The sequence below is a fragment of the Sebastes fasciatus genome, chromosome 17 (genome assembly GCF_043250625.1).
Source record: "Sebastes fasciatus isolate fSebFas1 chromosome 17, fSebFas1.pri, whole genome shotgun sequence".
NCBI lineage: Eukaryota > Metazoa > Chordata > Actinopteri > Perciformes > Sebastidae > Sebastes > Sebastes fasciatus.
This window is the reverse complement of record NC_133811.1, coordinates 30,671,769-30,724,585: the sequence shown is the minus strand read 5'-3', so window position 1 is coordinate 30,724,585 and position 52,817 is coordinate 30,671,769. Positions and strand designations below refer to the sequence as shown.

General features: G+C 38.9%; 2 protein-coding genes across 8 annotated transcripts; both read right to left on the bottom strand.

Moving 5' to 3' along the window:
- Window positions 1-1,849: 1,849 nt before the first annotated feature.
- Window positions 1,850-13,770, bottom strand: brd2a (bromodomain containing 2a). 7 transcript variants are annotated; one of them, XM_074613408.1, is made up of 12 exons: window positions 13,109-13,770; window positions 8,250-8,544; window positions 7,655-7,792; window positions 7,252-7,402; window positions 6,866-7,065; window positions 6,264-6,770; window positions 5,975-6,103; window positions 5,613-5,804; window positions 5,211-5,473; window positions 4,628-4,947; window positions 4,315-4,443; window positions 1,850-3,949 (listed from the first exon to the last, which is right to left on the bottom strand). In XM_074613408.1, the coding sequence occupies exons 2-12, from the start codon at window positions 8,520-8,522 to the stop codon at window positions 3,825-3,827; spliced, it is 2,427 nt and encodes an 808-aa protein (XP_074469509.1). In that variant the 5' UTR covers window positions 8,523-8,544; window positions 13,109-13,770; the 3' UTR covers window positions 1,850-3,824. The 7 variants fall into 7 exon arrangements, with proteins under 7 accessions (XP_074469509.1, XP_074469510.1, XP_074469511.1 ...); XM_074613409.1 differs by having other exon boundaries at window positions 1,850-3,946; XM_074613410.1 differs by having other exon boundaries at window positions 7,261-7,402.
- A 27,212-nt stretch (window positions 13,771-40,982) lies between these two features.
- On the bottom strand, window positions 40,983-49,497 carry tap2a (transporter associated with antigen processing, subunit type a). Its single transcript, XM_074613413.1, has 11 exons — window positions 48,896-49,497; window positions 47,320-47,434; window positions 47,096-47,226; window positions 46,704-46,909; window positions 44,813-45,010; window positions 44,487-44,615; window positions 44,021-44,209; window positions 43,746-43,919; window positions 42,902-43,061; window positions 42,495-42,631; window positions 40,983-42,280 (listed from the first exon to the last, which is right to left on the bottom strand). Exons 1-11 carry the CDS (start codon window positions 49,413-49,415, stop codon window positions 42,074-42,076), a joined length of 2,166 nt encoding a protein of 721 aa, XP_074469514.1. The 5' UTR covers window positions 49,416-49,497; the 3' UTR covers window positions 40,983-42,073.
- Window positions 49,498-52,817: the final 3,320 nt, after the last annotated feature.

Genomic DNA, 52,817 nt, shown 5'->3' with positions numbered 1-52,817 from the left:
TTTCTCCATTTATTCACAATATATAATATATATATATATATTATATATTGTGAATAAATATATATATATATGTATATATATATATATATATATATATATATATATATTATATAGGGTAAAGTTTTTTTGTTTTTTTTAATTGTATTAAACTAAGCTAATTTTATCTCTGATCCAGGACCTGTCACGTCTTATCATCTACTCCATGAGTCCACAGGACATTTTATAACTATCTATATATATATATATATATATATATATATATATATATATAATTTAATAGTGATATTTGTCATCATTGAGTTTTTTTTTTGTTATATGTGTTTTGGTTTACAACCGTCTTCATTTCTTTCTGTATTTGCTTTAAAAAAAAAAACACTATTTCTCTATTTATTCACAAGTTGCATGAATCATAGATTTGGCAGTAACATAGTTGTCAGTAAAACCCCAGTGACTGTAACTCTGCTGTATTTTTCTGCAGAACAGGAGAGAACTCAATGTTTCCGACTGAGCTGAGCTCTATTGTCGCTGCCAAGAGCTGATCCTGTTGCTTAGTAACTTCTGACTTTGCTTCATCTGATTTTCACAGTATTATCCTGCAACAGGATTCTATGGAAAGTGAGCACTTGCACTAATGAAAGTAGTTTACAACCAAGTTAAACTCCTGCTGGAATACGAGACAAATTAAACAGAATAAAGCATATAAAGTATATGCTGAAAATATAAAAAAAATCTTCCATCAAAACTTTACAGTTTGTAGGCTACAATGCACACTGGTATAAATATGTATAGGTACACTTACATATCTATGTAGCACAAGACATTACATGCATTGCTGATTGATGTGCAGACACATACAGTACATGCACAGTGCAATGCAACATGTACAATATTACTAAATCAATATAAAAGCCAAATTTAAAATATGAGTAAAATAGATTCTGTCAAAATTGAAAGTAGCCTACACCCATTACCATAAACTGTATTTTAAAGGCTTACTTTATTACTGTGATATTACACAATATCATACCTTCAGGTGTTAAAAATAAATAAATGTGACAATAGATCATAAAAGAGCAGCTATGTTCCTCGTCCACAGATCCTGCTCCAATAGCTGTCCAACACGTTTCTGTGCCCTCCCGCCTGTCATGCAGGTAGAGTATGTGTCAGCAGTCCTGGAACAAATGGGGAAAGGTTAGGACGTGCTGTGCAGGAATTACAGGAAGGATCGGGTGTGTCATTGCTGCACCCGAGTCGACTGTTATCAGGTCGTTAAACAGGCGTTATCGGTCGCTATAAGCACCATAGATGTGGGTCATTCGGGGGCCTACTACACCTACTACGTTGTAACGTTTAAAGCACAACCTTTTTTTTTTGCAACTCCAAAATCCTCAAGTCTCGTCAGATGTTTTTGTGACAAACTGAACCTGAACACCAGAAGAAATCAAAATGTTATGTGGGCACGGGTGAGTGGACAAGACACGTCTTCACACTTTAAAACTGAGCCCACTATAACCTAAAAATCACAAGTCATGTAAATGCGTTTAAAAAATTAGTGCCATTACAACAAACTTGTTTTTATCGCATTTTGACAGCCGGAATCTGTTTATTTTTTACATCACAGAAAAAGAGTCACTGCTAGTTCTATTTTTTTTTCTCAGATAAAAAAGACTGGGCTGAATCTGAATTAACTGTCCCTTGGAACAGCACATTTTAATATATTTTGTAACAGTAGATGTCACTGTTTTCAAAGGTTTCTCAACTCGGGTCATGTAAGAACATCCTCATTCTTCATTTCAGTTTAGTTCCTAAATGACATAATCTGTAAATAAAATCTCCCCCCAGTCAGTGAAAAGATGAACATGTCTCCGTTTATTTATGTACAGATGTTCAGATGAAATGATGGGAGTCGAGTACAGAGGCATTCAGATTTCTGACAAACTTCAGAAAAGTAAGACTGACAACTGGAGTTTTATGTTTTACAACAGAAGCCCCAAAAAAAATTATCTTCTCTGGACTAAAGAAAAAAAAAAGCTTGACTAAATTACTGAAGAGAAAAAAACAAAAACATGCTCAAAGATTGAGACTATAAAATATGTACACCTCTACAATCCTGACAGTTAATCTGTGCATATTTCATACAGTAGACTTCAATTTAAAAGCTTTTGATTATGAAAAAAATCTGCATTCAAATTCCTTCTAAATAAATAATCAGTTTCAAACATACAATATTCCAATCTCAAGTCATAGGCGATTTTAAAAAGAACAAAAAGGACAACCTTCCCTAAAAAAAAACACAAAATTGTTCAGTAATACCAAACAAACAGTGCATTGATATTACTCACAACATTAAACCATCTGTTGTCTGAACTGGCTGCTGGATCCCAAAGCTTCTCTTCACCTGCAGAGGAGGTTAAATCTCCCCGTCCACAACCTCATGTTGTTGGTATAACTAAGGTTTTTAAATCACACAAATAAGTAAACTTACTCTGAAACAAAACTCAGTTAATACAGAAAATAAAACTTGAAGCTGCCACAGAGCCTAAAAGCCAAATTGTTTTGTTTTTTGTGACACCGTGGTGTTGAGAAGTGACGGCCCATGAGGGGAAAAAAATAATCAATCCAAAACACTTCACCTACGAGAATAAAACAACGTCAGAACCAGCACAACCTTTTCTTCTTGCGACTTCAAATCCTCAAGTGTCGTCAGATGTTTTTGTGACAAACTGAACCAGAAGAAATCAAAAGAACCGAGATGTTATTTTGGGCACGGGTGAGTGGACAAGACACGTCCTCACAATTTATTAGCAGATTGGTCACAAGAAGAAAAAAAGGCAACATGTTTTACAGAGAAATTGAAATGGATGAAAAAAAAAAAAAGAAAAAGACAGAGCACACATGGGAACAGATATATACGTTCTGTATAAACTGATGCGTAACTATGTCACATCCCTGTACAGTGGCCAACCCCTTTCAAACAAGTACATGAGTACACAAGGATGCAGTAACGTAGTATGCAGATGTCTGTCAGCTCCTCTGTATTGCATGCATTATGTATTCTACTGAACCAAGGTGCTTCTGCGTGCAGACTGATTTTCAACGCCTGCGTCAAAACTATGAGGATCTCACACTCGCACATGCAAACACACACGTGACACATTCATACATTCACACGCACGTGTCCTTCCCCCTCCACCCCCCCCAGCCCCTACCCTCTTTGTCACTCAAGAAAAAAACTAAAACAACTCCACCCGCACCGGTTCATCGTTCCCAGAATGAGGGAATAAATTAGCTCCATAAAATGCTTCTTTATAAAAGAAAAATAGATATTTATATAACTGTACACCTTATCTATACAGCATAAAGACAGGGAGCACAGGAAGAAGGGAAGTTATCTCCAGAAATCAGACAGATTCTGGCTCTAGCACCCATATCCCTCCAACGCATGCGTCTCTCTTCTCGCTTTTTTTTGTTTTTTTCGCAGGACATGGAGCGTCCCTCGCTCTGCCCAGCAAGGCCGGTTCTCCAGAGAACTGGCAGGACTTTACAATGAGTCTCCTCCTCCTTTCCATCCATTCTCAACTTTTCTGTGTCCAGGACAGGTTTGGATGGATGGATGAGCCGAGCGCAGGGAAAGCCCCATCTCTCTCTCTCTTTCTTGGTTTGAACACTAGTTGAGTCGGACCAGTTCTGCCTGCTGGTCTCATCTGATCCGTCCTGCGGCTCCATCGTCAGTAGCTCTACTGCAGTTCAGTCCACTTGGATGGGAAGCTAAACACCCAAGGGTCCCCCACATGACCCTTTCAAATGTTAAAACTCCCTGCCTCTCAGCCGGAGTCCGAGCTTGTGTCTGAGGATGAGGAGGAAGAGGACGATGAAGAGGAGTCCGAGGAGGAGCTGCTGGCGCTGAGGCGTGATGGCTGGGAGTGCTGCTCTGCTGCAGGTTTCTCTGCTGGCGGAAAGATAAGAAAGTTATTTCTAGACAACGTAACTTGAAACATTTTTAATATCTCAACAAAAAGATGCTGCAATTATAAAACTATTAATAACATGGATCTATACGCATCTCACTGTCTTATTAGAATTTATTCTTCTTGATTATCATCCCTGAGTACTTCACAAATCTCCCTTTTGGGTACATTTCGATTGATCGCGATTAAATATCCGGTTGACAGCCCTAGCAATAAACACGTACAGATTCCTGACCATTATCTGCCACTTAAAATAATAATAATCTGGAAGCTTTTAATGACTTAATATGAAATGATTTCCTGTCCTAACACTGTACTCTTTAAGACTGTCGTATGGAGGACTCACGTTTGGTCTTAGCAGGCTTCTTCCCAGAGTTGAGCTGACCGCTGACGTCGATCAGCCTTCTCTCCAGCTCCATTTGTTTCTCCAGAGCGAGCTCCTCCCGAGATTTGCCAGCAATGTTGTTTTTACTTGCTGCATAGAAACAGAGAAGTAACAATATCCATGAGATGGAGGTACTGTGCTAAATTATCAAAGATCTACAAATCCCCAAGACTCGTGAAATATTAAAGATTTTAAACTAAAAAAGTCAAACAAACAAATCTGCCAGATTATGAGCCAAAACTAGATCATTAGTTTTACGATCTCTTCTACTGACCGTATGGCTTTCGGGGTTTCTTCCTCAGACACGTCATAACGTATCTCTCCAGCTCCCGCAGTGTCGATGGCTTCAGGGTCTCGAAGTCGATCTCGATCTCCTCGGGGTTGGTGTCTCGGAGCGAGGGCTCGCGGGACTGGATGATGTAAACGACGCGGCCCAGCTTCTCGCCGGGCAGCTTGTTGATGTCCAGGCTGAGTTGACGCTTCTCATCGTAGGACATGGGTGCCGTCTCCTCCTCTTCGTCGGAGTCATAATGGCTCACTATGGGATCGTGGACCGGCTGAGGCACGCTTAATGTCATGCCGCCCTTTTTGGTTCTGATGGGAGGACAGCGGAGAAGGAGATGGAGACTGTTAAAAGATGGTCTAGTCTAACCCATAACAGCAACCAACCAGACATCACATTATATGACTTGAATGGATATTATTTTACATTACAATAACAATTTCTGTATGTCCTACAACATCTAGCGATCGGTCTGCTCTCATGGGCAAAGTGTCTGAGGCATCTCCCACGTGCAGCAAAACACAGAATGCTCCACATACAATTCCAACTTTGCCCAGCAGGTGGCAGTACTCACTTGCTCTTGTTGTTTTTCTTGCTTGGCGCCTTCTTGACCGGCACTACAGGAGCGGCCTGCCCTCGGTTGCTCTTGGGTTTGGGAGTCTTGGTGATCTTGGGGGTTTTGGGCGGTCTGATAGGGGTCACCTCTTCCTCGACCTTACGATGCTTCTCTTTTTCTACTTTTTTCTTCTTTTTCTTGTCCTTCTTCTCTTTCTTTTTCTTGGGTTTGACGATGGGGCCCTGTGAGAGTGCGGTGAGCTGCTCGTGTACGGCTTTTAGCTGAAGGGACAGAAAAAAAAGACAGATGTGTCAATGTAACACAGAGGAAAGGACATCGCTAAATTATATATTATATTGTGTGTGTGTGCGTGTGCATGTGCGCGTGTGTGTGTGTGTGTGGATATACTGGAGTACAAACCTGTTCCTGCAGCTCTGCCAGACGGTTTGCCCTCTCCTCCTCAGAGTCAGAGCTGGGGCTGCTCTCGCTCTCCTCACTCTCACTGCTGACATTGCTCTCAGATGACGATGACGACGAGGAGGAGGAAGATGAGGAGCTAGGGGGCGCTGGAGGCTCGTCTGGCATCTTAGCGAAGCAGAACTCAAAGACGTCCTAAAATGATTAAAACAGTACGTGAGTGAGCCAGTTTGAAAACGAGGACACCGTGATGATTTGAGGCAGACGACAGCGAGGGAAAGACGAGACAGTAGCAGTAGAACGGAATTAAGCTCCTGCAAAAATAACAAGAATCATAAATTGTATAACTGGAGTAAGAGCATTACCTGCAGTTTCCTGGCCATGCCCACCACATCATGATCAGGGGGGTTGTACTTGTAGCAGTTGGAGAACATCAGCCTCACATCAGCAGAGAACTGCCGGGCGTCACGATACTCTCTGCCGTCCATCTTCCGCTGAAGACGATGAGATTTTAGCAAAGCAAATGTATCTGCTCCACTGTCTGGTGTCACTGGTGTTTTAAGAACTAGGCCACACCTTATAGCGAACGCTTATTCCTTATCAGAAGAAATATATGATGACAGTTGTGTGTGTGTTTATTCCTGAGGCAAATACCTTGATGGTGCTGAGGTCCATGGGCTGCTTAATGATGTCATGGTAGTCGTGGAGACCGAGTGACGAGGCGTCGACGGGCTTGTAGAACGGCCATGCGTACGCTGCGTGCTTCTTTGACAGCAGCTCCTTCAGGACGCCGTTGCAGTAGCGCAGCTGGGGGTTCAGCTTGCTGCGGCGCACCGGCGCTGGCACCATGGAATCTGGTAAATCCTTCTTGGGAGGTTTGATTGGTCGCCCACTCACTACTCTCCTGCCCCCGCCTCCTTTGGAGCCCATACCCATGCCCATCCCCATCCCCATCCCCATTCCCATTCCCATCCCCATGCTCATGCCTTGGTTCATCCCCAGCGTGGAGCTGTGGTCCACCCCCAGAGAAGTGAGGGTGAGCGGGGAGTCGTGCCCGCCGCCCATCCCCAGACTGATGCCGCTGACGCCCATGGTGCTCATGATGGGCATGGCTACAGTGGTTGGGGTGGTCGTGTCTGCTTTCCTTTTCACACCCTTTTTCTGTGATTGAAGAAAAGAAGATGAAGAGAGGGGTGATTATTCTCTGGTCTTCATTACTACACAAATACACCATGTTCATTAGTGTTATACACTACCTTAGCAGTGGGCTGTGTGGGAGGCAGACCGGTAATGGTAGGGATGCTTTGCTCAGTTGTAAGGATAGGGGGCAGGCTCTTGGTCATGTGTGTCTGTGGGGGGGTGGAGAGGATGGAGTCCGGTGTTTCCGGGGTGGGAGGTGAGTACGCTGACTGGGAAACAGCTGGGACCTGATGAGCTGTTGTCACGCCTCCAGAGACTGGGAGAGAGCGAGAGCGAGAGAGAGAGAGAGAGAGAGAGAGAGAGAGAGAGAGAGGGGGCGGTGATAGGAGGAGAATAAATTAAGTAAAACAGTTTTTGCACAATGCATGTGCATTTAGAAGGATTATACACGTGTACTGTTGACATGTCTGGCTGTATTAGCCTGGTTGCAGCTACTACTCACATGCATTACCTCTGCCTTTTCTGCCAGTTTTGCTTGGTTTGCTCCGCGGAGGGGGGGATGGCAGCTCTAGTTCCTCCTGGGGCATCTGAGCCACTTTCTGTAGGAAAGCCTTCTCCAGAGACTGAGCCATCAGGACTATGTCATCCATCGGCTGCAGAGGGAAGGGGATTTGTGGAAAATGGTTGTTGCATGATGCATGTTGCAAACAAGTCATGTTAACGTTACACATCTGTCACCGACTTCATGATTTCCAGGGGATATGATTTTTATCAGATTTTATAATGCTCGTTTTGTCGACAAAAATCAGCATGTCTAGGCTACCAATAGCAGCTAGCATTTAACATTATCTTGCCAGGGTGTCTCGCACTTTATCAGACCCCGACACACACACACAAAGTCTTACCTTGTTATAGATGTAGCAGTTGGTGAACATGGTGTTGAAGTCCTGCATGCACTCACTGGCACAGCGGTAGTAGTTATTTTCTAGTCTCTTCTTAATAGAACCCATGTCCATGGGTGTTTTGATGATCTTATGATAGTCCTGGAGGGAGACAGAGACACGTTCAGGATCGGAAACAGGGGCCACTACATTCCAAAATTACTTTTTGATCAAGTAAGACGCAATGGGCGCCTACGTGGCGACCAAATAGATTAAAAAGATAGATGCTACAGTGACACATTAGGGCTGACCCAAATGCTTCCAAGCTTCAATCCTTGCTGTAGTAATCCTCCAAATCAGTATTCTATTGCATTTTTATATAAATGTAATAATGTATAAATCCCAAAATAGCACATTATTCATATTGCACATTAATTATCATTAGTGATTCTCAGACAGATATCGATGTTTATTGTGTGTAGCGTAACACTGGCACAAAAAATGGTATTTGGGACATCTCTACTGACATGTGTCACCGTTGGTATTTTGTGGAAACTAAGTTTGGTTCCTCCTCTAGACAGAAGGAAGGTTAAGTTTAATGTCTTGTATTCACACTCACAGGCAGGCTGAGCTTGGCCGCATCTACAGGTTCGTGGAAGGGCCAGGCGAAGTGGTGCCTCCACAAAGACTTGAGCAGGACTTTCTGTAGGAACTGAAGTTGGTTGGTCATCCTCCCGTGTCGGTTGGGGTCTTTCACCTGGGGCTGTGGGGGTCCCGAGGGGGTCATGTGACTGAGGGGGGGCATCCCGGGACTCTCAAAGCCCTCATAGAGAAGCGAAGGTTTTCTGATGCGTTTTCCAGCTGTGCCGTGGTCCATCGATGTGACTCCCATTATGCCAACCTCAACCAGGGAGCTGTGGAGAGCAGTTGAAAGACCAATTAACTATTTGGCAGTTGTCTCAAGTTGTTAAAATGATGCCAAGAACAACATATGGTAAGAAAATGGATATATTTATTAGTCTCCCGTGCTGAACAAGGTTTGCTCTTCACATCAACAAAATCATCAAATTGTTGACTTCTATTCTGATCGTGGGGAGCCAGCTACAGAGAAGACTTAATCTGCTAATGGCCTGTATTTTGGAGTATGCATCCATAAGTTTACCTGTTAAACAACTCGACACCCAAAAACTCCTGATGAAGTGAAAAGGTTCCATTCTCCCAGTATTAGCAGAAACAGTTATGCCGTATACTCAGTCCCATAAACCTGGGATTTGTATGAAAACTAATTATCTAATATTATAATCCGGACATAAGTACTGTTCTCTTGTTGGCATACATTGTATGTTACATCAAACTTTCTTAATCCTGCCTACCCTACCCGCACGCAAGAATACAGCATGGAGTAAATCCCCTTTACAAGGCACGCAAAGTCAGTCTCAAGGTCTAAGCGTTGCTCGGCAAGCACACATCAGTCTGACTTGGAATTTACTCCTGCCAGATCAGCATTCCCGGGCCCAGGAGGAACAAGCATGACTACCACTTCCTCCTCTGAACGTCTACCTCACAGATTAAACAGACAGAAACTCCGCCCCGTTTACATGCAGAAAGGAAATAATTCTCTCCCAAAAGGATTGTGGGTGTTTTATCGCTGCCGTGTTACAGTCAAGACTGGACTAGTTTTCCAACAGAAATGCCCACAACATGCTCATAAATGTGACATCCACTGAAACATATTACCATAACCATACAAGATGCAACATGGTGCAACACGACCATGCTAATGAACTCTAAACTCTGTAAACATCCTGCTGTGTTGTACACACCCACTTGTTACATTATCAGTAGCACCGGGGCCTCGTTGGCGACTGCAACTTGTAGAGTTAATCGGCAGAAAGTGAGCAAGACTACACAGAATTAGTCAGGGGTTGCCATTGGCCCTTAAAATCTCCATCACTGCTCTATAGGCGAGAATGTGGCTGCGCTAGCTTAGATCAGCAGCAGAGGGAGTTCCTGGTAACCAAAACAGAAACTGCCAGCATCTCGTTTACTTGAGTCTGTTGGAGTAGGAATAAACTGCTTCTCTTAATCCTAAAAGAAAGACTTGTGCAATGTAAACTTCCCAGAATGCAGTTTTACACTACTGTGAGAAGTCTGCTGCACTTCAACAATACTAACATTTCTAAAGTCAAATCCTGTGTTCCAGTTTACACGCCCATATTTACACCACTTTGACCTAATCAAAATCAACACTTGCATGTGTGTACCTATAATAGAACTATCCCACTCCATTTATTACTTGATCAGGATTGCTGCAATGCTACAAATAGGATTTAGGATGTCAGACACTATACTCAAACATTTGATACCTGTCTGCTGCTGAAGCATGTACTTCTGAAGCATGTACTTCTGAAGCATGTACTTCTGTGTGATATCTATGCACCGCTGCAATGACAAATGATTTCCAAAAAACACAGCTAACTGTCAGGGAACGCAAACGCCCATCCCTCCGTCGTTAACAGCATGAACTCACCATATCCCATCTCCGCCGGCCTACTGACACTTTTACTGCAAAACAAAAAGTTGTTCTAAGAGCAAATTGGGGTCATCTCCTATCAAACACTTATGGTACTTAGCGCGTCTTGTATTGTTTACATTGTCAATGCCCATTGCAAGTTTAAAACAATAGGTTTGTCTGCACTCTTTCTTTGACATCACAGCAACTGATAGAAATGGTGCTGTTTGAATTGCACTGCAAATAAAGTGCCTATAATAATAATATTAGTGCATCCCATTTTATATTATCATATTTGCATTACACACTACTCAAGCATACTGAATAAAAAAACTGTAAAAAGACATAATGAAAAGTGAATTTAGCAGCCACGACAGTAGAACATTTCTATATCTAAGTATGCAGACATGTCTATAACCAATAAATAGAAATCTGTTAATCTTATTTGTTTATTGTAAGGTAATCTTGTTTTGAATGATACAACTTTTGGAAACACATTTGACAGTTAGTGTACTTTATTATTTTTTTAAAAAAAAGGAAAGTAATCATGTACATAACATTAACAACACTAAACAAAAAACATATTTTGTTATGTTAGCTGTAAATCAAATTAGTAAAATTAGGTATGGTTGCTCAAGGAAGAAAGAAAAACAAAGAATATTGATAGATATGTTAAAAACTAAGTAAATGAACCCACAATGAAAAGTTGCTGGGGTTGAGTGACATTGAGCGATGTAACCAGGCAACCAAGTGAAACACCCAACACATGGATGGCTGTGTTAACCCTTTAGAGCAACGTCGTCGCACCAGATCACAACAACAACCTGTCCGTCACATGGCTACAATAACAATCCGCAGAAACACGCAGTAAATGCCGGTGCAAGAGCTGCACAGCTGCCTCTTTATCTGGGGGTTTATTATTGTCAACACTATGGTATTGAAGCTAACTTGTTACCGCATCTTATGTCAGGGATTTTAGCTCAATGCACACAAATAACCACACTATGTAAACAAGAAGCGCCGGTAGTCGGTGGAGCCGCTGTTATAGAGGGTGTAAAGACGCGTCTGTGAGCTGCAGCTGAGCTACCAGCCAGCCAGGCGGGCAGCGGGAGAGAGAGCGAGAGAGCGCGGCTCCTGAAGATGGCGCCGGCGGGCCGAACAACAGACGCGGCTCGCAGTTAAAAATACCCAAAAAACACATTTTATTTCCTCAAAATTATTTTTTCTTTTCCTAAATACGCGACAAACTTCCTCCAGCATAAAATTCACTATCCATTCCCCCCCTCTTCCACTCGTATTATGGTAAAAAACGACACACAGAGAAGCTCGCTAAGCTAAAAAGATATTTTAGAAAAACAAAACTCAAGATAATTTACAATATATCCCCTCTGATGGGAAGCTGAGAGTCAATGTTACCGGTAGATACCTGTCAAGGAGCGGGTTAACAGCCATATCCATCAGGATGGATCCGGATTCTGTTTTGTTTTTTAAGCTAGACTCAGACCAGGATCCGGGTCTGTGTCTTCAGGTTCTCTCTGCGCTCCCCGACAACGCTGAACTCCTCTCACTCTGCTTCGTTGAAATGGCGACGATGCGACTACACCCGTTCATTTATAGACCGAGCTCTCACCTCATTGGATAAACCGCCTCAGACTGACCACGCCCTCTGAGCTCCTATTGGCTGCTTCACCGTGTCAGTCAGAAAGTGACCACGCCCCCTAGATACTGAGACTCTCATGACTATCTGTCGGGGTAACATGTTTGCACATTTTCTCTGTTTCTTTCTCCGTCAAAGAGAAATAGCACCCTAGCATTGGCCTGGTCTGTTCAGGAACACAGTCTGGAACTGGCTCCTTCATTTAATCTGCACAATAAAACCGCCAAAGCACCCGAAACCACCTCCCTTCCTTTATCACATTACATTACGTCAACGTGTGCAAATACGACGGCGGTGATTGGTCGATAAGGTTGGAACGCGGGCTTCCAGGGTAAATACCAAGAAGCCTATTGGTTCTTCCGCCGGGTCACGCGCAGCCCTTCCAAGAGAGCCTCTCCCCACGAGCTTCCTCTCTCTCTCTGTGTCTCTCTGCTTGCTCACCAGAATGTCCGCATTTCTGTCTTTCACAAGAGGCGCTCCGCCGCCATCTTTAAGTACAGTGACACGAGAATGTTCTGGTAGAATTCTTGACAAGAAAATAGAACGTCATCAAGGAAATGATACAAATCGCTACATGTGTCGCGCACACACACACAGGAGATAAGTAGCGAACGTCTGCTGCAGAGAGAAGGCCAACATTCTAGAACACAAAGCCAGACGAGGCCTCCATGGCTCCCTGACACCAAACCAGTACTAAGATCAAATCCAATACTAATCCTGACTACATTTGTTTGACTAAGAGGCCCCTATTTACTCCAACCGCAAAACGAAAAAAAAGACCACACCTATACTGGTCATGAGGACTACTGACTCTCATCCACTGAATGACACAGCACTTTTCCTGTAAGTGACCTCAGACGACATGAAACTAAAAGCTGCTTTTGCTAAACAAAAAACAATCACTAACAATTAAATCATTAGGAAATAGAAACGGACATTAATCTTATAGGTTTGGGGGGAAAATGCAAAATACCATACCTAGAAGTTTTACAAAAGAGATTAAACTATAAAAACATAATTACCTACATATTTAAACACGACCTATTATTATTTTAAAAAAGCGACCGACACGATGAACAAATTCAAAGAAGCACACAAAATGGTTACCTAACCACATGCGCCCATCCCCCCACACCAAGGTTACAAATCCCTAACAATGTCACTCAAATATAGAACGCATAGAACACTAAAGATCCCTGCAACATTTTATATTACTTTCTTTTTGCTGTACAAAAAAACAAACGATTCAAGAGGAAAAAATATCCAAAAAAAGACAAATAAATATATCTTAAAATATAAACATAAAAACCTTGGATTGTTTTAAATAAATACAAATGTCGACAGGTAAATCCGAAAAAATAAATGCGAAACCGTTCTTCATGTCATCTTGTCTTCCAGCTCGATACTTTTAACCAACACATTTCCCTCCAACATGTCCGCCTTCTTCTTCCTTCCCTGCTGCTGCTGCTGCTGGGTGGGGGAGGGGAGTCATGTGATGAAATCAGGCTGTTTATCAAAAACCTAGACACGTGGCATTATGCAAAAAAAAAAAACGCAATAAAAAGGTATCCAGAGTGTCCGTTGTTATAAAAACCTCTCGTCCGTATACTCATCCTGTGATTCATACTAAGTATTAGGTCACATTTGGGGATAAAGTTGGCAAAACATCCGAACAAAGAGCATACTTTCCTCTGGATCTGGCTCGATCCGATTGGTCTCCTTTAAACCATGTGATGAAAACGACTTTAGTATTATCGACTGTGCTTATTTCCCCCCCCCCCCACAAACTTCCTCTCTTGTAAATCCGTGCATGGTCGCAATAATCCTTTAAAACCTATAGAGGCTACACGTCTCATGTGCACTTCCTCAGTTTAGTCTCAAAAAGGGTTATTTTAGTTAGTAATGTTCTTGTTTTCTCCAGGTGATGAAATGCTGTCGAGCTCAGTTGTGTTGCAACACACATCAGTGCGCGTGCGCGTCAACGTTGCCAACGTTGCACTGAGAATGCAGGAGGCTGATCTAAGAGCAGTTTCACTGGGTGTGTTTTTTTCTTCTTATGATAAATGAGGAGATCTCGCATGGGAGTGTTGAAAGCTGGAAAAGGAAGCAGTATCTGCAGAGGAACTGACCAGTGTTGGTTTCCAAATTAAAGCAGGAAGAAGAAGAAGCCTATAGATAAACACACATATAGGCCTCACATCATATACTGAAAGAGACTTTCAGAATATGATATGTTGTGTTATTTGTGCTGACCCCTTGAATTACAGATTATCCATCTATCTGTCAAATTAAATCTAAAGATGAAGAAAGATGAGATTGACTGTTTGATGGCTAAATGTTGCACAGAGTTTGCCCCACAGCTGAAGTCTGCAGGAGATTGAGAGCTATATGCATCTCTCAAAAAATAATTTAAAAAAAATGTGATTATGAGCAAAGTTTCATCATCGAAACAAGCTTAACGGCTCGTGTCTAATCTTGTTTTGGTTCTGCAATCCATCCATAACATATTGGTTATAAACTGCATTGCACTTGTTTTGCTCTTTGAATATTGAACATTAACTTGGTTGTATATCCTGTATGTGATTATGTATTTGCCATAGCTGTGTTTCCAAGGTTGGTTTCAGCCATACTGCCAGTTGTATAGCTATTTGTCTCTAACACAAACATCTATAGAAACACATAGAGACTCTATATATGTATGTGTGTGTAGATGGTTGTGTTGTTAGGGTGTTTATTCCTGGGAAGGGATCCACACATCAACAACATACACAATATGCCGGTATGGCAATACAGAAATATGGGAAAATGTAAAGTATTTATAATATTCAAATTTAATTATTTAATGATACCTGAATAGGATTTACTGTATAGTTGAATATAGGTTATTTTTTCCACATGCAGGGCAGTTTCTATTATGTATTTTTCTATTACGTATTATGATGATTTAAAAATAAATAAATGAATAAATAAATAAATAAATAAATAAATAAATAAATAAATAAATAAATAAATAAATAAATAAATAAATAAATAAATAAAAGTCTGTTTACGAATTGGTATAGTTATAAGTATGGGCGAGCCAAACTAAAACTATGGATAAAATTGCACAACATATTGTGTTGCCAGTATGTTGCTGTATTTTGTGTGGAGAAGCAGGCTCTAACCTGAATATCCAGGAACAGCCATGTAGGCAGGGGAACTGGAAGAAGGGAGGGGTTGGTGGATTACATCAGAATCAGCCTGCTCTGACTCATCAGCATGCTCTCTCTCTCCCTCTCTCTCCCTCTCTCTCTCTCTCTCTCTCTCTCTCTCAATGCTTGACTGCATCAGCCGGTCACATGATGACAATCAGGCCAGAAATGGTTGCCAAGGAAGCTCTCTCTCCCTCACAAAGCCTCGGTCCTGAGTCATATAGGTTGCCAGAGTTTTACCAATCTAAAATGATTCAGCATCGATCACATATTGCTTTTTGCTGTTTGCACACAAATAAATGTATTCTGAGTGTCACATATTTTGTGTATGGCCGTCCTGTTTGTTTGCTTAACTCTAGTAAAGCTAGTCCACTCACTTCCTCTCTCTGTTATCAGGCTAGCCTTCCTTAGCAACGACAGTCCCTTTAGACAACTGATGCAAGCAGCGGCTTTCAGATACAGAAGAGCACTGTGCATTTAAAGTTTCCTGTTTTGTTGTTGCGTTGTCATCTCTTGAACATCACGTTCTCTCTGAAAAAGCATGTCACTCACACCCACACACTCACTACATGTCAACAATAGTACTACTCATATTATCATGAAATTGTTTTGTACTTGGAATCACAGCATTTTGCACCATGCATGGCACCTTTATTGTTTTCGGTTGCTGCAAATACTGTATCTCTACTTTCCACTTCGCTAACAGCCTTAAGTCTTTTCTCAGAAAAAAAACCCACTCCCCCCCAAAAAATCCCTTTTTTATTTATGAAAGTCTCTTTTTCATTTAGAGCAGCTAGCTGTATGTATTTGAGTGACTTATCCAACGAGCATTACAGCAGCATGACTGCATTTATAGTATGAGCGGCCCCACACAAGTAGTATGTAGTATTATTAGGCTACAAGGTTATCGTGGCCAAAATAATTCACAATAACAATATTATTGCAATATGTATAGAAATTTAAAAAATAAAATAATAATATAGTCAAATACATCTTTAACTTTGTTTATTGTCTCTTTTTTGGCAAATTAATTACATTCAAAATACGAGTGGAGAGAGAGTTATGGTTAAGAACTGCACAAAATCGTGATTTAAGAGGCACTGGATTAATTACTCGATATTATCATGTTATTTATTACTGTAGAATGTCCCAGTTATCATTAGTACCACTACATGTATTTTAAAATATCAACATACAATGGTCACATTACTTGATACCCTGTTATAATGTGACTACAGGGCATCTCTAATACTGGTGTTTGTGATTTAAGAAAGAGTTTGGTAACACATTAATTGACAATGTCGGACATTTCCTGTTTAGTATTAAAAAGAGATGGGCAATTATGTGCCTTAAAGGGCCAAAAATCTGCAACAGTAGGTTTATTTATTTATTTGTTTGTTTGTTTGTTTGTTTGTTTGTTTGTTTGTTTGTTTATTTGTTTGTTTCCCCATTAGCCAATACCAAGGTAGCCACTACTCTTCCAGGGGTCTACACAAGTAAACATTACATGATAATGTAACACATATACTAAAAATCAAAGGCAAAAGGGAACCAAAAAACAAAAGAAAAACAAGCAAACTACAAAAAACAACAGTAAAACTACTAATGTCAATAATAACAACAATGACAACAGGTATCCACACTTTATCTAAGTCAGTAAAATATTTAAAAAAGGATAGTAGTACCACTAAAAACAGCATATACAGTAACTGAGAAAATACAATAAAATAAAAAAAATGAAAAAACAAGAATTTTCCTCATTAATATTATGTAGCAAATAAATACATTTTTCATTTACATTTTTTTTTGTTCATGAATTATTACATGAATTGATAGATGATTGTGTAGAAAACTTTTAATGTTACGTAACACACGGAATCTTACTATAAAAGGCATTTACAACTCTGCTTTATTTAGAACCCACGAATGCTTTTCTTTAGGGAAATGAAGTGAAATGAATGTGAAAACCAAAGCTCTTAGGCAGCATGGTTCCATGAAGGTAACCATCCCAGACTAGGAAAACTACAGCTGCTTAATTATGCAGTCATGCAAAACGAGTTGTAAATGTGTGAATCTGAGTGGGGACACTTCATTATACTCTCAAAGAAAGGGGGGCAGGAACTACCAGGTGAGTGATTTCCATCTGAATGGAGGAGGACTTTCTCCTCCTGAAGGTTCACTTGGTGGAGGGAGCAAATCTATAAAATAGAAATGTTATCAATGCCGGTGAATTATACGTACAAAAGTATTTCTATTGTGATTGCATCAAGATAGCAACACTGCACAGACCAGCTACAGGACAGGGAATGCTTACTGCTGGTTCAGATAAAACCAACAAAGATGATCACTAGCATGAAACGAGATTATCATGCTTCCTAATCCTAAATGTGTAATCTCTCTTGGAGCATATGTCTCTGAACCGTTTTAGTTTTGTTAGAAGGGTGTAGCTGATAATGTCAACAATATCCACAATGGCATCAAAGAAAGAAAGAGAGTGGAAAAATACAAAAGTAATAAAAAAATAGAAAGAGTAAGAAAAGGAGAGAACACGAGGAGATGGAAGACAGAGAGAGAACTCTGTGTGGGTGTGTCAGGTGTGAAACTGTGGCTCGTCGTCCCATCATGCCTCCTCCCCCCCTCCGCCTGTTTATCAGAAGGATGTGCAAATTAATCAAGGAGGAGGAAACCTTTCAAAGTCTAGTTGAAAGTCTGACTGCTTTACTCACTCTTGCAGTTGAAAAGATACAAGAACAAAGGCGAGGTGATACCGAAGAGGAGTGACAGAAACATAGACACATAGAGTAATGCCATATGTTCCTTATTACTCAACACATACATGCAGTGCTGTTTTATTACTATAAACCCTCTGAAGCCGACTTTCATTTTTAGAGTGAAGTTTCAGATGAAACTAGAGCGAGGGAAACAAGGCATGGCCATTTTCAAAGGGGTCCCCTTGACCTCTGACCTCAAGATGGATCAAATTAGAGACCTAGAGCATTCAGAGAATGAATGAATCAAACTAGAGACCTAGAGCATTCAGAGGATGGATGGATCAAACTAGAGACCTAGAGCATTCAGAGGATGGATGGATCAGACTACAGACCTAGAGCATTCAGAGGATGAATGGATCAAACTAGAGACCCAGAGCATTCAGAGGATGGATAGATCAAACTAGAGACCTAGAGCATTCAGAGGATGGATGGATCAAACTAGAGACCTAGAGCATTCAGAGGATGGATGGATCAGACTAGAGACCTAGAGCATTCAGAGGATGGATGGCTCAAACTAGAGACCTAGAGCATTCAGAGGATGGATGGATCAAACTAGAGACCTAGAGCATTCAGAGGATGGATGGATCAAACTAGAGACCTAGAGCATTCAGAGGATGGATGGATCAGACTAGAGACCTAGAGCATTCAGAGGATGGATGGATCAAACTAGAGACCTAGAGCATTCAGAGGATGGATGGATCAGACTAGAGACCTAGAGAAGTCAGAGGATGGATGGGTCAAACTAGAGACCTAGAGCATTCAGAGGATGGATGGATCAAACAAGAGATCTAGAGCATTCAGAGGATGGATGGATCAAACTAGAGATGGATGGATCAAACTAGAGACCTAGAGAAGTCAGAGGATGGATGGATCAAACTAGAGACCTAGAGCATTCAGAGGATGGATGGATCAGACTAGAGACCTAGAGCATTCAGAGGATGAATGGATCAAACTAGAGACCTAGAGCATTCAGAGGATGGATGGATCAGACTAGAGACCTAGAGAAGTCAGAGGATGGATGGATCAAACTAGAGACCTAGAGCATTCAGAGGATGGATGGATCAAACAAGAGATCTAGAGCATTCAGAGGATGGATGGATCAAACTAGAGACCTAGAGCATTCAGAGGATGGATGGATCAGACTAGAGACCTAGAGAAGTCAGAGGATGGATGGATCAAACTAGAGACCTAGAGCATTCAGAGGATGGATGGATCAAACAAGAGATCTAGAGCATTCAGAGGATGGATGGATCAAACTAGAGACCTAGAGAAGTCAGAGGATGGATGGATCAAACTAGAGACCTAGAGCATTCAGAGGATGGATGGATCAGACTAGAGACCTAGAGCATTCAGAGGATGGATGGATCAAACTAGAGACCTAGAGCATTCAGAGGATGGATGGATCAGACTAGAGACCTAGAGAAGTCAGAGGATGGATGGATCAAACTAGAGACCTAGAGCATTCAGAGGATGGATGGATCAAACAAGAGATCTAGAGCATTCAGAGGATGGATGGATCAAACTAGAGACCTAGAGAAGTCAGAGGATGGATGGATCAAACTAGAGACCTAGAGCATTCAGAGGATGGATGGATCAGACTACAGACCTAGAGCATTCAGAGGATGGATCAGACTAGAGACCTAGAGCATTCAGAGGATAGATAGATCAAACTAGAGACCTAGAGCATTCAGAGGATGGATGGATCAAACTAGAGACCTAGAGCATTCAGAGGATGGATCAGACTAGAGACCTAGAGCATTCAGAGGATAGATAGGTCAAACTAGAGACCTAGAGCATTCAGAGGATGGATGGATCAAACTAGAGACCTAGAGCATTCAGAGGATGGATCAGACTAGAGACCTAGAGCATTCAGAGGATAGATAGATCAAACTAGAGACCTAGAGCATTCAGAGGATGGATGGATCAAACTAGAGACCTAGAGCATTCAGAGGATGGATAGTTCTCCTAACTAGATTGACAATAAGGGGGTTTCTGAGCAGTTTTACACAACAGAAGTGTTCGCCATCCAATCAATGAAAAATGCAATTCTTGCAGAAATCTCCAAATGTCAAAAAGTTTTTGATCCCAAATCACAGCATGTCTTTTTCTCTGGTGTTCCTCAAGGTCTTGGTGTCTTAATGTGGTATTTTGATGCGATTATTGATCATCTTTATCAATTCTCTAGTGGTAAAAAAAAAGGTTATATATAGCACCAAATCTGTGGAACAAATGTATCAACCCCAAAATGTCTGCAACAATTTATAGTTCACTGGAATGACCATCATATACTTCCATCATAATAATCCCTTATACACGTTCACATTTCATTCATTCATTCATTCATTCATGTTTATTTATGACTGGAACAACTTGACACACAGTGCTGAGCAGCATCTCAAATGAATCTTCAGGTTCCCAGCTTTCAGATGATGTTCACCACTTCTATGTGACATCTACTGCTGACCTGCTATCTCCCCCTAAAGACCCCCTGTAACCCTCTAAAAAAGACAAAAACAGGTCTATGGTGGGTCTCAGAGGGTTAAATCTGAGGAAAGCCACTAACTTAATTTAATGACTGGATTTTCTTTCTATGAGTAATCACTTCAACAGAGCAGAAGTTTTTCTCAAATCATTCTGAACTAAATCTTCACTTTCATTTCAGTGCATTCACTTCAAACTCTTGCATAATATGCTTGTGACTTAAATAATTTGGTCCCTTAAGGGTTTGAAAAGCCACAAACATGTTAAAAAAATAAAGCTATATGAAAACACTTTTTTGACAAGTATATATAAAGATATAATAACTTTCTACTATGTAATTACAACAAATATCTTGTACAACTGTTCACTTTTAGGAGTAGATTTTACATTTGGGAAGTTGGTGTTTTCAAGTGATTTGAGGTCATATTTCTGTACCGCCATTAGTAAAATACATTTTAATTTGTCAGTGTCAGTATAAAGCAGGGGTCAGCAACCTGCGTCTCTTCAGCTCCTCTCCAGTGGCTCTCTGTGGATTTTTAAAAATGGAAATGAATAACTGTTTTTTTGTTTACATTTTCATTTGTATTTATCATTGTTGTAGGTCTATGGTACGACGGTACGACGGAGTATTAGGGCCACATTGAGAAAAAAAAATAAAATCGGAGATTTCGAGAATAAAATCATAATATTATAAAGTAGTAATTTTACGTGCTATTTTCTTTTTTTCTCGTAAAGTTATGACTTTATTCTCGTAATTTTACGACTTTTTTTCTCATAAAGTTTTGACTTTATTCTCGTAATATTACGACTTTATTGTGTAAATCTCAGATGTTTTTTCCCTCAATGTGGCCCTAATACTCCGTAGTACATTGTCTCTTTGGCCCTCACTGCATTAGACTTATATACTATATACTTAGACTATAAACTGTGTTACCTTCATCACAATTCTCAAATGTTTTACGGCACCAGACAGATTTTCTTTATTTTGTTTTTGCCTTAAATGGCTCTTTTGATAGTAAAGGTTGCTGACCCCTGCTATAGAGGAAGTAAATCCTTGTTTATGATGCAGTCTTTTTTTGGTGATGAAAATCGATATGAGCATGCAGGTGCACCAACCAACCATAGCTGTTGATTGGATCAGGACTTAGCAGACACTCAATATAGCTTCCGAGAAAAAAGATTATCTGAAACCTTGTCCTGGAATTAAGATTGCTTTTAATTAAGGATGATCTTGTGATTGGGGATTAGTCCTAATTAGTAATAGCATGTGGAGAGAACATCTGCCCAGATGGTGTAGATAAGGGGTTACACTGTACTGACCGTCTAACATGGTCCTATAAGAATACTAAGCAGAAGCTATGTGTGTAAGATCTACAATTCACTAAATTACCAGGCTCCACTTCTATTTCAATGTGCCATCTACTGACCAGTCCAGGTTACTACCTTTAAGGTTATTGATTTATGTTGTGTAATGTCGCCATCTGGTGGCAACTGAGTTGAACTAGTTTAAGGTTATTAGGAACAGTAAGAAAATATAAAAGCTTATTTTGTCTGCCTCATCGTTGTTACACGAGGCATTGTAATCTAAAGCAACTGAATGAATAGTGGCCTTTAATCCATGTAGTTTGATGATACCTCAGTATTTTTATTCTAAAAGACTCCGACAGTGTTTATGCAGTGCTGTTTTTAAAGGCTCCATATTGTAAAAAGTGAGATTTTCAGGTTTTTTACATTATAAAGCAGGTTTAAGTGCTTTATATAAATACTGTTAAACTATCAAAATGCTCAATATACGGAGAAATGCACACAGCCCGTATTCAGAAATTGTGCGTTTGAAACAAGCCGTTAGGATTTCTGTCTATTTGTGATCTCACAAATATACAATATTTAGACAATTGCACAGTTTTAAACGTAAAAATTCTGACTGTGTCCCAGTTTATTTCCTGTTGCAGTGTATGTGAATAACATCAACTGACAGGAAGTAAACATGGACCCAAACAGTTGCCTAGCAACGCAATTCCATTGCAATTCCGTTGAAATGCACTAAAACGGAGCGTTTCAGACAGAGGGTGAATACAGGTATATTCAGGCAGACAGTATGAGGTAAATAACGTTTTTTTGAACATTACAGCATGTAAACATGTTCTAGTAGAAACACAAAATACAAGTATGAACCTGAAAATGAGCACAGTATGGGACCTTTAAAGTGTTTCATTCGTTCAACAGTTTTTTTCTCTCCATATAGTCATTAAAGAATTAATAAAAACATGACTTATAATAATTATTATAATTATAATTATAATTATTATTATTGTTATTATTATTATTATTATTATTATTATTATTATTATTATTATTATTATTATTATTTCAGTTTACATCTTATGACATTATCTTACAACTTCCAAAGTTTATTTAATATATTATCACTTTAATATTTTTTTTCTACCCCAATTTTATCCTAAAAAGAGAATAACTTTGCAAGACACCCATTTGATTTGAATAAGTCAGACAACTGACACCTCATATTCATCACATGCATCACATTTGTGTTACGCTAGTTCATCACACACGCACCTCTAATTGTGTTACATTAAGAAAGTGATCAAACTAATTCATTCAATTACATCATCTTTAATTCATTAGTCTCAGAATAAGTTTATAGCCTAAATTAGCCTCGAAAGCCGTCACCAGAGAGCAAGAACAAGTCGTTATACATGACCAGCCCTGGACTATTGATCAGCTGCTTAAACAATGCATTGTTAAATGGAATTTGAATTAGCATTTGCTATTTGATTGACATATGTAGAGGTACAGCTATTCCAGTGATCGATGGGATTAGATTAGGTGGTCTAGTGGCTCTCGTCTAGCGGCTCTGTTTGTAGTTTCCTCAGTACACTTTTCGATGCAGAGGACCATACAGGTCCAGGTACAATAGTCAAGGTGGCTTAAAATTGAAGATAAACTTTGAAATACACTTTTACACTGTGGATTTTGTCCTGCATCACTTACATGTAAAGAGCATTAGGGAGGGATGGCCAGTATGAACAGGAGGAATGATGACAGCAAACACTGTTTTTGTGTTAATATGGGAACCTGACTATATTGTTTTGAGACAGACTTGAACATTTGTGAACCTATCCTTTCAGATGTTCTGGTTAAACCTGCAGCAGGCAGGATGTTTTTGGCATCATTGGGCAGCAAAGAATCCATAATAACCTTTCAGCATATTGTAATTCAAGTGTTCTGAGAGAAAACTAGACTTCTGCTCCTCCTCATGGCTCAGTTTACAGACTTTGAAAAATCTAGGCAGCTGTGTAAAATGTTTTCAGAAACATCTGGTAGTGTACTGTTTAGCTGTAAAATGAGAAAGTTAGCTCCGGCTGGTGGGCGGTGCTTGGTATTTCCTCAGCAGATCTCAACATGGCGGCCGGGTTACAAACGTTCTCATTTCACAGCTAAACAGTACACTACGAGATGATTCTGAAAACATTTTATACAAGAAATAGACATTACAGAAACAGAATATTGATTCATATTTGATCAGCGTTGCCTAGTCTGATCGTTTCAATTTTGCCTTCAAATGAAACTCGTGAGCTCGTGTTTACAACACGGGAAGTCGTGTACACGATATGCGTGGCGTTTAAGTGGTTAAGTCATGAGAACGGTGCTGCTAAGCAACGGCAATATTAACGTTACTGTCAGTCTAGAAGCCACAGAGGATAACAAGTTAGCAAGCTAACAAGTGAGTAACATAATGCAGTAAATGCAAAGGCGTAATGACAGAGGAGGAAGATGAGGCCGTTGGGAATATCAACATTTTCCTCAGACCTATTATAAAATTACAAAAAACTAACTTATTATGTGCCGAAAAATGAATTTCCATGTCCTCCGCCATTTCTGACAACGTCAACAAACAGGTCACAAGTCGTGAACTCGGAGCTTTCAGACACTTTCCACTTACGAGGTCATGAATACCACAAGAGGGGGGTCATATGGACTCTTCTCATGAACACGGTAAACACCACCCCATGTGAAGGCAGCATTAGCTACAATTTAAAATGAAAGCTGCATGCAGCGATGAACGGGCCCTCGCACCTTCCTGCGCGTCAAGGGTGCTGGCGGAACAGCGGTGGACACCTCCCATAAGAGTCTGTGATTAAACTGTTCATGAGTTATGAAAGGGGGCGGGGCTATGAGTCTGAGTTGGCAGGTAAATGACCTCAGGCCTGGACCGTCGTCAAGGCTCAGAAATTTGTAGCAGATTTGACAAGGCACGCTGAAGTTACAACAACTTCCTGTTTCATGGCGAATGGCGCAAAATGACCGCCATGCAACGGCAAGGCCATTCAACGAAACCTCAGGATTTTGATAACTTTTCAATGTTAAGGACTTTAGATGGTCCTGACCAAATTTCAAGTCAATCTGATTAAATCTGCAGGAGGAGTTCGTTAAAGTACGCGGCCTGTAAAACGCTAAAAACGGGTGAAAAAGGGCACATTGCATTAAAAATGTTTTCGGTATAAGTCCAAAAGGCTTTTTTGTGCGTCTCAACATGTTACATCTGCCTACCAAATTTCATACATATAGGTGTAACCTGAACGAAGAGCTTCATTTTTCCACCTCTGCAGGGGGCGTTAGAGAGCCATTTTGCAACACCCAAGCCCAAGACCTTTAAAATAAAATGTTTACACCTATAGTCTAATAAGTGTGCCAAGTTTAGCAACTTTTTGAGCACCTTAAGGCCCTCAAAAATGCGATTTATTTTAAGAAGAATAATTCCTACAGTTTCAATAGTGCCTCCGCTGCCTGACGTCGTCGATGCTCGGGCCCTAATAAAGTTTGAGTGACACCTTCCTTTGCAAAAAGGGGATTGTAATTGAATAGCTCATCTGTCTGTACAACATCTTTGAAGAGGTTTATATATTGATTGTTCTCAAGCACTGCTAAGATATGTTATGTTATGTTCTGTCATGTCATGTCATGTCATGTCATGTCATGTCATGTCATGTCATGACATGACATGACATGTCATGTCATGTCATGTCATGTCATGTCATGTTATGTTATGTTATCTTAGAATACATGCATGCATTTTATTCATTTCTTATCTTATTCCACTTGGAGGCACTCGAGATCTATTATTCCTCTGCTCTGCAGCCAGCTTACAGTTGCCAGTTCACCAGACTGAGCAGTTACAGGAAATCACGTGGTTGTCTGGTGGCATGGTGAATATGCCCGAGATAAGCAGCTGGGGTGCTGTTGCTCCTAATGTTCCTCATCACAACTCTCTGTTTTCAGTAAATGATGTCCCCCTCCTGCAAGAGACTCCTCCTGACATCCTGAGAATCTGCCTGTCCTGTGTTGTTTAAACCTCTGAATCACTATTCAATGATCTATTTGTTAGTGTAGCAGTGTGTAACTGCTTCAATCCCCTCAGCCTGGCAATTTTCAGAGTCTACGAACAAAATAATGAAGTCTCTGTATTTTAAACCTTCTGCTAAAATATACAAATCGTATAAATAATCATATAATCGTAATAATAAATAATCATATAACGCACAATAATCTAAAACAACCCACAATATAAATTCTTTAAAGGTCCCATACTGTAAAAAGTGAGATTTCCATGTCTTTTATATTATAAATCAGGTTTAAGTGCTATATAAATACTGTTAAACTATCAAAACGCTCAATATACAGAGAAACGCACACAGAAACTGTGCCTTTGAAACAAGCCGTTAGGACTTCTGTCCATTTGTGATGTCACAAATATACAATATACATATATATATATAGAACATTACAGGGTTTTAAACAAACATTCTAAATGTGTCCCAGTTTATTTCCGGTTGCAGTGTATGTAACATCAGCTGACAGGAAGCAAACATGGACCCAAGGTGTTGCCTAGCAACGCAATTCCGTTGCAATTCTGTTGCAATTTTGTTGAAATGCACTAAAACGGAGCGTTTCAGGCAGAGGATGAATACAGGTATATTCAGGCAGACAGTATGAGGAAAATAAAGTTTTTTGTTTTTTTTAACATTATAGCATGTAAACATGTTCTAGTCAGCAGAGGTCAACAGCCTGAGTCTCTTCAGCTCCTCTCCAGAGGCTCCCTGTGGGTTTTTAAAAATGGAAATGAATAACTGTTCTTTGTTTACATTTTCATTTTTATTTATCATTGCAGTAGGTCTATGGTACGACGGTACGACGGAGTATTAGGGCCACATTGAGGAAAATTATAAATCTGATATTTCGAGAATAAAGTCGTAATATTACGAGAATAAAGTCGTAATATTACGAGAATAAAGTCGTAATATTACGAGAATAAAGTTGTAATATTACGAGAATAAAGTTATAATATTACGAGAATAAAGTCCTAATATTACGAGAATAAAGTCGTAATATTACGAGAATAAAGTCGTAATATTACGAGAATAAAGTCATAATATTACGAGAATAAAGTCCTAATATTACGAGAATAAAGTCCTAATATTACGAGAATAAAGTCGTAATATTACGAGAATAAAGTCGTAATATTACGAGAATAAAGTCATAATATAACGAGAATAAAGTCATAATATTACGAGAATAAAGTCGTAATATGATAATAAAATCATAATATTATAAAGTAGTAATTTTCCGTGTTATTTTCTTCTTTTCTCGTAAAGTTATGACTTTAATCTCGTAATATTATGACTTTATTGTGTAAATCTCAGATGTTTTTTCCCTCAATGTGGCCCTAATACTCCGTAGTACATTGTCTCTTTGGCCCTCACTGCATTAGACTTATATACTATATACTTAGACTATAAACTGTGTGTAAGCTGTATAAACTGTATAATGTTTTGTGTCTTCAGACAGATTTTTCTTCTTTTTTTTTTGCCTAAAATGTCTCTTTTGATAATAAAGGTTTCTGACCTTTGTTCTCTTAGAAACAAAAAATACACGTATGAACCTGAAAATGACCACGATACGATATGGGACCTTTAATCAGAAGAAATTATGTCTTGTGACTTTGTGGCTTCAGATGTTACTCTCTGAGCAAGCTCGTGGTTTCCTGCGGTTCTATTCTGCACTCTTAACCCATGGCGGTTTATGTGTCAGAGTTGTTGTTTTTTTTTTCATTTTGAAGTACTGTTTTATTTCTTTTACTAGATGGCAGTCAAGAGCAACGATTCCATCTTTGCTGGGACTTTTCAGGCAGGCAGTTTCCAAGAAATCACCTGACTGTTGGTAAAAGTGCCAAATACAACCAACCAGGGCGCTGTTACACTGCCTGAAGAGGCTTCATCACAGCTCAGTCAGGGTTGTTTGTTTAGCTGACTGAAGATCAGTTTCTGTTCGCCCAACTCTGCTCTCTCCGAAGTCAGAAACAGACACCAGATCAGTGTTTCAGTAATACCTTCGTCCACAAACCGGGACTTCCCTCAACTGATCATTAACTGAGGAAATCAAACATCAACTGCTCGACGTTGTGTTGCAGTAAATATTCCTCCCCATGGGGAAGTTAGGGGATTCACCAGAAGACTGGGGAGTTTACATGACTATAAAAGAATACAAAGGTGCAGATATATAATATAAAAAAATGTATCCAGAATATTATCAAGACTTATCTGAATTACTTTATTTTCCAAGTTCAATAATTGCACATCATTTATTTTAGATTATTTTTAGCAACATGTTTCCCCTCTCTATCCTATCCTATCTTATTCTATTTAAAGTCATGTGTCAAACAAAATGAGATGAGGTGTGGTAAAAGAAGCTATACTTTGGTGTCATTTCTGTTCTTTATGCTGCATCAGTTCCTTTTATTACTTTTGGTTTAAAGAGGAGAGGAGAAGCGAGTGTTATGTTACAGTGAAGCGTGTGACTCCTTATCTTCCTAAAATGACTCCCTGTTTATTTCCTCTGTGTTGGGTTGTACCAACCAGGTAAAGTGTTTCAGGGGACAGAAATTACAATACAAAATATACAATAGATTAAAAACTCAAAGTTACTACTTTCATTTGGTTTCAGTGGTGGAACGTCACTAAGAACATTTACTGGAGCAGCCTATACACTGTGTTTATAAGTACATTATTTACCATTTAATGCTGCTTTATACTTTGACTCGATTGTGTTTTTTTATGCCTCTATATTAACAGATTTAGTTTCTTTACAGATTAAGATTTCACATTAAAAAATCAGTCAAATCAGTTTATAAAATACATCAAGGTCTTTTTTTTAATTAATTGTCAATAATCAATAGATCAGTCACTATACAGGGAAAGTTAATTTTAGTTTTTTCTGAACAACACAACGCATCAATTATACCTGACAACAACATGCACACAGACAGCCACAGCTGGCCACAGAAGATAAATAACTGATTCATAAAATTCAAATTGTTGAAAATACAGGGAGAGTATCCACAAATAAGTCATGAAATAATAATAATAAAAAGAAGAGAAAAATAATAAATAATAATAATAAAAAAGAATAAATAAATGAAAAATATATATAATAATAATAATTAGAATAATGATAATGAATAAATAAATAAAATATATATATAATAATTATAACCATATTATTAAAAAATGAATAAATGAAAAATAAAAAATATAATAAATATAATTATAATAATGATAATAATGAATAAATATATAAAAATATATAATAATAATAATAATAATAATAATAATAACAATAACAATAATTATTAAAAAATGAATACAAAAATATAAAAATAATAATAATGAATAAATAAATATTTGTGACCCCTTGGAGCATTTTCACACTGCTGTATTGGTACTTTTACTTGATTGAATAATTCTTCCACCACTGAATGGTTTTATTTTAATATAATATAGTATTTGCAGGATAGCTGGTCCTTTGGCACTGATAAAAACCTCATCTGAAATACTCTGTAGGCCTGGTGGAAGGAAAGGATATCCTGTAAATCAGGGGTCACCAACCTTTTTGAAACCAAGAGCTACTTCTTGGGTACTGATTAATGCGAAGGGCTACCAGTTTGATACACACTTAAATAAATTGCCAGAAATAGCCAATTTGCTCAATTTACCTTTAACTCTATGTTATTATTAATAATTAATGATATTTATCTTTGTGAAAACACTGATCATGTTAATGATTTCTCACAACAAATATATAGAAACAGATAAATATCAATATGCAACACTTTATTTTTATATTTTCTCTAAGTGCACATGTTTTTCAAATTTTTCAAACATTTGAAAATGATCACTTCTACGACAGTCTTGTGAAATCACAATATCCCATTTTAACTAGCTAGCCACTAACATTTTTTAACAAATCATGAATTACTTTGCACCATGTTTGTACAAATAATAACTCATGTAAAATACAAAAATCAACTCTCAAATTTTTAAATAAATCATGTCACACTTTGAACTGGACACCAAATCTGTTATCTGTTTCTTTGTCAGTTAGTGGGAAGCCTGGCATTGCATGCTGTTAACCAGTGTGTTGTACTCTGGTGTGTAACTTGACACTGCAACTCTGAGTGAGTCTTGCAGATGTGCATCAGTGAGGCGTGTTCTGTGTTTGTTCTTGATGAAGTTCATGTCAGAAAAGGCTGATTCACAAAGATAAGTTGAACCAAACAGGCTTGCAACCTTCATAGCTGCTGCGCATACACCACTGTACTTTTCTGTGTCAAGAAGGCACCAAAAGTTTGGTGCAGCCTGATGGGCTTTGAGGTGGAGGTCATTTTGCAGTGTTACAATTTCAATCTCCACCTGTTCAGCATCCAGGCTGAATGTTGCACTTAACTGCTCAGCAATACATGATATGTCCACGTTCATGAAAGGATTAGAAATGAACGACACACATGGCTCAAGCTGATCCAGGTCACAAAACCTGTTCTCAAACTCTTGCCCAACTCTGTTTATGACCTGAGAGTACTTTTCTGCAACTTTGTCAAAAGCCTCAGATGCAGAAGCATTGTCTTTCAGCACCATCTGCACAGAGGGAAAGTGCAGCACTTTTTTTCTCTGTAAATGCACAGAGAAAAGGTTCATCTTAGCTTTAAATGCATTTAAAGCACTTATCATATCGGCGACAGTTTTACCTTTGCCTTGCAGCTCACAGTTCAAACTGTTCAGTTTCCCAGTAATGTCCGTTAAAAATGCAAGGTCAAGTATCCACTCAGTGTCCTCCAGCAGCACGGTGTCCTCACCTCTGGACTGCATGAACTCTTTGATTTCACCCAAAAGTGACAAAAAACGTTGCAAAATTCGTCCCCTGCTGAGCCATCGGATTTCTGTGTGTAGTAGCAGGTCATCATATTCAGCTGACAGCTCCTCCAAAAGTACCTTGAATGTTCTGTGCTGTTTAGCTCTGGAGCGGATGCTGTTTATGATCTTCACGACGGGAGTCATTACGTGCTCAAAGCAGATCACTTTTGCACATAAGGCCTGCTGGTGTATGATGCAGTGGTACTGCAGAAAGTTTGGGAACTCTGGGTCAGCTTTACAGTGAGCAACGAATCCTGTGTGTCGGCCGATCATAGCAGGAGCCCCATCCGTAGTCACTGATACCAGCTTTTCCAGCGGCACCTTTTTTTCCACCAAAAACTCCTTCACTGCGTTATAAATGTCAACTCCCCTCGTAGTTGTCTTCAGGGGCAGTAGTGTCAGAAGTTCTTCTTTTGTGGAGAAATCATCAAACACCATCCGGATAAAGACCATCAGCTGAGCCGTACTGCTGCTGTCCACCGACTCGTCACACTGGATGCTGAACCACCGGCACCTCGCCAGATCACGGTCCAGCTGGTCGGCCAAGTTCCCAGACATCATCGACACTCTTCTTACCATTGTAGTTGCCCCGAGTTGAACATTGGAGAGACTGGAGAGTACATCGGTTCCATACTTCTCGTCTTCAAGCACAGTTTTAGCAATTATCATCATTGCTTCTTTGACAACCTCCCCGTCTGTAAATGCCTTCTTTTTCTTCATCAAGAATTGCGTAGCTCTAAACGAGGCTTCGGTTGCTTTTTGGGAGTTTTTAACCGGTCTAGTGAAAAAAGACTGCTGTTTGCACAAAGCTGCCTTTAACTCGCGGGCTTTTTCTGCTCGCAGTGCGCTGCCCGGTGGGTAGTTAGCATGGTAGCTTGTGTGACATGTAGTGGAATGTCTCTCCACATTGTGCCGCTTTGCTATCGCCACAGTTGCCCCGCAAATGAGACACACGCAGGATCCTTTCACAGTGGTAAAAAAAAACTCTACCTCCCATTCGTCGTGAAAATGATATGTTTTCTTTCTTTTTTCTGCCATTTTTTGGGGTAACTCTTCTCCTCATTTTCGTTGCGTCTGCTAGCTTGTTTGTATGAGCGCAACAAACGCAACGTTTTGGTCATGCGCACAATACTGACCTTTGAACTATACTAGGTCAGAGTTCATTTATATTAAACACAAAAAACATTTTAAATTTTAAGTGTTTTTATATATATATGTTGTCATTTGTAAGTTACATGCAAGTCTGATTTAAACAACAATAGCAAAAAAATAAAATAAATAAAATTTAAAAAAAATAGAGGCAGCTCACTGGTAAGTGCTGCTATTTGAGCTATTTTTAGAACAGGCCAGCGCGCGACTCATCTAGTCCTTACGGGCGACCTGTTGCCCGCGGGCACCGCGTTGGTGACCCCTGCTGTAAATGCTCCGTCAAAGTGTCCTTTGTGCCTAAATGTTAATGAAGTCATTACACAGAAACATGCATATATATAGAGCCCAGTGTTTGCCATATGACAGGCTGTGTGGCAGATGTTTTTGTATCATATGGAATATACCACCGTGACAACTACTGCTGAAAAGAACCAACAGAAGCTGCATACCTAAAAGGTAGAGGAGTGTCAACAATCCAGAATGCTTTCGGTCACAAGACCTCGGGCTTGGTTGTGGTTTGGCTGAGTCAGGCAGCCACCGAGTACACAACACAGTAAGAAAGAAAGTGAAAGAAAGAAGAGAAGGGACTTTCCAGCTCGGCTGCGTGGTGCTGCAGTGGCACGGTGCAGAGATAGGCAAAGGCTTCACGGCACACATGCACATCCAAAGACACATCTGCATGTATACAGCATACTGTATATAGGTGCACACTTTTATAGAACATTGATAGATCAGCCACAGTCACTATATCATCTTATTTTAATTATATTAATACCGTAATACCGTATTTTATAACTTTCTGCACACGTTGTCGGCCATTTTCTGTTTAGGTTTTTCAAAGTCTCACCCTAAGATGGCGGCAACTTTTGGCATCTGCTTTTCCCCTTGTGCCCTTTGCAACCCGCAGACGGCACACAGTTGTTGATAGGAAGCAGCCAAGTTTATGATGAGTCACCGTGCCGGACGATCTCCAAACTGGCAGGTTTTTTTAACATTATAGCATGTAAACATGTTCTAGTCAGCAGAGGTCAACAGCCTGAGTCTCTTCAGCTCCTCAGAGGCTCCCTGTGGGTTTTTAAAAATGGAAATGAATAACTGTTCTTTGTTTACATTTTCATTTTTATTTATCATTGTAGTAGGTCTACGGTACGACGGAGTATTAGGGCCACATTGACGGAAAATTATAAATCTGATATTTCGAGAATAAAGTCGTAATATTTCGAGAATAAAGTCGTAATATTACGAGAATAAAGTCATAATATTACGAGAATAAAGTCGTAATATTACGAGAATAAAGTCGTAATATTACGAGAATAAAGTCGTAATATTACGAGAATAAAGTCGTAATATTACGAGAATAAAGTCATAATATTACGAGAATAAAGTCGTAATATTACGAGAATAAAGTCATAGGTTAACGAGAAAAAGTCATAATATTATGAGAATAAAGTCGTAATATTACGAGAATAAAGTCATAGGTTAACGAGAAAAAGTCATAATATTATGAGAATAAAGTCATAATATTACGAGAATAAAGTCATAATATTACGAGAATAAAGTCGTAATATTACGAGAATAAAGTCATAGGTTAACGAGAAAAAGTCATAATATTATGAGAATAAAGTCATAATATTACGAGAATAAAGTCATAGGTTAACGAGAAAAAGTCATAATATTATGAGAATAAAGTCATAATATTACGAGAATAAAGTCGTAATATTACGAGAATAAAGTCATAGGTTAACGAGAAAAAGTCATAATATTATGAGAATAAAGTCATAATATTACGAGAATAAAGTCGTAATATTACGAGAATAAAGTCATAGGTTAACGAGAAAAAGTCATAATATTATGAGAATAAAGTCATAATATTACGAGAATAAAGTCATAATATTACGAGAATAAAGTCGTAATATTACGAGAATAAAGTCATAGGTTAACGAGGAAAAGTCATAATATTATGAGAATAAAGTCATAATATTACGAGAATAAAGTCATAATATAACGAGAATAAAGTCGTAATATTACGAGAATAAAGTCGTAATATTACGAGAATAAAGTCGTAATATTACGAGAATAAAGTCGTAATATTACGAGAATAAAGTCGTAATATTACGAGAATAAAGTCGTAATATTACGAGAATAAAGTCGTAATATTACGAGAATAAAGTCATAGGTTAACGAGAAAAAGTCATAATATTATGAGAATAAAGTCGTAATATTACGAGAATAAAGTCATAGGTTAACGAGAAAAAGTCATAATATTATGAGAATAAAGTCATAATATTACGAGAATAAAGTCATAATATTACGAGAATAAAGTCGTAATATTACGAGAAAAAGTCATAATATTATGAGAATAAAGTCATAATATTACGAGAATAAAGTCATAATATAACGAGAATAAAGTCGTAATATTACGAGAATAAAGTCGTAATATTACGAGAATAAAGTCGTAATATTACGAGAATAAAGTCGTAATATTACGAGAATAAAGTCATAATATTACGAGAATAAAGTCGTAATATTACGAGAATAAAGTCGTAATATTACGAGAATAAAGTCGTAATATTACGAGAATAAAGTCATAATATTACGAGAATAAAGTCGTAATATTACGAGAATAAAGTCATAGGTTAACGAGAAAAAGTCATAATATTATGAGAATAAAGTCATAATATTATGAGAATAAAGTCATAATATTACGAGAATAAAGTCATAATATTACGAGAATAAAGTCGTAATATTACGAGAATAAAGTCATAGGTTAACGAGAAAAAGTCATAATATTATGAGAATAAAGTCATAATATTACGAGAATAAAGTCATAATATAACGAGAATAAAGTCGTAATATTACGAGAATAAAGTCGTAATATTACGAGAATAAAGTCATAATATTACGAGAATAAAGTCGTAATATTACGAGAATAAAGTCGTAATATTACGAGAATAAAGTCATAATATTACGAGAATAAAGTCGTAATATTACGAGAATAAAGTCATAGGTTAACGAGAAAAAGTCATAATATTATGAGAATAAAGTCATAATATTACGAGAATAAAGTCATAATATAACGAGAATAAAGTCGTAATATTACGAGAATAAAGTCGTAATATTACGAGAATAAAGTCATAATATTACGAGAATAAAGTCGTAATATTACGAGAATAAAGTCGTAATATTACGAGAATAAAGTCATAATATTACGAGAATAAAGTCGTAATATTACGAGAATAAAGTCATAGGTTAACGAGAAAAAGTCATAATATTATGAGAATAAAGTCATAATATTACGAGAATAAAGTCATAATATAACGAGAATAAAGTCGTAATATTACGAGAATAAAGTCATAATATTACGAGAATAAAGTCGTAATATTACGAGAATAAAGTCGTAATATTACGAGAATAAAGTCATAATATTACGAGAATAAAGTCGTAATATTACGAGAATAAAGTCATAGGTTAACGAGAAAAAGTCATAATATTATGAGAATAAAGTCATAATATTACGAGAATAAAGTCGTAATATTACGAGAATAAAGTCATAATATTACGAGAATAAAGTCGTAATATTACGAGAATAAAGTCATAGGTTAACGAGAAAAAGTCATAATATTATGAGAATAAAGTCATAATATTACGAGAATAAAGTCGTAATATTACGAGAATAAAGTCATAATATTACGAGAATAAAGTCGTAATATTACGAGAATAAAGTCATAATATTACGAGAATAAAGTCATAATATTATGAGAATAAAGTCATAATATTACGAGAATAAAGTCATAATATTATGAGAATAAAGTCATAATATTACGAGAATAAAGTCATAATATAACGAGAATAAAGTCATAATATTACGAGAATAAAGTCGTAATATGAGAATAAAATCATAATATTATAAAGTAGTAATTCCGTGTTATTTTTATTCTTTTCTCGTAAAGTTATGACTTTAATCTCGTAATATTATGACTTTATTCTGGAAATCTCAGATGTTTTTTCCCTCAATGTGGCCCTAATACTCCGTAGTACATTGTCTCTTTGGCCCTCACTGCATTAGACTTATATACTATATACTTAGACTATAAACTGTGTGTAAGCTGTATAAACTGTATAATGTTTTGTGTCTTCAGACAGATTTTTCTTCTTCTTTTTTTGCCTAAAATGTCTCTTTTGATAATAAAGGTTTCTGACCTTTGTTCTCTTAGAAACAAAAAATACACGTATGAACCTGAAAATGACCACGATACGATATGGGACCTTTAATCAGAAGAAATTATGTCTTGTGACTTTGTGGCTTCAGATGTTACTCTCTGAGCAAGCTCGTGGTTTCCTGCGGTTCTATTCTGCACTCTTAACCCATGGCGGTTTATGTGTCAGAGTTGTTTTGTTTTTTTCATTTTGAAGTACTGTTTTATTTCTTTTACTAGATGGCAGTCGAGAGCAACGATTCCATCTTTGCTGGGACTTTTCAGGCAGGCAGTTTCCAAGAAATCACCTGACTGTTGGTAAAAGTGCCAAATACAACCAACCAGGGCGCTGTTACACTGCCTGAAGAGGCTTCATCACAGCTCAGACAGGGTTGTTTGTTTAGCTGACTGAAGATCAGTTTCTGTTCGCCCAACTCTGCTCTCTCCGAAGTCAGAAACAGACACCAGATCAGTGTTTCAGTAATACCTTCGTTCACAAACCGGGACTTCCCTCAACTGATCATTAACTGAGGAAATCAAACATCAACTGCTCGACGTTGTGTTGCAGTAAATATTCCTCCCCATGGGGAAGTTAGGGGATTCACCAGAAGACTGGGGAGTTTACATGACTATAAAAGAATACAAAGGTGCAGATATACAATATAAAACAATGTATCCAGAATATTATCAAGACTTATCTGAATTACTTTATTTTCCAAGTTCAATAATTGCACATCATTTATTTTAGATTATTTTTAGCAACATGTTTCCCCTCTCTATCCTATCCTATCTTATTCTATTTAAAGTCATGTGTCAAACAAAATGAGATGAGGTGTGGTAAAAGAAGCTATACTTTGGTGTCATTTCTGTTGTGCTTTATGCTGCATCAGTTCCTTTTATTACTTTTGGTTTAAAGAGGAGAGGAGAAGCGAGTGTTATGTTACAGTGAAGCGTGTGACTCCTTATCTTCCTAAAATGACTCCCTGTTTATTTCCTCTGTGTTGGGTTGTACCAACCAGGTAAAGTGTTTCAGGGGACGGAAATTACAATACAAAATATACAATAGATTAAAAACTCAAAGTTACTACTTTCATTTGGTTTCAGTGGTGGAACGTCACTAAGAACATTTACTGGAGCAGCCTATACACCGTGTTTATAAGTACATTATTTACCATTTAATGCTGCTTTATACTTTGACTCGATTGTGTTTTTTTACGCCTCTATATTAACAGATTTAGTTTCTTTACAGATTAAGATTTCACATTAAAAAATCAGTCAAATCAGTTTATAAAATACATCAAGGTCTTTTTTTTTATTAATTGTCAATAATCAATAGATCAGTCACTATACAGGGAAAGTTCATTTTAGTTTTTCTGAACAACACAACGCATCAATTATACCTGACAACAACATGCACACAGACAGCCACAGCTGGCCACAGAAGATAAATAACTGATTCTCAATCATGGATACATAAAATTCAAATTGTAGAAAATACAGGGAGAGTATCCACCAATAGGTCATGAAATAATAATAAAAAGAAGAGAAAAATAATAAATAATAATAATTAAAAAAAGAATAAATAGATAAAAAATATATATTATAATAATAATTAGAATAATGATAATGAATAAATAAATAAATAAATATATAATAATAATAATTATCATTATTATTATTAAAAAATTAAAAAATTAAAAATATAATAATTATAATATAATAGTGCTAATAATGAATACATACATTTTAAAACATATATAATAATAATAATTTTAATAATAATAATTATAATAATAATAATATAAATAACAATAATAATAATAATAATAATAATGAATAAATAAATCAAAATAAATCAAAAAGGAAAAAGAAGATACTACTACTGGCTACTCAGAGATAACTGTAGTGGGTTTCTCAAAAAATGACAAAAAGAGGCCCCATACTTTGTAAAATTTACTCTCTGCTCCCCAGGTAGTATAACGGATCTTCTCTAAATTCATTGACTGCTGCATTGGTACTTTTACTTGATTGAATAATTCTTCCACCACTGAATGGTTTTATTTTAATATAATATAGTATTTGCAGGATAGCTGGCTCTTTGGCACTGATAAAAACCTCATCTGAAATACTCTGTAGGCCTGGAGGAAGGAAAGGATATCCTGTAAATGCTCCGTCAAAGTGTCCTTTGTGCCTAAATGTTAATGAAGTCATTACACAGAAACATGCATATATATAGAGCCCAGTGTTTGCCATATGACAGGCTGTGTGGCAGATGTTTTTGTATCATATGGAATATACCACCGTGACAACTACTGCTGAAAAGAACCAACAGAAGCTGCATACCTAAAAGGTAGAGGAGTGTCAACAATCCAGAATGCTTTTGGTCACCAGACCTCGGGCTTGGTTGTGGTTTGGCTGAGTCAGGCAGCCACCGAGTACACAACACAGTAAGAAAGAAAGTGAAAGAAAGAAGAGAAGGGACTTTCCAGCTCGGCTGCGTGGTGCTGCAGTGGCACGGTGCAGAGATAGGCAAAGGCTTCACGGCACACATGCACATCCAAAGACACATCTGCACGTATACAGCATACTGTATATAGGTGCACACTTTTATAGAACATTGATAGATCAGCCACAGTCACTATATCATCTTATATTAATTATATTAATACCGTAATACCGTATTTTATAACTTTCTGCACACGTTGTCGGCCATTTTCTGTTTAGGTTTTTCAAAGTCTCACCCTAAGATGGCGGCAACTTTTGGCATCTGCTTTTCCCCTTGTGCCCTTTGCAACCCGCAGACGGCACACAGTTGTTGATAGGAAGCAGCCAAGTTTATGATGAGTCACCGTGCCGGACGATCTCCAAACTGGCAGGTTTTTAAGAACGATGAGGGAAAAACACACGTTCTATTAATTCATCCTGAGGATTTAAAAATGTTTTAAACAGCAGATCAATTTTCATAAAGAAGCATGTAATCATTCAGGTAATGTTAAAACCTGAAAAGAAGTTAAAGTTATGAGATATTGTGATATGTTTTGAAATAGTAGGGGAGATCAGGGTCGGTTGGGACACTTAAACACAAAATAACCTCAAAAATAATTTGACCCCTGAACAGAAACAGGTGTTTTCTAACAAGTTATCAAGTGTTGTGACGGTTGGGACAACTTGTTCTGGGCTAAAACAAATATATCTAATTAAAAGGTTCTAATTTTGATATCCAGAGTACGACGGAGTATCAGGGCCACATTGAGGGAAAAACATTTTTTGGAGATTTAGAGAATAAAGTCATAATATTACAAGAAAAAAAAATTGTAATATTACGAGAATAAAATCACAAGTTTACGAGAAAAAAGTCGTAATATTACAAGAAAAAAGTTGTAATTTAATGAGTCATACTATTTCAAGAAAAAAAGTTGTAATATTACGAGAATAAAATCACAAGTTTACGAGAATAAAAGTCATAATATTACAAGAATAAGTCGTTCGTTAATGAGTCATAATATTTCCAGAAAAAAGTTGTAATATGAGAATAAAATTATAACTTTACTCGAAAAAAAGTCGTAATATTATGAGAATAAAGTTATAATTTTACGAGAAAAAAGTCATAATTTAATGAAAATTAAGTCATACTATTTAAAAAAAAAATTGTAATATTACGAGAATAAAATCCCAAGTTTACGAGAATAAAAGTCGTAATATTACAAGAAAAAGGTCGTAATTTAATGAGTCATATTTCCAGAAAAAAAGTTGTAATGAGAATAAAGTTATAATTTTACAAGAAAAAAAGTAATTTCCTCCTCCACAAAAGAGTCAATTTCTCCCAGGTCTGAGTTGTTCTTTCTCTTTCTTTCAATCCCGTACTTAGCACCTTTAAATTGAGAAAATTGCTGTCTAAATTTTAACACCTTACAGTTAATTACCTTTCAGTATATTTACACTCTCACTTGTTCACACATTTATTTGAGATAAAGAAAACATTTTTAAAATTATTATATTTTCATAAATTACTGGAATTTGTCTTTCGAGTCTTTATTTCAGTGGCACCTATCAGCTCAATGTGGTTACCAATAGATATAGCCTATAGGTTTATTGAATTGGTTTCATTTTCAAAAAAAAAAAAAATCAACAACTTGAGGGTTAAAAAAAAAGTTTAAAAAATGTGAGGAAGAGTCAGAAGGTCTCCAGTTTGAGATTGAAAGTGAAGAGGGTGTGGATGAGTATGAGCATGGTGAATGGCATACTGTCCCCCGTCCCAACCGACCCCGCTCTCCCCTACATCCAGCTGTTAGTGTAACATGCTGTCGTTTGGGTCTTCATGTCTTAGCCCCATATTTTGCATAAATCCCTCTTACTGTAGATACTTGTGCTGCTCGTGCACTTTCAGAGACACAAAAAGAGAATGCTCATAAAACCTTCTTCTCAGGATACAACTCCAGGAAAAACAAATGTCTAACTTATCCGTGGCACGTGGCTAAAGTCGCCATTTTGTGGATGCACAGCAGTGAGGCTTGACAAAATGGCGATAAGAGTTGCCTAAGCAGAGCCGGATCTCTGCCAATAGAGGGGGTTAGTGCCGGTGTTTTTATGACACAAATCACCAGGCAACTTTCCAAAAAGCCTCACTGCTACAGTAGTAGAAAGAAAAGCAAAAGTGGCAGCGCTGGTAGTCGGGGACTTTCCAGGTCAGCTCAAACCAGAAATACAACCGACACAACAATCAACAGATATGTGATTAGAAAAACTGAAACACGTCACACGACTAACCAGTAATACTTGAATAACTTTGATGTGTTTTTCTCCTTTTAATCCCACAGTACAGTATTAATCAAGCCGAGCAACTGGCTTGTATACAACCTACAAAACTCTAGAATTAAAAACTACATGCACTTCAGTTCTATGGATGTGTTTGTTGAGAGGACTTCAGAAATATGAGACACAAGGTTTGAAAAATACAGTAAAAAAAGAAAACATTCAGATATGGTTTGACTGACGTTCTGGCAGGAGTCAACTGAGGTCATTGATCCAAAACGTCCCACGCTGTTCTATCTGTCTTTTATTTGGGACGTACCCGTGAGTCAACCTTCGTCCTCTCTGATCATAAATGAAGGTTTATGGCGTCAACTGTGTGCTGTCACGTCAAGCTTTTATTAATGTGAACCAATACAAGGACATGAAATAGAAAACAATGATAGTGGACACTCATAAATGTTATTTGATTCATTTACAATATCTGATGTCAACAAAATAAGAACAGAAGCATACTGTACTACTAGAGTTGAGAAGGTGCATTTGATGCCACATGTTTTAAAATACAGAAATTTCTGAAAAAACATATAGACCCATATTCTTTAAAGCAGCAGTAGGCGAGATCGGAGCAAATATGATTAAAAAAAGTTATAGTTTTCTCTCAGAACACTTGAATTACAACATGCTGAAAGGTTATTATGGAATTCTTTGCCCAATGATGCCTATTGAAGCTTTAATTTTCAATATTTATACAAAAATATTTACATAAACATTTGTATCAGGTGAGCTGCTTGGTCCGACCTAGGGATGCACCGATATCACTTTTGTTCAGACCGAGTACAAGTACTTACATTTGGGTACTCGCTGATCGGCGATAGCGAGTACCGATACGAGTACTTCTCTGTGCCAAAAGACCCTCGTTAACAGCCAGCTGGAGGGTGTGAGCGACACACGGCAGGCTGGGGAGTTCGCATACGAGGCGGTGCGCCGCCAGCGGCTCTAGGTCGGCTGCGAAAGGCTCAGGGCGAAGGTGGCTCGCGGCCGCAGCTTTACAGTGCTTCCTGCCCGGACCTGCGACTGTCAACCGCGTCCTGCCGCCAGATCGGTGCTCGGCCAACGTAAAAGGCACCAGGGGTCTGCGGCGTTGTTGGCAACTCACTCGACCCGTCTTGAAACACGGACCAAGGAGTCTAACGCAAGCGAAAGTCAGAGGGTGCAAGCAAAACCCCGTGGGGCAATGAAGGTGAGGGCCGGTGTGCGCCGGCTGAGGTGGGATCCCGCCCCAGCGGGGTCGGGCGCACCACCGTAAAGTGGGATCGGTGCCGTTGTATCGAAGCCGTTTTGCAAGTACGAGTACATGAACACAGTATCGGACCCGATACCCGATACTGGTATCGGTATCGATGCATCCCTAGTCCGACCCGCAGCACACAGAACCCATCGAGCTACAGCATCAGCTCAGCGGCTGTTTGTCACTGTGGTGAGTTTCCCTCAGTGAAGAGCTTCTCCCTCAGTTTGTAGTAGCTCCCCTCCCTGTCCATCAGTTCCCGGTGAGTCCCTCGCTCCTGAACTCTTCCGTCACTGATCACAACGATCTGATCCGCCTTCTCGATGGTCTTCAGCCGGTGAGCGATCACCAGCAGGGTCTGGTTGGGACAGCTAGCCAGGGCCTGCTGAATCTGTGCAGAGTCAATGACAGAAATAGTTAATCTTCAGTATAGTTTTTAGGTGGATGCAGAGCTAAAAGGATGTCGGAAGAAAGGCCTACATTTTGAGCAGATAAAAAATGTGCGATTAATTTGCCATTAATCTGAAATGCAAACCCAGAGACTTCTGGCCCTGGAGGGAACATAAACGGACACCATAACTTGCATTAGAAGTTGTGACACATACCTTATTTTCACTCTCCATATCCAGAGAGCTGGTTATTTCATCCAGAATGAGGACCTGCGGCTGTCTGACCAGAGCTCGAGCAATGGCGATCCGCTGCTTCTCGCTCTTGGCTAATAGGCCGCCGTCCCCACCCACCTCTGAGAAACGGACAACATTATAAAATCATAATGGATTGAGGTTCAAGATGTGATGCAGAAAGATATTGATAAGGATTTAAAAACTCAAATAACAACCCCCCCAAAATACTGTATGTGTATGTTTAGCCTCTATTGTGCATACATTGAATCTACATAAGATGTTTAAGATAAATAAATCCTCAATCTTGCTCTACAAATGATATTTTCTTCCCTCATTCACCCAAATTACCTCTACCATTCGAAGCAGGTTTCTACTGCAGCAAAGGTTACCTGTATCGTAGCCTTTCTCCAGCTGCTTGATGAAGTCATGGGCGTTGGCTTTGCGTGCTGCTTCCTCGATCTCCTCCAATGAGCATTCAGCAAGCCCATAGGCGATGTTGTCTCTGATGGAGCCAGAGAAGAGCACAGGCTCCTGGCTCACCACTGCAATCTGTTAAACACATCATCTCATCAGCCGACAGTTTCCTGAATCAGCATTAGCTCACCGATTAGATGGGCCATGAACTTAAAATAGTTCATGTAGTTCTCTTATTCTTTCCATGTGGCAACCTCCGATTCTGAAAAGTGAAGCCAATGAGGAAGTGCCTTAAACCTGCATTCTTCTATATAGCCAGCAGGGGGCGACTGCTCTGGTTGCAAAAAGAAGTCTGATTGTATAGAAGTCTATGAGAAAATGAGCCTACTTCTCACTTGATGTATTACCTCAGCAAACATTTTCCCGGTGGGCCGACGTATGTCTTTCTTTTTTTTTTGAGCCCATAAAACAGGTAAATCGGCCCACTTCTTTTCCTTAATTGACACTGGGCTGGCCCAATCGCTCTGTGCCGGGCGGCACTGTGCATGTGTTATACCCAGAGGGCTTAATATTCTGGCTGATCGAAATGCTTAAAAAAAAAAAATCTAACAGATTGTTCATTGTGCCACACCCCACCCCTCCAAAAAATGTCATTCAAATCTATCGCGCACTTTTGGAGTTATCCTGCTAACTAAAAAACCAACAAACCAACAAACCAAAAAAACAACAAACCAACGCCGGTGAACACATAACCTAAGACAGGAGGTCACAACAAAGAGTGCTGTGCATCATCCCAAAAAGCAGTAATGATTAATTTACCTTCTTGTGGAGGAAACGGTGGTCATAGGATTTCAGCGGTTCATTGTCCAATAGGATTTCTCCTTCCTGCTGCTCATAGAATCGCTCCAGCAGACTCACACAGGTGCTTTTTCCGTTTCCAGACGAACCCACCAGTGCCGTCATCTGACCTGACTTCAGCTCCAAAGAGAAGTCCTGAAACAAGGAAATAATAACAATGAACAGAAAAATGAGTTCTGTGTCTGTAGTTTAATAAGTTTATAGATAACTTAGGTAACCTGCCGGTCAGACCTCACCTGCAGCACTGGTTTGTTGGGGTATGTAGGATAAGCGAAGTTGAGATGGCGGAAGCTGACGTGCCCTTTCAGCTCATCAGGTTGGAGTTTCCCCTCCGTGCTGACCAGAGGTTTTCGGTCCAGGTACGCAAACACTTTCCCAGCAGCCCCCACCGAGTTCAGCATGTTGCCAAAGCTGTAGATGAGTGTCTAAAATATCACAAAACGGATCACTTAATTACATAATGTTTCCATCGAGTCAGAGTTGCAGTATGTTAAATGTTGAGTTTACAAGCAATCATATGTTTAGAATAGTGTGGACAGGCATGATCTGTCTGGTTGGACATGCTCAATGGAAAAGCCTTCCTGAGGACATAAAAGCTCATACTCTTCTTTTAAAAGCAAACTCAAAACATATTGTTTTTCTATTATCTTTTAATAATGAGTATAGTGTGTGTGTGATTATTTAAACCAAGCAGTTGTATACCCTGATGTTGTCTCCAAGATCTGACTGGTAGAGGATGAAGGAAACCAGGTTGCCAGTTGTCATCTTCCCACTCCGGATGAACAGCCTGCCGTAGTACAACATGCAGACCTGCATGCCCAACCCTGTCAACTATGGACACACACACACACACACACACACACACACACACACACACACACACACACACACACACACACACACACACACACACACACACACACACACACACACACACACACACACACAGTTGATATACAATGATATGTCCGACACTACCTGATGTCCAAAAAACACAATTTTACAAAAAGAAATGGCAAACTTCTCACCCTCCGTCCGAGCAAGTAAACGGCCCTGACAGTGTCCCGCTGGGTCTTTAGTTTGTGTGTGTCCATCAAGCGGTCGTCATAGCGACAGGCCTCCTGTTTTTTTGTGTTAAAGCTCCATACCAGATGAACACGGGATAGTACCTCATTCGCGACGCCATCTGCCTTAGCCATCTTTTCCTGCACTTCCAGGGACAGCCGCTGAGGGAGGAATAAAAGAAGACGATAAATTCATCTCACTACTTAAAGCTATGATGGGTAATGGATTTTAGAAGCTTTTCTATGTTATATTTGTTGAAACTCTCGTTACATCCTCACAGCAATCAATACATCCAGTATCTGTCGCTGCTGCAGGACTGTAATAAGCCCATCCAATCATCCTGCCTACCTACCTGTGTACTCATTGTGCGTTACCGGAGTCTTCCACAAGCTGCTAGCTTGCCAGCTGTGAGTACTAACAAGAGCCAGGATGGACTTTTGGGGCTAGTGCTGCTAGCTACTTTCATTGGAAAAGAATTGGCAACACTGGGCAATGTTCCAATGTTACCTACCAAAGCTTTAAGCAAAAGTTAACTTAAAGTTACAACAAGGAACTTTTAAGTGGTTATGAAACAGTCTCAGATTAATACTGATGCCTCTAGAAGAAGAAGAAACCTTTATTTGTCATAGTAAATACATGAAATTTGACTTCTGCATTTAACCCATCCTAAGTATATTACTGCTGTAAGCGCCCGGGGAGCAACTTGGGTTTTAGTGTCTGTCTGTAGGAGCCAGGGATCGAACTTACACCTACAGAAGCAAACGAGACCATCAGCGAGAAGATTTTTTTTTTATATGGTCATTCTTAAAGCTTGTCATCGGAACCGATTCCCCACGACAGGTTCACCAGAAACTCCAGCTGAAGGAGCGACCAGCCCGCCGCGGACAGACCCAGATCCGGCTTCGCTGCTGCCTTTGACCTGCAGTCAAAGCTAAATGGTAAATGGACTTGCATTTATATAGCGCTTTTCTAGTCTTCCGACCACTCAAAGCTCTTCACACTACCTGTCAGCATTCACCAATTCACACACACACACACACACATACACACACACATACACACACACACACACACACACACACACACACACACACACACACACACACACACACACACACACACACACACACACACACACATTCATACACTGATGTCAGAGGCTGCCATGCAAGGAGCCAACCTGCCCATCAGGATCTAATCTAAATAGTCATTCACACTCCGATGGCTATGCCTTCGGGAGCAATTTGGGGTTAAGTGTCTTGCTCAAGGACACATCGACATGTGACCCAGAGCAGCCGGGGATCAAACCACCGACCTTCCCACGACCTGCTCTACCCTCTGAGCCACAGCCGGCGGGAGGTGTAGACCTCCACGCCCACCAGCAGCGGCTCCACCTCCGGCCAGGAGGAGAGCTCCACCTCGCTGCTCCGCCGGTCCCCGCTGGGAGCCAACACCGACACCGCGCTGCTGGACGCCCAGGCCGTATTGCTGGTTCCACTGGAGGGAAAGGAGGCACGGGGGAACCAGAACCAGGACTTTACCAGAACTTTTCTAAAGAGAATCTGGTGCTCGGAAACACTACTGTTTTTGTCCGCCAAAATCATCACAAAATGAAAGTTCCTCATAGTAATAAGTAACGGCGAACCAGAGCTCTGTACATTGGTGAAGGAAAAAAATAATTGTAACCTGATTAAACGTCTAAAAAACTATTGTCATGAGAGACACAGAAGATGGGGACAACAAATGGTTTAATATTGGTTTACTGTTTCTTAGAGCTTCTTGGTGATGGATCGTGTCCGTGATTCTCTGCATCTCAATGTCAACTCAACATTTTTCTATGAACCTGATTTTTACCTGGTAGTGTGTGTCATAGATGTTCTGGATGAGGCCGGTGATAGGCGTCTCCATCAACATGAGGAATGTGAGCTTCCATGAAAGATTCATCATCAGGGAGATCATGCCCAGTGTCTTGATGAATGTCCTCAGCAGCACGTTGATATTCAGACACACTGCTAGTCCCATCAAATTAGTGTCTTTAGACAACCTGGATGTGATTTCACCTGCACAGAATAATGAATAGAAATGACCTTCTGTCCTGTTCTGTTACGTTCTGTCATGTTCTGCTTCCTGTTACATCCTTGTACGTCCTGCTCTAAATGCCTCTTGTCTTGTCTTTATAAATGTAATGTCTCTGGTCCTTCATGTGCACTGATAAATTAGTAATTTGCATGTTATAAGAGCCTTACCTGTCCTTGTGGTCTCAAAGAATCCAATTTCCTGTTTGGTCAAAGCCCCAAACAGCATGACTTTCATTCTGCAGGTGAAGGAACTGATGGCACACAGTAAGAAACCCCCTCTGCAGCCGGCGCTCACAGAGCTGATGAATCAATCAAAGAGAAAGCTCAGTTAGATTTTAGCTGTGAGCCACAGACGATGAATGTGGAGGGAGAACAACTGTCCCATACTGTACCTTCCCAGAGAGAACAGGCCCATGAAGAGGAGCGCAGATATGAATTCATTGGGCTGATACTGACTGCCGAGGATGTCGATGACTCTCCCGGTGTAGAACGGGATGAACATCTCACCTGAGAAGAGAGACACACAGGTACACATCAATCAGACGCATGCATCATCTTCATCATCATCACCATCATCTTCATCATCATCTTCACCATCATCATCATCATCATCATCATCATCATCATCATCTTCATCATCATCATCATCATCATCATCATCTTCACCATCATCATCATCATCATCATCATCATCATCATCATCATCATCATCATCTTCATCATCATCATCATCATCATCATCATCTTCACCATCATCATCATCATCATCATCATCATCATCATCATCATCATCATCATCTTCACCATCATCATCATCATCATCATCATCATCATCATCATCTTCTTCTTCTTCATCATCATCATCATCATCATCATCACCATCATCACTATCACCATCACCATCATCATCATCATCATCATCACCATCACCATCATCTTCATCATCATCTTCATCATCATCAACATCATCATCATCATCATCATCTTCTTCTTCATCATCATCATCACCATCATCACTATCACCATCACCATCATCATCATCATCATCATCACCATCATCATCATCATCATCACCATCACCATCATCATCATCACCATCATCATCATCACCATCATCATCATCACCATCATCTTCTTCATCATCATCATCATCACCATCATCATCATCACCATCATCACTATCACCATCACCATCATCATCATCATCATCACCATCATCATCATCACCATCATCACCATCATCATCATCACCATCATCATCATCATCATCACCATCATCATCATCATCATCACCATCACCATCATCATCATCACCATCATCATCATCACCATCATCATCATCACCATCATCTTCTTCATCATCATCATCATCACCATCATCATCATCACCATCATCACCATCATCATCATCACCATCATCACTATCACCATCACCATCATCATCATCATCATCACCATCATCATCATCATCACCATCATCACCATCATCATCATCACCATCATCTTCTTCATCATCATCATCATCACCATCATCATCACCATCATCATCATCACCATCATCATCATCACCATCATCTTCTTCATCATCATCATCATCACCATCACCATCATCTTCATCATCATCAACATCATCATCATCATCATCATCTTCTTCTTCATCATCATCATCACCATCATCATCATCACCATCATCACTATCACCATCACCATCATCATCATCATCATCACCATCATCATCATCATCATCACCATCATCATCATCATCATCACCATCATCATCATCACCATCATCATCATCACCATCATCTTCTTCATCATCATCATCATCACCATCATCATCATCACCATCATCATCATCACCATCATCTTCTTCATCATCATCATCATCACCATCACCATCATCATCATCATCATCACCATCACCGTCATCATCATCATCATCATCATCATCATCTGTAGGTTACTTACACAGAACAGCCATCGTGAGAAACAGGAGCCCTCCGAGCATCAGCGGGTATTCAGGTCTGAACAGGTGCAGGACTCTCATCAGCAGCTCTCTGGCTTTCTGCTTCTTCTCTTTACCGGCGGACACATCGTCCTCGTCCCGGATGGTGATCTCCCAGAACAGCGCAGCAGCCAGCGACGCGCCGGTGCAAATCAGCCAGCAGCGCGCATCCGGCACCAGACCGGCGCACCGGGTCTCCTCGTGGTGGAGCAGTCCGGTTCCGGTCTGGAACACCGCCGGTAGCGCACTGTGAGCCGTTATAAGGCGGATCAACACCGGGCTGATGTGTCCGAGCGCGAACAGAGTCACAGCCGTCAGAGCCAAACAGCGGAGAGCCGCAGAGACCCAGAGATGCGCCACATGTCCGAACACTCTGTGCGTCACGACGGATCCAGACGCGTAAAACAAGGAGAGGTCGACGCAAACTGCCAAAGTCAAAGCAAAGACTTTGCGGATCACTGTTGTTTTATTATTGCCCGCCATCTTCCAGTAACAGTCGTTCCTCCTCTCTGCTCTGCTCTGCTCTGACTCCAGTGTTGTAGTTCTGATCCACTTTCAGTTTCATTTTCTGGCAAACCAGAGGGTTTTCCCTGAAACACCCCAACCGCAGAGGCAAGGCAGCTTCATCTGTAGAGCACATTTCAGCAACAATTCAAAGTGCTTTACATAAACATTCAAGAACATTGCGACAAAGTGCAAAAGAACATTAAGACATAATTAAAACAGTTATAAAAACATTAAAGATTAGAAAATAAAAAAAGGCCAAAAAAAAAAGCTAGGATAGAAGCTAAAATAGAATATAACACACAAGAGTAAAAGCTCTAGTGCAGGATAAGATCATAAGTTAAGAGAAAAAAATGTCGTAATATTATGAGAATAAAGTCATAAGGCAAAGCAGCTTTATTTGTTGAACACATTTCAGCAACAGGGCAATTCAAAGTGCTTTACATAAACATTCAAGAACATTAAGACAAAGTGCAAAAGAACATTAAGACATAATTAAAACAGTTATAAAAACATTAAAGATTAGAAAATAAAAACAAGCTGAAAATAAAAGATAGGATAGAAGCTTAAATAGAATATAACACACAAGAGTAGAAGCTCTAGTGCAGTATACAAGATCATTATCTGGTTTAATAAAAGGCAGCAGCAAACAGGAAAGTTGGTCCTGCAGGTTTCTGGGAGCTTGTTCCAAATATTTGGTGCATAAAAACTGAACTAAACTTTGAGTTAGGACAATTCAAACCACCTGGATGAAAACTGCAGTTATAACATCCAGTGTCTGAGGCAGTGTCACAAAAAGTAAATCTTTCAACACAGGCCTTTATTGTATTTAAAATTTCACATCATTTTTTTTCTTTATTATTGTTATTTACTTATTTATTTATTTATTTATCTCACTTATTATTGTAAGTGTTGGTATTATTATTGTTATTGACATTATTATCCTGACCATCATCATCATCATCGTCTTTATTTTTATTCATATTATTAATATATGTGTATGTGTATATATACTGTATTATATATATATATATATATATATATATATATATATTACTCATTTATTTTCTTTTTGTTTTGTTTTTGTTCCCTCTATGCTCTACACGTAAAAGGAAGGATATCTGTATGTGTTTAAGAGTAGATATATGTAATATATGACCATCTAGCCTCATTCAATGCCAAACACACACCCATTATCCACATCACACACACACAAACGCACACACACACACACACACACACACACACACACAAACACACACACACACACACACATTCTTCAATCTGCTTTTATCCCCTTGTGTTGTTTTAGTTTAGTTTAGTTTTGTTTTTGTACTTTGTTATTTGTCTTTCTCTGTATAATATATTTTGGTCTTTTTTTATATATGTCCCTGCACATGTCTTCACTTGTTTTGTAATCACTTTATAACACAATAAAAAGTCACATAATTGGCATTGAAGCACATGTGGGCACTATGAAAATTTAGCTATATTCCAAAAAACAAATGCATGTAAATTTAAGCAGACTTTTAATTAAGTTCCAGTGTAAATGATGTAGGTGATCAACCATCAACCAGGCATCTTAGTCTAGTTGTATTACTGGGGTAGTGCAGAATAAAGGGTGACATAATACACAAAATATTTGACTTTCACTTTCTGCTGATGTGTTTATCAGACTGAATCCCTCTCACACAGAGCTGCTGCTGATTCTGTGGGACTATTTATAGAGAGGCTGAATGTGAAACTAGAGGTAGAGCGATTCATTAATTCATTATTCATTTGAGGTATCGGCCGATTATTTATTTATTATAGTATTTCACTGAGCCAACACCGGGGAAGGCCACTACACTATCATTGTTTTTTAAATTTTTTTTATTTATGTAAGTTTTCACATTGTTGTTGTCTGTCAGAAACAAGGAGATGCTGCTACAGTATCTGCAGATAAATCATGTTAAGTGCACTAAAACTCTTTTCATTCATAAGTTGTTGATTTTCTTTTTACGTTGTTTAGTTGTGTTAAATTAATGTTCATTTAAGTTCAGGAATGTTTTGTCTCATTATTATTAAATTGTATTTTATCAGATGCAAAAATAAACAACAACAATATATTGACCTTATATATCGGCCACCTTCTAAATATCGGCATCAGCCATTGAAAAACTACAGAGCCCCCCTAGACCCCTAGGACAGGGGTCAGCAACCTTTACTATCAAAAGAGACATTTTAGGCAAAAACAAAAAAAAAGAAAATCTGTCTGGAGCTGCAAAACATGTGATCATTGTGATGAAGGTAACACAGTTTATAGTCTAAGTATATAGTATATAAGTCTAATGCAGTGAGGGCCAAAGAGACAATGTACTACGGAGTATTAGGGCAACATTGAGGGAAAACACATCTGAGATTTACACAATAAAGTCAGAATATTATAAGAAAAAACGTCGTAATATTACGGGAATAAAGTCATAACTTTACAAGAATAAAAGACACGTAAATAACACGTAAAATTACTACTTTATAATATTATGACTTTATTCTGGAAATCTCAGATTAATTTTTTCCCCTCAATGTGGCCCTAATACTCCGTCGTACCGTCGTACCGTAGACCTACAACAATGATAAATAAAAATGAAAATGTAAACAAAAAACATTTATTCATTTCCATTTATAAAAGTCCACAGGGAGCCACTGGAGAGGAGCTGAAGAGACGCAGGTTGCTGACCCCTGTACTAGGAGGAAACCTTTATTAAGTCGTGCCCTAAAGTTAGTAACTACAACATTTAGTTTTGGAAAAATATGATTTTGCATAATTCTTTTGAATTTTTAATAGGAAAAATATTCAATAACTTCAGTATTATGCAGTGTAGTACCACCAAAATCTCTTCACACATCAATGGTCTCTTCCTGATTATACTTATTAAAAAAAATTAAGACATTTTGGTGACACTACACTTTATAAAAGGGAAGTTATTGAATATTTTTCCCATTAAAAATTCACCAAAATTATGCAAAAGCATATTTTTTTCAAAACTAAGTGTTGCAGTACAACTATGAGGAGATCACTGATGTGTGAAGTAATTTTGGTGGTACTACACCGTATAATACTGAATTAATTGAATATCTTTCTCTTTTCGGCGTTGCACTTTGTAGACGGTCCCTGACCACTCGTCTCACAGCCAGCTGCACATAGAGACCAATGTTATGTGTCCATCTCGGAGGACTAAAGGCTCGTTGTGATTAAAATGAGGTTGTAGCTCGTTGTCTACCTCACTACGGTTAGAAAGAGCCCCCGTTGGTGTTTTAACAACGTTTCTGTTATGAGTTATTGATCCAGGAAGTTTGAATCTGTCAAATCAAAGTACACCATCTAGGGGGGCACCGTAC

Excerpts from the sequence above, each read along its gene's own strand:
- brd2a (XM_074613403.1), bottom strand. The coding sequence starts at position 11,600 with ATGGATATGGCTGTTAACCCGCTCCTTGACAG. Across the intron at positions 6,104-6,263 it reads TGGACCTCAGCACCATCAAG|CGGAAGATGGACGGCAGAGA; the intron begins GTATTTGCCTCA and ends CATCGTCTTCAG. Across the intron at positions 3,950-4,314 it reads GAAGCCTGCTAAGACCAAAC|CAGAGAAACCTGCAGCAGAG; the intron begins GTGAGTCCTCCA and ends TCTTTCCGCCAG.
- tap2a (XM_074613413.1), bottom strand. The coding sequence starts at position 49,415 with ATGGCGGGCAATAATAAAACAACAGTGATCCGCAAAGTCTTTGCTTTG. Across the intron at positions 44,616-44,812 it reads TTTACTTGCTCGGACGGAGG|TTGACAGGGTTGGGCATGCA; the intron begins GTGAGAAGTTTG and ends GTGTGTCCATAG. Across the intron at positions 44,210-44,486 it reads ATCTTGGAGACAACATCAGG|ACACTCATCTACAGCTTTGG; the intron begins GTATACAACTGC and ends GTGATATTTTAG.